General features: G+C 32.6%; 3 protein-coding genes, 2 long non-coding RNA genes and 1 pseudogene across 5 annotated transcripts; 2 read left to right on the top strand and 4 right to left on the bottom strand.

Moving 5' to 3' along the window:
- Positions 1 to 14,317: 14,317 nt before the first annotated feature.
- Positions 14,318 to 15,637, top strand: LOC148770533 (uncharacterized). Its single transcript, XR_016031243.1, has 2 exons — positions 14,318 to 14,455; positions 15,474 to 15,637. It is a non-coding gene; the product is annotated as an uncharacterized LOC148770533 (long non-coding RNA).
- A 14,050-nt stretch (positions 15,638 to 29,687) lies between these two features.
- On the bottom strand, positions 29,688 to 30,394 carry LOC105970508 (nuclear transcription factor Y subunit B-1 pseudogene; annotated as a pseudogene).
- Positions 30,395 to 49,319: 18,925 nt separating this feature from the next.
- Positions 49,320 to 52,619, bottom strand: LOC105968201 (aspartate--tRNA ligase 1, cytoplasmic). Its single transcript, XM_088818246.1, has 10 exons — positions 52,007 to 52,619; positions 51,567 to 51,677; positions 51,336 to 51,449; positions 50,828 to 51,118; positions 50,626 to 50,736; positions 50,489 to 50,542; positions 50,329 to 50,408; positions 50,123 to 50,238; positions 49,890 to 50,010; positions 49,320 to 49,682 (listed from the first exon to the last, which is right to left on the bottom strand). Exons 1-10 carry the CDS (start codon positions 52,520 to 52,522, stop codon positions 49,556 to 49,558), a joined length of 1,641 nt encoding a protein of 546 aa, XP_088674372.1. The 5' UTR covers positions 52,523 to 52,619; the 3' UTR covers positions 49,320 to 49,555.
- Positions 52,620 to 53,571: 952 nt separating this feature from the next.
- On the bottom strand, positions 53,572 to 56,481 carry LOC105968199 (uncharacterized). Its single transcript, XM_012992820.2, has 2 exons — positions 55,078 to 56,481; positions 53,572 to 53,844 (listed from the first exon to the last, which is right to left on the bottom strand). Exons 1-2 carry the CDS (start codon positions 56,479 to 56,481, stop codon positions 53,572 to 53,574), a joined length of 1,677 nt encoding a protein of 558 aa, XP_012848274.2.
- A 10,674-nt stretch (positions 56,482 to 67,155) lies between these two features.
- On the top strand, positions 67,156 to 69,063 carry LOC105954282 (flotillin-like protein 4). The gene is made up of 2 exons (XM_012977956.2): positions 67,156 to 68,082; positions 68,456 to 69,063. Exons 1-2 carry the CDS (start codon positions 67,156 to 67,158, stop codon positions 68,966 to 68,968), a joined length of 1,440 nt encoding a protein of 479 aa, XP_012833410.2. The 3' UTR covers positions 68,969 to 69,063.
- Positions 68,297 to 69,555, bottom strand: LOC148770532 (uncharacterized). The gene is made up of 2 exons (XR_016031401.1): positions 69,514 to 69,555; positions 68,297 to 68,951 (listed from the first exon to the last, which is right to left on the bottom strand). It is a non-coding gene; the product is annotated as an uncharacterized LOC148770532 (long non-coding RNA).
- Positions 69,556 to 72,089: the final 2,534 nt, after the last annotated feature.

The following is a 72,089-nucleotide window of genomic DNA, read 5'->3' as shown; positions in this document are numbered from 1 at the left end:
AAGAACTAAGTATATTGGGGTGAATTTATTCCTCTTTGTCCAATAGCTAACAAATTGTGTAAAATGCATGAGAAGTTTACTTTTATTGCACTAAATTCACACTCTTTATACTATGTAACATTTTTTACTCATATGTTTTATGTTGAAGATTATTTAATATGTATATACATATGACGTGTATCGATAAATGATATATGCAACATAATACTTGAATTGAAACAGAGATGCATCCTTAAAAAAAAATTAAGATTATATTGACATAAATTTCCTTTTTTCATCGAAACCAATTTCATCCACATTAAGAACTCATTATAATTTGATCCATATGGTCACATTTTGTTTTGTGATAAAATAAAGACCAATCCTTAACTGTGAATTTTTTTGATTGAATTAAGGAACTAATTACAACGTGTTGGATTCAAATGAAAACATGGAAAATTGGGATCCAATTAGCACATGAACAAAATCAAAATAATTTATATTAATGCGTTTTTTATGTTTGACCATTTTTTTTCTTCTAAAAAGTACCATAGATATTAAAATTAAATAAGACGTTGCTCATCAAACATAAAAGAAATCAGAATAGAATGATATACGAAAGCGGCAAAATTAAAGATCGCTTTTTATCTAATTAACACAAGGATATCCACGAAGCGTCAAAAATATTTGGGAACTTAAATCGCACCAAATTTGCTAATAGAAGATCGACTATTCTAAAACTAAATCTAGCGAATTAACAATTGTTTTTTACTTCTGCAAACGAAAGATGTGAAAATTAAGTTGAAAAAAAAAAACAAAATCTATGCACATTGTTCAAATGGATTTAATCTTAAAAACCGAAATGTAGGAAAAATTGAGTGAAATTGTACCTGATGTGCGTGCTCTTCTCGTATATTTATATTCTATGTTTGAGCTTCCTCCTTTCTCCATCTTCAAGTTTCAATTTTGATTCAAAATCTATATGATTTTCACCTTGTGTTTTTTATTCACACAAACACAATATCGCTTACGCCTCTTACTTGTGTGTGTGATGAGTTCTGATGGGTCACAGTACAATTGCGTTCAATATATAGATAAGATCCGAGACCTTTCAAAATGAGTCAACAAGGGTTGTATTAGGGTGGTGAAAGGTAAGGGCAAAATAGGCAAAAAATATTAATTGTTTATCCCAATATAAAAGTGACCTATTTTACTTTTCTTTGGTGAATAGAAAATTATGTGGAATTGTTTGCTTTAAATAGTAAGTGAATTGTTGTAGAGTATTATAAAATTTACTAGCGAATGTGATTGCGTTTATTTACTTAAGAAGATAACATATTTGATTTTTATCAATATTATATTTTATTTATATAAATTAATATAAAATAAATATAAAAAATGGCAATTTTTTTACAGAAATTTATTGAAATTCTATCAAGTAAATATTCATGTATATGAGTTCTTACACTTCTAATTATTATTTTTACTCATAAAATAGAATTAATCCCGAGTCGGATGCTATCATTTACCCGCTGCTCAAGTGCTAATATATGAGTTATTGAAGAAATTATTACGTGGGGATATACAAGACTTAATTACGACAACTATTTAATTCGTCTTAAAAGCAAATTGTTGAATTGATATATTTGATATGACTTTCAAATCTTATAAATTTGAAATAATTGGATTTATTTACTTGCAAGATTGAAATAATTATTTTTTGTACTTCTTGAATTCTAAAAGCAAGTAAAATAATATAGCATATTGATGTTTTATAATGTAGAACATATTATATGAGATAGAGTTAATAATTAATACTATCCGATTAGTTTTAAAAATAAAAGATATCAAAGCACAAGATTCTTTTTTGTTCTCTATTTTCTGATCATCATTATTATAAATGTGAATTGCTATAAACTTATACCTCTAAGTATTTCTTTTTTGATATACCATATCATATTTTTTTAGAACATACTAATAATTTCTCAAAACATGTCATATGTTCCCACTCACGATCAAAGTTATCCTTTTGTCTCTCTTTACAACTTCCCACAATTCACTATAATATCAATTTGGGTTCAACATTAACTTTTAGCAATTAAATTACAAATGGACTTTTTGAGGAAGTAGCTATTGTAACCACATAAGGCTCAATAGTTAAAACTAAGGGTAAATTATACGTACACCCCTGAGATATGCTAAAATAATTTGAAGGTCCCTGTGGTTTCGGTAATTACAATTATCTCCTGAAACACTGTTAGAATCTCTAACGGGATAATTCATTGGATATGCTATTCCGATAGTTTTCAGTGATGGACAACATAGAGCTAGGGGGTGAGATGGTTCCCCCAATATTTCTTAAATCACCCCTAACTCAATGTTGTCTCCATCACTTGTTGATAATAATAGTTCGTTAAAACTCTATCGGAACAACGTATCCAATCCATTATCCCGTTACAATTTCTAACAATGTTTTAGGAGGTAATTGTGATTACCAATACAACATGGACCTTAAAGTTATTTTAACATACTTCAGAGGCGTGGGTGTAATTTTACCCTCAAATTAAACATAGTAAGTGTAACACATACGGTATTGTGATCAAAGGTCGTGCTACAAGTATTATTAAGAATCAATTTTGTTTCTTGAAAAATGGATCCCATTACTTCAAAATATGGGTGTAATAAAGTTTCATATTTCTATGCTTCCGGAAAGAGATTATTCGAATTGATACAGATAGGTTCATCCGCCATCTATAGTCTTTGAAGCTGAATCTCTCAAAGATTTGCGTGTGAGAAGATTCATTTTGACTATTGATGATCACAAGATACTCTCTAAGCATATAAAATAAATGTATCTCGAAAACTCTACATTGATGAAGAGATGTTTGACAAAATAATCTTATTTTTATCTCTGATTGAAACTATGTGCCTCCAAAAATGTCTAATGTTATAAAGTACTATTTAGGTGAGTAATCCATAATCTCAAGAGATTCACTTTTCAAGAGAATTCTCTAGAGAGACATCATCCTATCATTGAAATTAATCCCTCGTCTCTCGAGACTGTCAGTATTTCATGAGGTGATTTGTTTGGTTTCACAAAGCGGACTTCTCCAAGCTCAAGTTCATTTATGTGCAAAGCAAATCATTTGAACACTTCTCGATTCGTAAATCCGTTTCACAAAGCGGACTTTTGAGAGAAGAATTGTTTTATATATGCCAATTCCTACATATATGATTAAAATGTTTTGATGTGTAGTTTCAAGCATAAAAAAAATTGTTTATAAAAAAGAAGGCCAGAGGTAGAAGTTATGCTCAATTTTCTAGATTCACCCAACTGTGTTCGAGAAAATTGACAGCTATGTGTCTTCTGAAGCCAAAAGAGTCGTAATCATCGACCTAAAGTTTTGCATTTCTAAGTGTTTTTACTTGTTTAACTAGTTTATTTTACAATTTTAATAATTTTGTTAGATTATAGGGTGGGAAAAATAGACTTTTGGTCCCTCAAGTTGATCTCGATTTCATATTTGGTCCCCGTAGCTCAAAAAAAAAAAAAAACATACACTATTAGCAAATCAAAATTTAGCAACGGACAAACTCATTGCAAAATGACACAAATCGTTGCTAATCAAGATTTAGCGAGGAATAATGATCGTAGCTAAGTCCATCAGTAAAACCCATATCGCTATCCATATCTATTGTTTAGCAACAGAACAATCCATGACTACATTCGTCGCTATTTGAGCAACAGAACATTCTCTCGCGCAATCCGCTGCTATTTTAGCAACTGAAAAATTCATTGTTATATATGTCGTTAAATTTGAAATATGTTGCCAAATTCGTCACTATATGTAGAAAGGCAAACATCCGTAACTAAATCGTTGCAAAAATAGTGTTTGATTTCTTTTTAAAATATATATTTCCATAACTTATAGTGATAGGATATATATTAAGATAATTTTAATTGGTTATCGATTATAACGGGCATCTTATCTCTTTATCTTGTTTACATAATGAAATTGATCTCAATGTTCACTGATATATAATTGGCTCAATTTTGTATATATTTCAAATTCATACACACATTTCATATATAATGTTTTAAATAAAATATACACATGCATCCGATGCATGATTCATATATACGTTCAAATTAAAATGCAATAAAGAAAAATCAATATTTAAAAAAAAATGATATATAAGCGGAACGAACTAACAACTTGAACTTACATTATCTTCATCATGTACAAAACGCCAACTATAATATATATATATATATATATATATATATATATATATATATATATATATATATATATATATATATATATATATATACATATATACATGTTTGTCGCCAAATTCTAGTTACTGAAAGTTCATGGCAACGAAAATAAAAACTCTTTGTGCATACATTGTAATAGCAAACGAATCTATCTAGTCACCCCAAAATATATCGTTGCAAATACGTTTATAATCCTGAGCGAATTTATTCCGTTGCCATACATTTATTATAAACAACAAATTTATTTCGTCGCCAATGTATTTAATATACGCAACGAATTTATTTCATTGCAAAAATAAGTATGTACAAAGAATTTATTATGTTGCAAAAGATATGTAAATAGACAACACAATCTACCAATATGGTCCGGTTTTGTATCGAAGGCCGACCCGACCCGACCTTCGGACCGCCGGCCAAGTTCGGAATCAGAACTACAGGGTTGAACTCAGAGCTGGCACAATGGGCCATGCTCGATAAATGTCAAATATATCGAGACATGACAATAGAAGAAGTTGAACTCTAGTTCAAGGTAGAGACCGTTCGGGCAACAATACATTTATGTAAATAGACTTAAAATAAATTTATAAAGACTAAGGCCTCGTTTGGTTGTCAAAATAAAATTAGCCAAGATAAGATTAAATAATCTAATGAAACCCAACTATATTATTGGAGCTTCCTTGATCCTATAAAAAACATGCCTAAAAGATAAGATAAAACCGTGGTAAATAAATATTTGCGGGTCGACCCGACAAGTTATGGGGAATACCAAACATCAAACAATGTCCTATTATTTAGTTAATCATAACTAATCTCCCCAACCAAACGAGGCCTAAACATACAAGCTAAAATGATTAAAAAAATTATATGAATACTGTAAAATGAATTATATAAATAAATAATATAGTGTCATAACGAAAACTGTATTTATTTTATGTTCAAAAAAATAAAATTTACGATAAAATTGAATTCTAAATATAACATTTATCATTAATTCGTTCTTATTAATAAATGTATATATAGTAAATTTTAAACCATATAAGCAATTGACTTAATTAAATAGAAATGAAATTAAATATAAATAGAACACGCATAGATATTAATTGTTTAATTTTTTCATGTACTGATTAGATTTTAATTTTCCTTATATCCTAGTCACAAAAAAATTCTCATTCTAACATTGTTTTTTTAGAAAACGCCGTAAGATCGAAATGATTAATATTAACGTGTATTCTATGCTCGAACATTTTTTTAAATACCATTAACAGTTAAATATATTTCAGTCGTTGAGCTCCTGAAATATAAGAAAACAAATCAGAATAAAATGACATACGAAAGCTACAAAAAAATGTATTTTCATCCAATGAACACAATGAGTTCCGGGGACCATCAAAAAGATTTGTGAATTATGCAAATAGAAGATTAATTATGCAAAAAACAAATACAACGTGTTAGAACGCGTTTTTTTTTTACTTCAAAAAGTACTTTGAAAATGAAATTAAAAAAAAATCAATGCACATTGTTCACGTAGATTTAGTCGTAAAGAACGAATGCTAGGACAATTTGAGTACAATTTTACCAGATGTGCGTTCTCTTCTTGTGTATTTATGTTCTAAGTTTGAGCTTCTCCATCGTTAAGTTTTACATTGATTCAAACTTTATGTTATTGTCACCTTCTCTCTTTTGTCACACAATTGTAACAACTGAATTCAGAATTTTTTATGTCTCTTACTCTTGTGTGTGTGGTGAGTTGTTAAGTGTGAAGCCACAACTTCATTTAATAAGTGACCTGAGACATTTGAAAAGAGTCAATAAGGGCAGTATTAGGGTGGTGAAAGATAAGGGCAGAATAAGCAAAAAAAAATATTAATTTTTGTTCCAAAGTGGAAAAATAACTTAGGCTATGTTTGGACGCCTTCTCAGATTCTTTTCACAATTTCGGGAAATGAGAAGTATGTTTGGTTGGCTTTTGAAATTGAATTTTGATATTCTTTCGGGAAAATTAATTCCAATTTTCTCTCGATATGTGCACTCGGTTCTCAGACTTTGTCCCCCAACTTTTTCTTTGTAATTGAATTTTCTCACTATCTCTCCTCTCCCCAACTCACTCACTCTCTACATTTATTTTCTTAGTTAGGGTTCTTCATCTCCTTTCTCTCTCTGTCGGCAACCATATTCGTCTCTACCCACATCCCGATTCTCTGATCAAATCAATTATCATATTGAATAAGGAATCCGATTCTTCAATTAACTTACTATTCTCGGTTGTGGTCTTTTTGAATGTCTACTGGGTCGTCACTGTTCCTTTCTGAAAAGGCTAGATATGGTGTAAGGGATTGAAGATTGTATTTTATTATATATGTGTTTATTCTCATTTACTTGCTTATAAATTGCATTTGATGTGGATTATATGTCTTCATCTCCATGTAAAACACCTTTGCTCGTTCATTCCGACTCCAAATCAGCGTCCGACGACCATTTTTCTTATGTTGATAGTAGTTTACCACCGTTTCAGTTTTCAAAGAAAAGGAAGCTACATGTATTGTTCTTCAGTTGGTTACGCAAATTGAGGTTTTTTATGATTTTATGAACAAATCGATATTGGGTTCTTTGTTAAAACTTTATATAGAAGCATGAATTAATTTTTACAGGTTTTCTTCTTCGATCCAGTATGAACTGTCCGAAACTTATTTGTTTTAGATCTAGTATATTACACATTAATTCTTCCAGATCTGCATGAATTTTTTTTAAGATGCCTTTGATTTTGAGGAAAGAAATATTTTTTAAATATGATTTTATATTATGCTCTGTTTATGTTTATATTCTCTGTTAATGTGTTGTTTTTTGCCTCTTATGTGAAGTTCCTGAAATTTCAGGAAACATATTCCATTATTTTGCTGTATATTTTATGATGATATCCATGAGAGGATGATTATGACCTACCCCGTATTTCATACATTATTTGCAAATTTTGTTCCTTCAAAACTGCCTTGGAGGTACATAATAGTGACAACCCATAACATCAATTGGAAAATAATGTGGTACTTCATATTTGACTAATTAATAGTCAATTATTTCACCATTATCCAAGTATCACCTATTTTATTTGACTGTTATATATTCTTACAATTCTGTATAACTGACTTTTATCTGATTCTCTAATTTAGATGCGTAGAGGTGTAAGTAGTCAGAAACAAACTCGGTCTGAAAATGCTCAATGGACATTTGCTAATGAGGAATTTTTAATTCAACATAGCTATGACTATTACTTGCAAGGGCATTTACAGAACTCAACTGTATCTATAGTGACTATTCTTTTAACAACCAAAACGATATGGTCATTGTATGTATATTTATAGCGACGATGTTAACACTACAACGACACTAAATCTTCATATTAGCGAGTGAAAATGTGTCGCTGATGATTACATCTTTAGCGACCACAAAATATTTGGTCGATGTATGCGTATCTATAGCGACACTATTAATACTACAACAACCATAAATCTTCATATTAGCGAGTAGAAATTTGTCGGTGATGATCATATATTCAGTGACTATTATTAAATGGTCACAAAATATATGCTTTTAGTAACCAACTAAATAAGTCGTCACTTGGTACTTTTAGTAGCTAACCTGTCGTGGCCATTTTTATTTGGTCACTATATATTTTAACGACCATTTTTTAACTTTCAGCGACCATACCTTAGGGTCGCTAGAACCAAATTTTCTTGTAGTGTTTTTTATTATGTAAAATAAAATATATCCAATTACAAGATTCTTTTTTTGTTCTGTATTTTCTGATCATCTTTTATTATTGATTAGTCTACTTGTTAATTGCTATAAACTTATACCTCTTAATATTTCTTTTTTGATAATCTCATCAAAATTTACTAGAACACTCTAATTATGAGAGAAAATGGAAACCAAAATTTGGATGTAAGTATTGAAAGTTTTGATGAGTGTATACAACACAATGGTTGCCTTTGTTAGAATGTATCTTGTGTGTCGACAGTATCCGCTTTCGACTGAAATGGCGTGATGATTGTGAATCGAGTTCTCAACTTTAAAAAATAGAATTGTAGACAAATCATTCTTATAATATATGATGTATTTTTCATTTCTTAATTTTTTGATTATTTATACTGATACGCGTAAAACCTACGTATAAATAATCGTAAATGCACATACTGTAGATACATTTTACAGAATAGTGAATTGCGAATATCGATCCACAGGGATCTATAGATTCAGTTAATGAGTAATGTAATTATATTGTCCTAATTTATCTAACTGTTCCTAATATTATTGTTTCGAAATTAAAAAAATAAGAAATTATATCAATAGATTTTGTGGTATGCGAGAATTTCTTTCGCATTTTCTACTGGTCAAAAGTGAAAATATTTTTTTCATTCTAAAAATAATATTTTCTTTTTAGAGCACACGTTTATTAAACAAAAAAAATATATAATATTTAACGACTTGTACCGGACATTATTTGAAGTAATTTAGTAAAATTGACTTTCAAATTATTCCAATATACTTGGTTTCCCAATTTCTAGCTTGGTTACTCATTCACCGACTATATATGCCGTTTTTTTGTTTGTCATGCTTTCTTTTTGCTAGTAAGCTAAATGCACGTGCTGGCTCGAATACATTTATCGTGGAAGGATTTCAAAATTGGAAGAAAGTAAATGATGGAAAGAATTGTGCTTTTTAGGCCATATTGGAGGCCATAGTTCCCAACATTGTGCCACTTTACAAGGAAGGTCTAGTGAATCAGTATGTGCATAAAAACAAGGTCAAGAAAAGACAATCAACTGAAGAAATGTTGAATAATCGATTGAAGCTTAAAACCTCAATTGACTGTGTTCATTATGGCTTGCATATCAATCATGTTCTTTTTGTGGTCATGATGCAGAGGAAACGTTAAAAAAAGTTCAGGTAGTTTTCGTCAGATGGTGAGCTATGGGCAAAGTATAATGACAAAGTAGCATGGAACTGTTTTAGATAAATCTCCTCCTACTGCCAAGTACATCTCTTCAACGATTCAAAAAGAGATATTGCATCTTATCTCTATTGCTATCTCTATCTCTATTTCTACGAGCTGTAAAAGCGTTAATGTTTCTAGTTTCTTAACATTTTTGTGCTTTATAATATGCCCCTAAACTAATTTATATACACCACTAATTTTATTGTTGGGTCAATTGAGTAATAACATTGAATACCAAAGTTAATATAGTTAAATAATATTGTTTAAATCTCAAGTGGATTTTCATATGATCAAATATTTACTCAAGGTGATTGCTGATTTTCTTATTATTGTAATTCTTCTACATAATAAATTTATAGATAAAATTCACTTCGTCTTAAATTAGATTTGAAGGTCTTTCTAATGACATATAATAAATATATATGTAGAAATTTGTTTTCTTTTTCATTTTAAGTTGAGCATATACATAAAGTAGATTCAAATTAATTATTATATTATATTTATTACATATGTTCCACAAATATGATATTGTTTTATGTGTCTTACCTTTTCATATATTACATTTATATAATCAATTTTTATTTTTGTAAAATAAAATGGTATTGAAACATGACTACTATTGTTAGAATATACTTGAATTTGACACGATCATATGATAATCATTAATTTAAAGGTTTTATTATATAAAAAAAAAAAAAAAAACTTTGCATCCTCTAAATGTAGCATTTTGGAACTTTGCGCCCAACAAATAAAAAAACAATAATAGCACCTAGCACCCTTAAAAGGTAATAAATCATTCACATTGCATCCCAATTAATATTTTAATAAAATTCTCTCAACAATTTTGTTCTCTTAGGTCTTTGATAAAAAAAAAATTGGATTTTATTTTAATATAATTTTTTTTTATTTTCAAGTAATTTAGTGAGAAAATGATTTAATGGTGGAAGAAAATAACAATTTAACTTGGCACTTTCCAGCGCAAAATTAAGTATTACTGCAAAGAAGAAACATCCTCAATAAATACACACATACGAAAGTATTTCTCATCTTGGTACTTCGTATTACAATTTTTAAATTTCCACCCTACAACTATTTTTTCAAAAAAATTATATATAAAGTAATATATTCATACAAATGATAATAGTTTTTTTTCCAATTCCAATAAAATTAATAACATACCTATCCAATAATTTCATAATTTTATTAATTATGATAATTCTTTTATTAGAATTGTATTTGATCACACCAAAGAAAATATTCATTTCAAAAATTTGTCCTCATTAACCTTAAATAGGGATGCAAAGTGAAGTCAAATATTTAATGTAATTTATGTTATATATTTATTAAATAGTATTAATTTTCTAATATAATTTATCTATCAAAAATATATTACGAAAATTATTGTTTGGTTAAGTAATTAATTTACTTAATTTTAATTTAAAATTATACTTCAAGGGGTGTACCTTTAATATAATATTTTCTTTTAAATGTGAGAGGTACGGTGTATATGCATGTAATTAGGTCCAACTCGGGGCAGGGCACTCTAATTACTCAATATGTGGCCAAGGACGAAAATATAATTTCAAAAACATCAATGGTCACTATAATTACTCATTTACCTTTTCTTTGTAAGAAATCTATTGCTGAAATTGAAGATAGATACATATTATGACTCTAGCCACAAGACATGATCACAACAATAATTTTTGTACGTACTTGATTTTTTTTAATTTTGATTTTTTTTGAAATATCATATCTAATTTTTTTTTTAATTATAAATTCATATAATAAATAAAATCATACATTCCAAGCTTACTGAAGAACTTAAAGTTCAGCTCAACGATACTTTTAAGATCAAAGATTTAGGAATTCTGAAGTACTTTCTAGGTTTTGAAGTAGTTAGGTCACACACATGTTTGGTACTATCACAAAGATAGTAAGTACACTCTCAAATTACTCGAGGAGGCTGGCTATCTTGGATGCAAGCCACTCTTTTTTTCTATGAATTCTGAACACACGACTACAAAAGAAGGAGAGCTCTTCTCTGATCCTACTATGTATCGAAGAATCATTGGTGAACTCTTATATCTTACAATAACACGTCAAGAGTACATCACCTATGTTGTCCATTGTCTTAGTCAATTTGTGCCCCAATCCAAGGACATGTCACATGCAAGCTCCCCATCACATTATTCGTCATTTAAAAATTGTCTTAGACTATTCTACTCCTTCAGTTCAAAGATTATATTTTTCTTAAAGTCTTTCAAATTCAGATTCCGGGTTGGTCAACAACCGGGTTTTGTATTTTAGGCATATCAAAAGGGATAATTACAGTTTTAGTCCCCCAAGTTTGCACGTTTTTTAGTTTTGGTCCCCCATTTACCGCCGTCAACAAAATACACACTAATGTTGTCAAATTTTAACACATTTAGTCCCTCCGTCTGTTTGACCGTTAAGTAGTAATGGTCAACTGTTGAATTATGGCTGAATTTGGGATTTTTCATAGATAAAAATTGCACTCAGACCCCTGCATTCTTTTAAAATATTCTAAAACCCCCTAAAAATTTAGCCAACCATAATTTAACCCCAATTTCACCATTTAATCAATTTTGACAAACAACCCCAATTTTTACCACCATTACTGTTGACCTTTGACCGCCGTTGATTTTTTTTTTTTTTTTTGTTGTAATTTTTTTTTTCGGCATTGAGTTTTTTATTTAAAATTGATTTTGACGCAGTTCACCGACATTGTATTCTCGGTTAACAATGTTGATTTTTTTTTATTTTTCTTGATTTTTTACTAACTTTTGCCTTTGACTTTTTTTTCCGATCAACACAATTACTGTATAACACAATAATAATACTATATTAATATCTAGTATCATAATATTAAAATTACAACCTTCCAAGAAAGTTTTTATCTAAAATTTTAGGGCCTAAATACAATTTTAAAAAAATTCTAAAATCCATAATTTCTTCCACTCAAAATTTTCTTCGTGGAACCGCCAGTGCATCTCAAATTTCTTCCCAAGAAAATATGAAGAAGATGAATTAGGCATGTGCGGAGTAATTTGTAATGAGACAACCACTCTATTACAACGGTTTTTGGGGCTAATTAACACCGGCCGTTAATTTTTATCTCTTTTTTTTTTGTCTTGAAATTTTTCCGTCATTGAGATGCGTTGACTTTTTCATTTTTATGATATTATTTTCTCGCCGATTATCAGTTTTTTAATTATATTTTTCCATTACTGAATAATTGAAATAAAAATCAAGAAAAAAAATGTCAACGCTGTTGAGCCGACATTCAACATCGGTCAACAACGGGAAAAAATATCAATCGACAAAAGAGTCTACCGAGTTAAAAAGAAAGTCAACGTCAGATTACCCAATTTTGAGAAATCGGGGTCATTGGTTAAAATTGGTTAATTGATGAAATAGGGGTTAAATTATGGTTGAATAAAATTTTAGAGGTTTTTATAATATTTTGAAAGAATACAGGGGTCTTATTGCAATTTTATCTAAGAAAAACCCCAAATTCAACCGTTGACCGTTACTACTTAACGGTCAAACAGACGGAGGGACTAAATGTGTTCAAATGTGACAACATTAGTGTGTATTTTGTTGACGGCGGTAAATGGGGGACCAAAAATGAAAAACGTGCAAACTTGGGGGACCAAAACTGTAATTATCCCCATATCAAAATCTAGGGATGAATTAATTTGGTTGACATATCAATGTTTGCGACCACTTTCAATATAGCATTATTTTATCGAGAAATTTTATACATTGTTGTTTTTTGTACATGGGTACTCTACCCTTGTTTATATTGACTTTGTCAAGTTTTTCTTATCGTTTTCTTTAGGGGTGTGTGCGGGCCATAAACCCGCGGGTTCTATCAAAACCCGCCCTCGTCCCGTCAAACAACGGTTCTTGATTTTGAAGAACCGAACTTGTGGGTTTTTAACGGGTTTATGATAGGCGGGTCCATGGCGGGTTTGTAGTAGGACCCAACCTTTACGGGTCGAAACCCGTTATCGTCTAAACTATTTTTTATATATATAATTTATAAGTTTTACGGGAGAATAATTAGAAACTAAAATGAATAACCAAAAATTTTAAATTGAAACCAAACATAAATAATGTAAATGTCAAGAGTAAATAAAAATTAATATAAAACTAAAAATAAATAATTCATAACTTAAAAGACAAAATTTAAATAAAATAAATATAGTTTTTTCAAGCATAACCAACGCTATTCAGCTCCATTCAACACCATTTTCTTCCTTTTTTTTCTGCCGTGTGTTGACCGTTGTATATATGCTTTTTTTCCTACATTTTCTTAGAGATTTTCATAATCTTTATAGCTATTACTTCCACAATTATAGTTTAGTTGATTTATGTATTTGATACACTAGAGATACTTTATTTATTCATTAATATTATTAATTTATTATACTATATAATGTAAACAAAACGACGTCGTTTTGTATGGCGGGGCGGGACGGGTTTCACGGGTATTAAAAAAAATTGAACCCGTCTAAGACCCAAACCCACGGTTCTTCACCATTTTAGGACCCAATCCTATGGATGGATCTATCCGTCCGGTCCCAACGGGGCGGTTTTTCACGGGTTTGACGGGTGTAACGGGTTGATGGGTCCGACTTGCTCACCCCTAGTTTTCTTGCATATGACTTCGTAAATCGTACAACTAAATTTTAAGATCCACTCAGCTCTTATTTAATTATTTTTTAGTTATAATTAACATCAAAATACATACAATAAATCATTAAAAAGATAAAAATTAGGGGCTTTAAGATATGCATCCCTAGTGGGAAAACTTATTAGATGATACACCCAAGCCTATAAAAACATTAGTCATACATCCTTTTGTGAAATAATGACTATAGTACCCTTACGGTCACATTAACGCCGTCTATTTTTAATTTTGGAAAAAAAAACTAAATCCCACCAATTCCGCTATTAGTAATCTGTGAGATTATATTTTCCAAAATCCAAATTAACCGTATCAAAACCAACCCACTATCCCCCCCCCCCCCCCCCCCCACTTCGCCCCATCTTCTACAGATTAGGGTTTTTTTCCTTCCGCTCTGGTCTGCAAATCGTCGCCGAGCAACATCAGAGATTCCAAAATTGTAAGCGCAATTAGGATCTACCGATGTCTACGTCAAGAAATAGATCAAGTAAGTTTTAATTTTTGTTGATTTTGTTTTAATTTTGTTATTTTTGGGTTTTTACAATATTGAATGAACATGGGAGATGCGTATGAAGCGGCAGCAAGACATAACTGCCCTAGACCCTGGTACGATTCAAAGCATGTATATTCTGTTTGTGTGATGTTTAATAATTATGTGGGTGTCTATGAATTCCACCGAAAAAACCATGGAGTCAACTGATTCAAATTATGCTGGGAAATATTTTTTTGGACAAAAGGTTCCAATCCGTTATTGGGTAATCGCAATATGTATTCTAATATGTTTTGTGACTCCTGGGTGTCGTCATATAGTACGTGTAGGTTTAGATTTGTGTGATTGCAGATAGTTGGTGTACAAAAGTCTGCATATGTCAATGATTATCTGCAAAATTACAATTTCATTACTATACTATTCTATGAAAAGATGTGTCTTTCTGCAGTATTCTATAATAATAAAAGTTGTAGAACTGCCATTGAAGTTATGAGAAATAGTGATTCCCTTCCGTTATACTCCCTTTTGATGTAACAATAACATTATTCGTAATTTTGTTGCTAATAAATCGTATTTTGACTTCTATTTGTATTCGAAGATGTGTTTCTATGGCTTTCGACGAGTGGGTACTGTGTATTGTCTCATAGTTTCTATGGCATTCTGTCAGTTGAATATGTAGTATAATAGTCTATGGCATGATTTCAATGAATATGTTGGTACAACTATTTTGTTTGTGAATTTTTTTTGTTTTTTTTTTTTTTTTGCAGAACTATGTTATAGACATATCAAACAGTTGCAACTAATGATTATGTATTTTTGACTCATTGCATAGTATATGTAGTTTTGTGGTATACTATGGGAATCTATGATATTCTATGGTTTTCTGACAATTGCAAAATTTCCAATACCTTAATACACAGATATTGCCACTACAATTACAAGGCATATGTATTTTTTTCTTCTCCAATTCTTGTATACTTGATCACAATTAAAGCGTGGCTTGTTATATTCGCAGGAGAAGCCTGGTTCCAACGATTGTGGTGTCATAGTGCTATACATAATTAGAGAATATTTTCTTCAAATGCCATTGGAGATCAAAGAAGCAGAGGAGGGTGTTGCAGAAATGAGAAAGGACATTGTAGAACATCTTCTGAGTTACAAAATCAATTAGCCATAAAATAGTCTCGTTTTATTTGTCTACTGTACGAAAACGAAAACTTATGTAGTATTTATGTTTTTCCGCTCTAGTTTTAACTGTGTTGAAATATTCAAAACTATCTGCTGTTCATTGACACAGTATCTTATCTATATATGCCTTTTGGAAACTAGCTTTGTTGATATTGTATAGTACTGTATATTTGTGTATAGGAATACCGTAACAATGTCAAAACAACGTAGTACCAACGATACTACATTCTTCTATGGTAAACTATGAAATACTACAACACATTGGATGATCGCGTTAAATGACAGTCCACCAAAACAAACTGTATTGGTTTGTTCTAATGTGTGGCATTGGTGCAGTGCAGTGATGATTATGATTTTAATAATAACTAAACATTGCAATTAGATTATCTGTAAAAACAATAAACATGTATCATATTTACACAAACAACAAATCATTTACAAACGCATAATGCATACAAAACTTGAGGCAGATTCAATCGTGCAATGTGTTGAAAATTATTATTGAATTTGTTTTTTAATAGAACTAACAAAAAACAAGATAGCACATGAAAGTGAAACATCGCGTAAATCCGTCAAAAAAAAGTTACAATACGAACAATGATACATATCTCACGACCCATAACACCATGAAATTAATTCGGATACATTTTTAGAGTTTTGTTCGTTCAGTGATTCGAAAGTATTTATAAGGTTGACTAACATATTGTGATCCAAAAATTACAATACAGTGCAATCAGATTCTATGTAAAAATCGTAAACCTATATGACATTTCCTGGAAATCATGTTTTATGTGCACAAATGTACTGTACAACAAACTCAAAATATGGAATTGCTCAAACATGAATCCTTATAAGTAACATTAAACATAAAATACTCTAAAAACAAATATATCCCTAAAATAACAAACATTCGTCACAAAAAAAAAAAAAAAACAATACTGCAACAACACAGTACTTCCCCAAGCATAAATCATGAAAGAAACATAAAAAAAAAAAAAAAAAACTAAGTCTTTAGGTCAATGCAAACTTGAAACATCTAGAACAAAACTCAAAATCAAAACTACTGAATAGCCCGTGTGCACGTCTTTTTGTTGTGGGATCCAACCTGGTTGCAGCGACTACACCTCATCCTCCTCGCTACGCTCTCACCCCTAGAAGCAATTCTTTTCGTCTTTGGTCTACCACGTTTCGGCTGGAACTCAGGTGGACCAATGACAGCCAACGGCGGATCCGCAATAGGCCTAGCAAATGGAAAAATATAGCTTTAGCATGACTGTGTCTGTACGACAAAACATGAAAGTAATCGTCCACATAATTGTATCCTTCTGTGTTCGCTTTGTTTAAAACGCAAGCAGCATGAGCACATGGGAAGCCGGAAATTCGCCACATTCGGCATGAGCATGATCTGTTCCATAAGTCAACCACGGCAACATGTTCACTCAATACCTCGTACACCGAATCAGATGTTTTCCTTGGCAACCATGTCCTACCTTCCTACACCAATGCACCATAACGTTCTTCATGCACCAATGCACCAAATAAATAGGTTAATACAATAATTTACTAAATTCTTTTTTGCACTGTATAATTTAATTTTCAAATCTATGAGTGGATGTTGTGAAGACAAAAAAAACGATAAAAAATAAAATTGAACAGACATCCAACCAACAAAAACGCGAAAAACAATGATATCGATGGCGAAGACAATACCTTCTTGATGAAGGAGAACAACGGACACTCAAATGACTACGCTCAAGTTTAGCAGGTTACAACTGTGTATTGATGTGTATGAAATCTTCTTCACATACGTATAATATATATTAATGAGAATACATAAAGATACAGTTACTATCACGATAGAACGTGATTGATACGTAATCCCTATCTTCAAGGGAAGTGATTTATTAAATAGACATAAGTTTTAATAACGCCACATAAACGTCCGGTTAAAATAAAGGGTATTATTGGGATATTTATTTAAAAAAACCCTTATATCTTATATTTTTAGAATCTAGGGATTTAGTTACGAAGAAAATATTGGGCCCGTATCCCACATCTAATGAGGTTTCGTATGAGGGACCTCCAGCATATTAACCCTAAAAATTATAGGAAATAAAAAAGGGCGAATGGCAAAAAAATCCATCACAAGGGACTTAAATTGCAAATTGGTCCACAAAAAAAACAGTCTTTCAAATAAACCCATCGCCGTGTCTTTAGTCAAAAATACCCTCCATAATATAATTTCTATCAATTCCATTCATTATGCTCTAACTTTCTTAATATTACACATTGACCCCGGATTTAAACAAATATATCACATTAACCCCCAAAATAATAATTTTTTGAATTTTTTTTCTGAATTTTTTTTTCCTGCTCAATTACGGCGTTGACTTTTTTTTTATTTTTTTTTTAGATTTTGTTTTTTCTTAGAAAAACATATTTTAATTAATATTGCTGCTAAATTACTATCTCAGAGAGTACTATTGTTTGGGACAGTAATATTATGAATATTATATTTCCGAATAGTAATATTACTAATATTACTGTTCCAAACAGTAATATTACTGTCTGGGACAGTAATTTAGCAGCCAAGACAGTAATATAAATTAAAATATTTTTTTTAAGAAAAAATAAAATTTCAAAAAAAAAGTCAATTAACAGTTAAATTACTGTCTTCGACAGTTAAATAACTGCTAGATACAGTAATTTAGCAACGAAGACAGTAATATTAATTAAAATATTTTTTTTTTACAAAAAAAAAGGTCAATTAACAGTTAAATTACTGTCTCTGACAGTTAAATAACTGCGGGAGATAGTAATTTAGCAGTCAACACAGTAATATTAATTAAAAAAAATTAAGAAAAAAAGAAGTCAATTAACAGTTAAATTACTGTCTCCGACAGTTAATTAACTGCTGGAGATGGTAATTAAGCACCCAAGACAGTAATATTAATTAAAATATTTTTTTAAGAAAAAACAAAATTTAAAAAAAAAAAAAAAGTCAACGCCGGAGACCCGGCGGTCAACGGCGGTTGACCTACCAGAAAAAAACAATTAGTGAAAAAAAAAAAGTTTTCAAAAAAAAAAGTCAGCACCGAAGACCGGTGATCTCCGGGGGCCGACCGACGGTCTCCGGTGGTGGCGTGTCAAAACTGGGGTCCGAATTGAAATTAGGGTTAAGATTAGTTAATTGGTGAAATTTGGCTAAATTGGGATATAAATCATGAAATTGGAGTTGAATTGGGTTTCAATGAATTGAGGGTAATTTTGGTATATATAAAAGAATTTTCTTTATTTACAAATAAGTTTGAATGAACTGGATTTATTTGAAAGACAAAAAAGTGGGATGTCCCTCTTTTAATTAAGTTCCCTTGTCATGGGCTTTTTTGAGATTAACCCATAAAAAAATTTAGGAAAGTGAAAGAAACTTTACATATGTTAAAACAAAGTATTGAACACAAAAAACTTGAATCAAATTATAAATAGTATGCAAAAGAAGGAAAAAGAGTAAACAAATAACACAATTATACTATAGTATAAAATATAGTATTAATCTTATGAAATCGAAAATATATCATGTATAATTTTCCTTATCATATCCCATCGTATCGTAAATGTTTGACTAATTATTAAAAATAGTAAAACTAATATCTCGATATAATAAAGGGCGGATGGCAAATAGACCAATGACAATGGACTTAAATGCACATACAAAAAAAAACAATCTTTCAAATAAACCCATCCCCATGTCTTTAGTCTAAAATACCCTCCATAATATAATTTTTATCAATTCCATCCATTATGCTCTAACTTCCTTAATATTACATTAACCCCTATTGTAATAATTTTTGAATTTTTTTTTCAAAAAAGAATTTTTTTTCTGATTTTTTTTTCCGCCCAGATTCTGGCGTTGATCGCCGGTCTCCGGCGTTGACTTTTTTTTTTTGAATTTTTTTTTTCGAAATTTTTTTTCCGGCCGGTCAACCATTGTTGACCGCCGGTCTCCGGCGTTGACTTTTTTTTTTTTTTGAAATAATATTATTGTCTTGGCTGCTAAATTACTGTCTCTAATAGTAATTTAACTGTCTGAGACAATAATATTGTTGTATTAATTAATTTTATCGTCTTCGCCTGCATTTTTATTGTCTTCGACTGTAATATTACTGTCTCCGACCGTAATATTATTGTCTCCGACCGTAATATTACTGTCTCATGCAATAATATTACTATTTTGGACAGTATATATTAGTAATATTAGTGTCTGACCGACTGTCAACGGCGGCTAACCGACAGTCTCTGGTGGTGGCGGGTCAAAATTGAAATTATGGTTAAAGTTGGTTAATTGGTGAAGTTGGGCTAAATTGGGGTGTAAATCATGAAATTGAAGTTGAATTAGGTTTCAATAAATAAGGGATAATTTTAGTATATATAAAATGATTTTCCTTATTTGCAAATAAGTTTGAATGAGTTGGATTTATTAGAAAGACAAAAAAGTTGGATGTCCCTCTTTTAATTAAGTGCCCTTGTCATGAGTCTATTTGTCATTTGCCCTATAATAAAAATACAATCAACATATAAATTTTATATTTTAAACTCAAACCACTAATTCAAAAAACATTTGAATTAAAGTTTTAATATTAAATAGCCTATAGGACGCAATGCTAGTGTCCATTTTAGGGACTTACTTTTTGGGTTCCTAAAATTGCTATTTTTTGCAACTCATATTTATTTTTGTTTCTCTCTCTAGAAAATATCACTGTCGTCACTAATTTGGCCTAAAATCATCTTTGTTGAAGTGATATAAGAACACAAATGAGCTCACACGATGAAGATCGTGATACTCATCACAACGAGGTAAAATTTTTGTCATTTCGTTCGAAAAATCTGGACAAATAGGGCAAAAGCCCAACCCTGACGTCCGAAGCCATTTTACACGCCCAAGTTGGACGTGTAAACCATCAACACACGTCCAAATCGAGCGTACAAAACTACTTTCCACGCCCGAACCGGGCGTGTGAAACCCCGGTCCACGCCTAAGCCGAGCGTGTGACACTGCTTCGGGCGCCCGGTTTGGGCGTCCGCAACCCCCCCCCCCCCCCCCCCCCCCCCCCCCCCGCACACATTTTTTTTTAATTTTTTATTAATTTTTTTTATGTGTTTTTAGGGAAACAACCACAATACGACTGAAGTTGAAGTCGATCATAATGATTATTTCACAACAAATCAATTGTTTGACTTCAAGGAGGAGCTGGTAGATTGGGCAAAGTCCGTTGGTAGAAATATTAGTGTAAAGTTGATTACAAAAAGTGGCCCTAAACCTAATAAAATGTACCTGACTTGTGACCTATTTGGGGCGAAACGAGATACGCCATCAACTAACCCAACTGCGCGCCCGAGAAGATGGAATGGTAGTAAAAAATTCATTGTAGTTTTCAGGTTGCGGGAGTGAATCGGTTCGATGGTAGATGGGAGCTCTGAATATTATATGGGAAGTATGATCATTATCCGGTATATATGTCTGGGCATGGGCTGAGTCCATTGTCTAAAAAGGAGTTGGAGATTATTAAAGATTTGTCAAAAATTCATGTGCCGCCAAAGAAGATTATGGCTCACTTGAAACAAATGGGCTTGGGTCTCAATGCGTATATGAAACCAATATACAATGCAAAGGATCATTTCAAAAAAGAAGCTAGGGGTGACCATACAGTGATGCAACATTTGATTGGGTTGCTTGAGGAGCACAAATATTACAAGTGGATTCGTACTGATGAAACAACATATGAAGTTATTGATTTGATGTGGGCTCACCCTCAGTCTGTCGAATTGCGAAGTAAGTTTCCGTATGTTATACTACTTGACAGTACTTACAAAACCAATCAATAGAAAATACCTTTGTTGGAGATTGTTGGTGTTACTTCTGTGGGTCGTAATTTTACTGTTGGAGTGATATTTAGGCGCCATGAAAATGAAGACAATTATACCTGAGTATTCCAGAGACTGAAAAGACTTTACGCCCCAGACACTCTTCCTAGTGTAATTGTGACTGATCGAGAGTTAGGACTCTTGAAGGCGTTAGAGAATGTATTTCCGACCGTTGATCATCTTTTATGTCTTTGGCACATTAACATGAATGTGGGTCGTCGTGCTGCATGATGTTTGGGCAATAGTAAGTCGCGAGGGATTGCATTCGTACGTGGCCTGTGGCAAAATATTGTAACATCCCCATGTGAGGAAGATTTCAACAGGAATTACATGGCTTTGATGGACGAGTACGCAATTATCCACAGTTGATCGAGTACCTCCAAGACACTTGGATCATATACAAAGAGAAATTTGTTCGTGCATGGACGGATTATATTTTTCATTTGGGCAATACATCGACTAGCAGGTATTTATTTGTTAAATACAACTAAGTAACTTAATGCTATTTTGTATACTGAAACATAACATATTTAATCATATTAGCATGGAAAGTAACCATAGAGCATTGAAGAGATGGTTGGATGCGTCCACAGGCGGATTTGACACATTTTGGGCACAATATCATTCACAAATAACAGATCATCTTAATGCGATCCTCAATGACTTTGCGAAGTCAAAGAGGATTCGGGCTAAGACGATTAATGTGCATGTGTTTAAAATTTTGTCCGGTGGAATTGTAACTCATGCCGCTCTTAAGTTTTTGGACGCTCAAATGGAGACATATTTAGACAGCTGCATTCATTTTCCGAGGACAACTCATGGCCTCCCATGCAAACATGAAATGATATTAAGGTGAATTCGCGAGCTGATTTGTTTTATGCAGAGGATGTTCACTTGTTTTGGAGGAAAACAGTTTTGGTGGATGGTAGCCAAGAATAAAGTGTTGGTTCCGTTTCCGATCACAGGACACAAACAATTTTTCGGCTCGACGGATTAATTGATGAGCTACATGAACGGTCTGAAATTGAGATTATTGATGTGACAAATGTAGTTTTCCAACGAATGTATCCTGGGGAGACGAAATTAAATGAACCACCAGTAATAGACCGCCCGAGAGGCAGACCGCGGAATGACTCCACACGTAGGGATAATTCAGCACATGAGTATCCAATATACCCCACACCGGACGAAGATAACGTAACTGGACGAGGATGGGGACGAGGACGAGGCAACAAAGGTCATGGTGCATCTTCTGAAAGATCTAGTAGAAACTGTAGCCGTTCATCGACTGTGAGTGGACCCGAAACGGTACCAATGCCCCGACCTGATTTTTTTCGACATCTTCATTTATGCCTTGTTCCTAAGGTTGTGACATGGACGAACGTTCGAGGGGATGGTAATTGTGGTTATAGAAGCGTTACGTGTGCAATGAAAGATCACGAGGATGATTGGATAGAGGTTAGATTGGATATTTATAACTGTATCAGAAGAAACAATGAGTTGTTCAAGGATTATTTCGGTGGTGGTAATTATGTATATCGGGTGTCGGCGAAAGTTGCCCATTGAGACAACGCTCAAGCACCAATTGAAAAGTGGATGACCATCACGGACGTGGGCGTGGTCGTAGCAACATGTCACAATGCTTTGGTGTTGTCGGCTAGCAGTTCGGGAAATCAGAATTATTTGCCACTTTGGGGTCCCGAAGGTGCTACACATCTATCTTATTAGATGACTATATTGCATCTTGAGGCAGGAAGTCACTTTGTGTATGTGAAGATGACTGACAACTGTCCACTTCCTCTATTTAACTTGCAGTGGCGGAGGTACAACAATGATAGTGTTGCATATTTGACAGAGGCGCTGCGAGGTAGACGTCAAGCGTCGGATTTTCTAAATAATGTTTGATTTATTTTAGTTTTATCGGATTTAATGTGATGTATTATTTTGTTATGTCGAACTTAGTACTTTATTATGTGTTAAGTGTATATTTTTACACTTAATCGTACCTTTTAATTGGAGTTTTTGGTATATTTTATTGATAATTGGTGCTTAAAATATTGATTTATTGTGTTTTAGGTACAAATAGATGAGTGGGATGAATACAGGGTCAAAACTGCAATTTTGGAGAAAATTGGTTTATTGTGTTTTAGGTACAAATAGATGAATTGGATAAATACATGGGTCAAAACTGCAATTTTGGAGAAAATTGATTTATTGTGTTTTAGGTACAAATTGATGAATTGAATAAATACAGGGTCAAAACTGCGTTTTGGAGAAAAAATGTTTATTGTGTTTTAGGTACAAATTGATGAATTGGATAAATACTGGGTTAAAACTACAATTTTGGAGACAATATGGGCGAAAAGTGAAGAAGTCAAAAATCTGAAGAAGTATAGCAAAGACGGCCGTCTGATAAATACAATTAAATCTCGGACTGCCGTCCCAGAAACAGAGGCAGTCTCTGTTTCTGGGACGGCCGTCCGAGATTTTGTAGAACCGCAGTAACTGAGTTATAATTGCACACAATTGGGCATCAACCTTGTACAACATCATCAAATACGAAAACAAAACAACATTATCAAATCCGAATAGAAAACAACAATCCAACATCATCATCCAATCCGAAAAGAAAACAACAATCCGACATCATCAAATCCGAATACAAAACAACACTTCAACATCATCAAATACGAAAAGAAAACAACAATCCAACATCATCATCATCAAATCCGAAAAGAAAACAACAGTCCAACATCACCAGAATCTAATAGAAAAAAAAACCAACTAACTATACCTCGTCCGACGTCTGCCCTGAGAATGTCGCATCTGTGAGTCTCCTGCATCTTGCTCGTCATCAACATCTATATCAGGACGCTGCAACTATAAATACTCAGCGAATGAGGTGCACATTTCCTGAATGGTCCTGAATAAATCATCGGGTATGGCGCGATATCCTGGAATAGTCGGCGGAGGCAAGTGGTCGTAAACATATGGATGCAACACTCGGGTGATGTCGTATACAAACGGAAATGCAGATGGCCCCGCTCTCTCAACTGGCTCGAAACTAGGATCTATACGAGGGTGGGTACGGTCGAGATACCATGGCAAATAATGCTCGTCTGACTCCCAAGCCGGAGACGCCAAACGACCATAATAATCTCGATCAAGCATGTGCACGAGGGGATACTCCAAAGCTGATCGCCAGGTTCGTAGTCAAATTTGTAAGATGCTAATTTTCTCTCCCTCTTAACAAAACTGAACTGACGTAAAGCTCTATCGGGCATGTAAGGCTCGACCGTATCCATCCAACGAATAGTCCCGTCGTGGACGGTCTTGTCAACATCACGTGCCACATTCAACCCAAATGGCGTCCAATTCACCTATTGTATGTATCAATAGGCATGCATTAATAAAAAGAGTAAATACATAAATATTAAATTATTTAAACTTGTTACTTACATCAGACGCTCACATGGAATCAAGACGTCGACGGTACTCGACAACTATATCCTCGTCCTTCGGGATATGATGTGTCACCTGCCACCTCTTACACCACGGCTCCCCGGGTACATGTGCATTAACCATCGGAGGCCGGAAGCACGGAAAATACTCATGTATCCAACACTACATGAATAATAATACGGAATGTTAAACATAACATCACATTGAAACTTATTAATAAAAAAGTTTGTTGATTTATAAAAATTAAAAAGTACCTCTAACAGTGTCAGACAACCACAAATTTGCGCAGCCCCAGCTCGCGATGCCATACCCAACTGTCGGTACAAAAATGCCAATGTAGCAGAACCCCAAGAATACTCGTGAATCTGATCGATGTACTCTAAAAGTGGGAAAAATTCTGGTTCACCTTCGATCCACTTTTGTCGACGAACAAAAGTTTTCAAAGCAAGTAAGAGATATATGCTCGTACGCGAAACTCGGGTGGAAACGTAGGATTGTTACAGTACATCACATCCAACTGATCTAACCGGGGGCCACCACCGTACCACCACTCCTCCATAAGTGCATCGCCAATACCAAACACCATCACACCTTCCTCAATCGCCTGTGCCTTATCCATGTTAGTGTTAGGACGATGTCCACTAACTGGAAAATGCATTATGTAATGCATATCGTGGAGAGTAATTGTCATCTCTCCGAACGGCATATGGAAAGTGTTGGTGTCTGGCTGCCACCTCCCAATAAAAGCCTCGATCAACGGATTATTGTGCTGAGGGAGAGAACAATCACGCAGGTGATACAACCCCGTACTCTCTAGTAGTGAAATAGAACGAGCATCGATGGGGCCCGTGTTGGGTTTCGGGCACGCGTACGCAGCGGAAAACAAAAATTTAATGCGATTTAAACGACTTTAAAGCACACAAGCACATGCCCGACAAATTAAAAGCAATTAATTGCGTACCTTTGCGCTTCCAGCGAAATTAAAACAACATACATTGCGTACCTTTGCGCTTCCAGCGAAATTAAAACAACAACATGCTTAATTACTTAATCGAAATTAAATCAATTAGCATGCTCGCGTTTAAATCAAATAATCATGCTCGCAATAATAAAACCAATTTCATGTAGTCACATAAAATCATACAAGTTTCTTATTAAAACGAACATGCATATATTAATTTAAACGTAACCGAATCGAATGACAATAGCTTCGAAACATTACCTCTTGAAGCGTGAGGTAGGCGCAATAAGCAAAGCTAGATTGCCACGGAAACCAATCCGTGCAATCCGGGGCAGCAACGGCAATGATTCGAGCTACGGCGGCGCATGTGATTCACGCGCAGAGAAGATGGCTAGCTGCTCTTCCCACTCCTATTGATCCAACCTGTTTGCTGATCTGAAATTACAGCCTTGCTCCGACTTCAGTATCTCCATGCGTATTTACTGGATGAACAATTCCTTCTGGGCGATGGTAGATTTATGAGTCGTGAAGCTGCTGTCAAAATTTCACGTCCATCGGATGACCGGTTGATTTATGGCGAATTTTCTCGGTGGGCAGCGCAGAAAATCCGAGAGCAGTTTTTCGGAATTGCCTTCTCGCATCTTCGATTCTTCGATCTTCCTCCTCTTGGATTTCACCTCGTATACTTCGATCTACTAAACACGTGGCACTAGACACGTAATAGTCAGAATAACGGAAGAAAAGAAAGAAGGAAAGGAATATCGAAAGAGATCGGCCAACGGGTGGCCGATTCCGGCGACGGCGCGGTGGTGGTGGCCGTGGGAGAGGGTGGCTGATCGAGAGAGGCAGCGGCTAGGGTTATGAACGTGTGTTCTCTTAGTTGTATGTGTGTAAGACCTATAAATCAAGTATTTATATGTCTTGCATAAAACCCTAACGGGCTTAAGTTGGACAGGGCCCAACAGCTTAAGTTCGTTAGTTCATTTACTTGCTCGTCTCTCTCAATTCAATGATCGGAAAATTGTAACGATTACATTTTCGGAATCATTATAATGTCCTCGTCATTACGAGTGCCAACTCTCGATTTCCAACTTTCCAAAAGTGGAAACCCTAATTCAGTGCACTTTCTAAATTTGGAAACTTCCCGATTTAGAAAGTCCACTAATACATTTGCCTATTCTTTTCCTTTTCTTATTCTCATTCATAATTCCAAATTACGAATGTTGGACCCAATCATATTAACTTCCAATCATGCAAAGATAAACCATTTTATCTCTGACCGTTTATTCAAAGATCTCATGTGCACGAGCAGTGTGACCCTCGATGGTTCAGGTGTAAGCTAGCCGTGGGCCCACAACCCTTTGTGGTCAAAACTCGTCCCCTTAGAGTTACGATTAAGATGAAACTCGTTTCACCTTAATCACCCAACGAATCAAGATTGGCGTCTAGCAACTACGCGTCATGATTCCCTAGATACAAATGAAGTGCCTGCAAGAACCTTCAGATATAGTTAACGTACAGTACGGTCCCTTCGATACATATGTCCCGATCGAACTAGAGGCATTGGTTCATCGAGACCTCTTTATATGTTCGATGACGGTGCGATCGTTCCAAGTGTTGTAATCGTCACGTGCATGACTTAGAGAATCGAATTCTCTAATCATCACTCAGTCAGCTCTGGCCAGAGACTTAGAATGATTACAAACTTTCAGAACACACAGGACATCCAAGACTATTCTAGCGATCGAATCCCCGACTACAATGCACAGACCTCCCACTAGATTTCGGACTGCACGAACACTGGCCCTTGGGATGGTCCTCGGTGGAACTCAGGGACAGGTCACGATACAGCTGGTCCTCTAGTGAAGTCACGGTGATGTCTAGGTCATAAGGACTAATGGTGTACAACTATACCATAGATATCTCTACTCGATTATTGGGAACCACTTAGAGATTTCTAGGGTGAGGGAGTTCAGTGAACTCGTCAACTTACGAGCACCCACTTATGCATGCCGATATCACAATACCGTTTACTGATGAGATGCAGTACACATACACTAAGTGCTAGTCTTCTAATGGGAAAGGCCGATATCCTCATTGGTGGCGTAACCCTTCGACTATGAACACGTTTAACAGTTATAATACTTAAGTAAATATCTCACGATCCTAACGATCAATTACTAGTACTTGTAATAACTGTAAGGACTATATCTATGCTTGTGACAAAGGGACAAAGATATAGAATGCCAAGGTGTTTTATCATTAATACGAATAAAGGTTCGTTTATTACCATAATAAATACGAAAGACCACAGCCACATGTTGGCTTGTTGGTCACCTACTCTAACAGCCCGACCAAGTCGACTTGCCGTGCGACCGCAACTTAACCATATGTCGTGCCTGTTCAATATATATTCATATTTAAGTATTACACAATCAAGTATAAACACTTTAAATAAAATTAATAAGTATTACCTTTCCCTCTCAGATGTCGTACGCAACGTGTGCTCCGAAACTCGGAATCAACTTAGGCAGCTCAGGTCCACCGGGTGCCCGGCCAGTCAACCGCCAAGGTCTAGAAGGAACCTTAGGTTTCCGAGAGGGGCGGGATTTAGGATTTTGGACAGGAGTAGAACCACTAGAAGTAGTAGCAGCTCTAGTCAAAGTAGGAGGTGGAGTCGGATCGCCCTTGTCATCGTCATCTAATGGAAAATCAGGAATCGGAAAATGATACTGCCCCTGAAATAAATTCAAATAAAAGTTTGTTCCAAACACAAGTGTTATAAAACAATCATATTGAAAATTGCATTAATCACCCAAAATGTACTAAAAATAGCATAAATCATAATACATTTTGCTGAAAATCAACAAAATCTCCCCACAACGTTGTAAAAATCGCACAAAGTTACCCCAAAATGTGTTGAAAAGCGCACAAATCATCCTCAAAATAAAATATCTTAGATATTCTATCGTATCGTGATAATTGTATCGTATCACGATATCGTGCGATATTTACCAATATTTGAGGAAGATCGACAAATATGCCGAGTAATCGTTTCTATAGAAATCGTAGCGTATCGTGATATTGAATACACCGTATAATACGATACTTTGTTCATATAGTATAGAGAATGTCATACCATTACCTTAACCACTATTTAAGATATTGTACCAATGCCGTTTAAAGTAGTATTATTTTGATAATTTTTGTTTGTTATACCAAAATCTAGTTGATCTTTTTTTATAGAGAGACCAAGTATATGTTACTATAAAAAATCAAAAAAATATCAGTTTCAACCAATCTATAAAAGTGAATATATGCATGTATCAAAAAATCTTTAACAACCCTTGAAAATGATAATAAAATAAAAATATTTAACAACAATAGAAAAAAGCTTTTAGGGTCCATTTGGATGGAGGGATTTGGGGAGGGATTTGATTTGGGGAATGGATTTGAAATGACTCCAATTTTGGAGTCATTTGAAATCCATCACTATTGCTCCAAAATCAACTAAAAATGAGGGGTGGAGATTTGAAATCCATCTCCAAATCCCTCAATCCAAACAAGTCGGAGGGATTTGTTATTATGGATTTGAAATCCCTTCCCCAAATCCCTCCATCCAAATGCACCCTTAATTGTTTGTGGGTTTTCAGTGCATTTTATCATAAATCATAGTACTCTACTACTTCAATTAAACTATTGAAACGGGTCAAACTCTTCTCCACCACCAAATTCATTTGTTACCTTCGATAGCCCACCAAATTCTTCCTCATCTTCCATCGTAGCAGCAACAGGTGGCGGTAAGGGGACATAATACCCCATTGTTGGTGCCGCCAGTGGTGGTGGTGGCGGCGGACGCACCGTGGGAGCACCTTGCGGTTGCTGGTGGTGAAGGAAGCCAACTCCGACGCCGCCATCTCGCCTAACAATCTGCGATATTTGATTCCTAGAGCCACGCTCGGGGTCCTGCTGCGTGCGGTGGTTGTTGAGGAAAACTGTGAGCGACTCCAAATAGTCTTCGAAACCTAGAGAGGCCATTGCTGCCAGCACGTCCTCCGGTGTGACTGTTCTCCTGTAGTCACGGCGGCACCGCCGGTTTGCCTCGGCGGTGATAAAGCTGATGAACTCTGAGACGCATTCCTGGATAGCTTCCTTGGCATCGTCGGCGATTTCGGCATGGGTGGGGAGGACGCACCGCAAGATTCGGGTGATATTGGCTATCGGCATGTACTCGTCTGCGTCTCTTTTGAAGCCCTGTTGCTGTTGGTTCACTTCTTCAGCAATGACATTCAGTGGGGGGCCCGCGATGTTGGCGGCATTGGTGGCGGTAGCAGCTGCACGGGCGGCACCCCCTTCCCGGATGACTATACCTGAAATGATATATATAAAGAGAATATTAATTGGTTATTAGCATATATTAATGGAAAATGATAGTAATCTCAATACTCACGAATATATAATTGGCTAAACGCTGTACAGCAGAACCTCGATAAATTAATTATCGATAAATTAATAACCTCGATTAAAGAATAGTTTCTCTCGGTCCAGACTCAATGAAAACGTGTTAAATTATTAACTCAATAATTTAATAATTCATTAGATTAATAGAATTTCCCTAGTCCCGACTGTATTAATTTATAAAGGTTTAACTGTATATAGTTCAAATGCATATACATAGTTCATATGTAATTTTTTAAAAAAAATATAAACATGCATGCGATGTAGGATTCATATATGCAATGCAATAAAGAAAAATCAATATTTTTCAAAAATGTATAAGTAGAGCAAACTAAAAACTCAAACTTGTTCAAGAACATGTACAAATTAACTTGACTAGCCAGATTTCTGCTACTTGTTGATTTTGTTTTATGACCAATTTCTATTATCTTCATCACGTACAAGGAACCAAGTACATTGGTGTGAATTTCTTTCATTTTTGTCCAATAGCTAACAAATTGTGTAAAAAGCACGAGAAGTTCACTTTTAGTGCACTAATTTCACACTCTTGATATTATGTAATATTTTTTACTCCTTTGTTTTATGTTGAAGTTTATTTAATATGTATACACATATGATGTGTAACGATAAATGATATATGCAACATAATACATGAATTGAAATAGAGATATTGAAATAGAGATGCACTCTTAAAAAGATTAAGATTATATTGACTTAAATTTCCCCTTTTCATCGAAATAAATTTCATCCACATTAAGAACCCTTTATAATTTGATCCATATGGTCACATTTTGTTTTGTCATAAAATAAAGACCAATCCTTAACTGCGAATTTTTTTGATACAATTAAGGAACTAATTACAACGTGTTGGATTCAAATGAAAACATGGAAAATTGGGATCCAATTAGCACATGAACAAAATCAAAATAATTTATATATATTAATGCATTTTCTATGTTTGACCATTTTTTTTCTTCTAAAAAGTACCATAGATATTAAAATTAAATAAGACGTTGCTCATCAAACATAAAAGAAATCAGAATAGAATGATATACGAAAGCGGCAAAAGATCGCTTTTTATCTAATTAACACAAGGATATCCACGAAGCGTCAAAAATATTTGGGAACTTAAATCGCACCAAATTTGCTAATAGAAGATCGACTATCCTAAAACTAAATCTAGCGAATTAAAATTGTTTTTTACTTCTGCAAACGAGAGATTTGAAAATTAAATTGAAAAAAAAAACAAATCTATGCACATTGTTCAAATGGATTTAATCTTAAAAACCGAATTACAGGAAAAATTCAGTGCAATTATACCTGATGTGCGTGCTCTTCTCGTATATTTATATCCTATGTTTGAGCTTCCTCCTTTCTCCATCTTCAAGTATTAATTTTGATTCAAAATCTATATGATTTTCACCTTGTGTTTTTTATTCACACAAACACAATATCTCTTACGCCTCTTACTCGTGTGTGTGATGAGTTCTGATGTGTCATAGTACAATTGCGTTCAATATATAGACAAGATCCGAGACCTTTCAAAATGAGTCAACAAGGGTAGTATTAGGGTGGTGAAAAGTAAGGGCAAAATAGGCAAAAAATATTAATTGTTTTTCCCAATAGAAAAGTGACCTATTTTACTTTTCTTTGGTGAATAGAAAATTATGTGGAATTGTTTGCTTTAGATAGTAAGTGAATTGTTGTAGAGTACCATAAAATTTACTAGCGAATGTGATTGCGTTTATTTACTTATGAAGATAACATATTTGATTTTTATGAATATTATATTTTATTTATATAAATTAATATAAAATAAATATAAAAAATGGTAATTTTTTTACAGAAATTTATTGAAATTCTATCAAGTAAATATTCATGTATACGAGTTCTTACACTTCTAATTATTATTTTTACTCATAAAATAGAATTAATCTCTATTCGGATGCTATCATTTACTCGCTGCTCAAGTGCTAATATAGGAGTTATTGAAGAAATTATTACGTGGGGATATACAAGACTTAATTACGACAACTATTTAATCCGTCTTAAAAGCGAATTGTTGAATTGATATATTTGATATGATTTTCAAATCTTATAAATTTGAAATAATTGCATTTATTTACTTGCAAGGTTGAAATAATTATTTTTTGTTCTTCTTGAATTCTTAAAGCAAGTAAAATAATATAGCATATTGATGTTTTATAATGTATAACATATTATACGAGATAGAGTTAATAATTAATACTATGCGATTAGTTTTAAAAATAAAAGATATCAAAGTACAAGATTCTTTTTTTGTTCTCTATTTCTGATCATCATTATTATACATGTGAATTGTTATAAACTTATACCTCTAAGTATTTCTTTTTTACATACCATATCATATTTTTTGAGAACATACTAATAATTTCTCAAAACATGTCATATGTTCCCAGTCACGATCAAAGTTATCTTTTTCTCTAAGTTTACAACTTCCCACAATTCACTATAATATCAATTTGGGTTCAACATTAACTTTTAGCAATAAAATTACAAATGGACCTTTGAGGAAGTGGCTATTGTAACCACATACGGCTCAATAGTTAAAATTAAGGGTAAATTACACGTACACCCCTGAGATATGCTAAAATAATTTGAATGTCTTTGTGGTTTCGGTAATTACAATTACCTCTTGAAAGACTGTTAGAAACACTAACGGGATAATTCATTGGATATGCTATTCCGATAGAGTTCTAACAAACTATTTGTTTGACTAACTGATGGACACCATAGAGCTAGGGGGTGAGATGGTTCCCCCAATATTTCTTAAATCACCCCTAACTATATGTTGTCTCCATCACTTGCTGATAATAATAGTTCGTTAAAACTCTATTAGAACAACGTATCCAATGCATTATCCCGTTAGGATTTCTAACAATGTTTAAGGGGGTAATTGTGATTACCAATACAACAGGGACCTTAAAGTTATTTTAACATACCTCAGAGGTGTGGGTGTAATTTTACCCTAAAATTAAACATAGTAAGTGTAACACATACGGTATTGTGATCAAAGGTCGTGCTACAAGTATTATTAAGAATCGGTTTTGTTTCTTGAAAAATGGATCCCATTACTTCAAAATATGGGTGTAATAAAGTTTCATCTTTCTATGCTTCCGGAAAGAGATTATTCGAACTGATATGTTCATCCGCTATCTATAGTCTTTGAAGCTGAATCTCTCAAAGATTTGCGTGTGAGAAGATTCATTTTGACTATTGATGATCACAAGATACTCTCTAAGAATATAAACGAAATGTATCTCGAAAACTCTACATTGATGAAGAGATGTTTGAAAAAATAATCTTTATTTTATCTCTGATTGAAACTATGTGCCTCGAAAGATGTCTAATGTTATCAAGTACTATTTAGGTGAGTCATCCATAATCTCAAGAAATTGAATTTTCAAGAGAACTAGTACTTCACCCGTGCGTTGCACGGATGTCAGTTTTAAAATGAGAATAATAATAATAATATGTAAATGACTATCTCTTTATAACAACACCAATTCAAATAAAACAAAATAGAAGGACATAAAAAAAACATAAACTTTATCTCTTCAGTCAGAGTTTTAACGTATGAAATTAAATTAAATATTACAAAGGAGAAAATGCGAAGCGCGCAAACACGATATGAAGATTAAGTGAAATCATTTAAAACATACGGTATAACTCTATTTCGAGGAATGCAACCTACTACACCATGTCAATCTTTTTCAAAATAACTAACTTAACAACAAACACGGTACCAGAGAAGTAACACAATAGATATTTAAATAAACTGTAAGTTTATCAATAACGACGTTCAATTAGTGATGCACATTACTCAAACAACAATACAACTTATAAATATTGCAAAAGAGATAACATATATACGCCAATACCCATACCAATATGGATATCAATACTGATACCAATATTGATATTAATATCGATACTAATACTGATACTAATTAATATCGATACTAATAATGATACCAATACCAATACTAATACCAATACTAATACTAATACAAATACTAATACTAATACTAATGCTAATACCAATACTAATACTAATACTAATATACTAATATACTAATACTAATACTAATACTAATACTAATACTAATACTAATACCAATACTAATACTAATACTAATACTAATACTAATACTATTACATTTACTATCACTATTACTATTACTATTACTATTACTAATATTAATACTAATACTAATACTAATACTAATACTAATACTAATACTAATACTAATACTAATACTAATACTAATACTAATACTAATACTAATACTACTAATAATAATAATATTGATAGTGAGAGTGATCATACTGATATTGATACTGAAACTGATATTGATATTGATATTGATATTGATATTGATACTGATACCGATACTGATACTCATACTCATACTCATACCGAAAGTCATACTAATACTGATACTAATACTGATATTAATAAGGGTTAAATACAAAAACACCCCTATACTATGGACTTTGAACCATATACCCCCCTGTACTACACATAAATACAAAAACCCCCCTATTGTTATATATTTTCCAAAATATGACGAAAATACCCCTATTAAGCCTATAAATATAAGGGTTTATTTGAGCCATTTTCACTATATTTTTTTAACATTTTCGGGTAATTTTACTTGGGAAATTTTAATATTTTAATATTTTTATTTTTTTCTCCAAAACATTTAAATACTTAGATTTTTTTTAATTTTCCGAATTTTTTTAATTTATTTTTGTTATTTTGAATTTCTTCATTTTTTTTTTCTTAAATGTCTTCCGGTAGTTCAAATTCTCAACGATCATAGCATTGTAAAGATGTTTGTAATCTTAGGATGTTTGAACTATCGGAAGATATTTAAGAAAAAAAAATGAAGAAACTCAAAACGACAAAAATAAAAGATTTATTCAGAAAATTAAAAAAATCTAAGCAATTAGATGTTTTAGAGAAAAAAAATATAATTATCAAAATTTCCCACGTAAAATTGACTGAAGATGGTAAAATATATAGTAGAAAATGAATATATGCTTGAGTAGGGGTAGTTTTGTCATACTTTGGAAAAAATGGAATGTGAGGGGGGTTTTTGTATTTATGTGTAGTACAGGGGGGTGTATGATACAAAGTTGATAGTATAGGGGTGTTTTTGTATTTAACCCTATTAATAATAATACTAATAAAAATACAAATACTGATACTGATAGTGCAATGATACTGATACTGATATTGATATTGATACTTATAGTGATATTGATATTGATACTGATACTGATAGTGATATTGAACTGGTGCTCATACTAATACTGATATTGATACTAATACTGATACGGATACTTATATTGATAATGATACTGATATTAAAACAAATACCGATACTGGAGAGATATTGATATTGATATTGATACTAATACTAATATTAGTATTAATACTAATACTAATACTATAATATTAATACTATTAATAATACTAATAATAATACTAATACTAATACTAATACTAGTACTAATACTAATACTAATACTAGTACTAATACTAATACTAGTACTAATACTAATACTAATACTAATACTAATACTAATACCAATACTAATACTAATACTAATACCAATACTAATACTAATACTAATACTAATACTAATACTAATACTAATAGTAATACTAATACTAATACTAATACTAATACTAATACTAATATTAATACTAATACTAGTACTAATACTAATCATAATACTAACACCAATACTATTACTAACACTAATACTAATACTAATACTAATACTAATACTAATACTGATACTAATACTAATACTAATACAAATATTAATTCTAATACTAATAGTAATATGTTAATATTGTTAGTGTTAATGCTAATTACATGTACTAATGCTAATACTAATTTTTATGTTAATACTAATCTCGATGTACTAATGCTAATTATAATTGTAATTGTAATCATATCCAAATCCTTGTCCTGTTCCTAATCCTATTCATAACACTAATTATGATTCTAATCCTAATCATAATCCTAATCCTATTCATATTCCTAACACTAATCATAATTCTAATCCTAACACTAATAATTTTAATACTAATAATGCTAATGCTAATGCCAATGCTATTGTCAATTCTAATTATAATTCTAATCTTAATTCTAATCATAATCATAATTCTAATACTAATCATAATCCTAATACTAATACATGTCACTAATTGTAGTACTAATCATAATCATAATCTTAATTGTAATTCTAATATTAATATTAATCATAGTCATAATCCTAATCCTATTATTAATTCTAATACTATATTAATCTGAATCCTAATCCTAGTTTTAATACTACTACTAATTCAAAGAATATAAATTATAATCATAATTCTAATGCTAATGCTAATACTAATCATAATCCTAATTCTGATTTTGTATCAATGTTTTTTTTTGCAATGGTCTATTATTTTGTATCAAAAAAAGTTATATTCAATCTCGCAACCTTTATATCAACATACTTATTTGTGGTAGCTGAAGCATCCAAAAGCACATATTAACTATATTAGAAATTAATATTTAATTATATTATCAAACTGATATTAAAATTATTTAAAATATTATAAGTGTATAAGCATACGCTAAGATGTAAAAAGAACAATAATCGTTGTTAATAGGATAAATTATGAAAATCCTCCTGAACTTTGGCTAACTTACGGAAAACACCCCCATTTATCGGTAATTACCGAAATTCCCGTGATGTTTGTTTCTATCTTACACGACCTCCTCAAGGTGTGCTTTTTTACGGAATCTTTTTTATTCCATGTAATATCCCAAAAAAAATGTGGTTCTATCCTTGTAAACGTGACATTTCTTTTATCCTACTTTTTAATTACACATATTATCCTTTGGGGAGGTAAAGGTAATTAAAAAAGTTGGGAAGGTGTTATTTAAGAAGAATAAATTAAGATTCCGTGTAAAGTCCCCCTCAGAGTATTTTTTGTCTTTAAAAAGTACCATAAATAAATGTTTCGTATGCAGGGTAGAATCATCAATTTTCGGGGAATATTCCAAGTAATAAAAAAAACTCAGTGAAAATTCATACTGTAAGGGGGTCGATGTAAGCCGGAAACAAACATTAGGATAATTTTGGTAATTACGAATACGTGGGGGTATTTTTCTTAAATTAGCCTGGGGTTTTCGTAATCTATCCATGTTAATATACAACTTAAATTGATTTACACGTATGACCATATGTTAGAAACTAACATAAAGGCTGATGCTAATGAAAATTGATCAACTTTGAAGTAAACAAAAGTCACTATAAAATGCTTATATAAATAATAAATGGAAAAATAAAGATTAATTGATTTTTTGTGTAAATCAGTAGAATATATTTATTTCAAAAAAAAATAGATATATAGAATCGATATTAGATTCATTAAACATTATAAAATAAAAAAATTTATTTTACAAATATTTTAAAATTTTAAATTAATAAAATAAATATAGTTGTTTATATATGATGGGGAAATAGAAAACTTGAGAATATTTCACTAATTTAGATACAAAATTTGTAAGTTAGACAAATAAGTCATGTATTCCAATATCAAAATATAGTGAGATATATACGGTATATTAGATATATAAATTATGTTAATTATTTTTAACCAACAACCATTTAATACCTATGGTTAGAGCAAATAAATTTAGATAAATATCAAAATAAAATATTAAATATCACATAAATATTTGCAAACTCCTTTTGACACTTTTGGGTTGGAGTTGCTATAGATATGTATTTAATTATATGTATCAGAGTTAAGAGAAATACTTATTAGTGGAATACAATATATATAGTATATATGATCACTATACATTTTAAACAAAACAATTGATATTCTTAATATTTGATATTAAATAAAACGAATAAACGAATTTAGTCCCAAAGATTTAGAATAGCATTGTTATGTTTTGAAATATATATAAAATCAATTTTTTTTTTTTTATCAATTGATTAAACTTAACTTATGTTATTCAATTTATTAGTATCATCATGAGAAATTTTGTATTTTTATTAGTATGTAATTAAAAAAGTTAAATCAATCATAAAATTTATTGTCACTGGATTCAGTGAAGAAAAAAAAACTTAAAATAATAACATAACATAAAATTCATGCAGTTAAATTTTCAATTTGGTAAATAATTTAGAGTATATTACTGTACCCATTGCAAAAAAAAAATAGTCTTTGTTTTCGAAATATGGTAAATTAGAACATGTATCTTTCTTTTATACTGATATTATTAATATATAATATTAAAATAGTAAAAACAAAAAACATATTCACTGGTCACGTTCATGTAAAATGTATAATATCAAATGATTTATTCTGCAATATTTTTTATATATTAAACCAAGTTTATGAATTAAAATACAAAATTTCCGTAACGCCACCAATCATGCAATTATAATAAGGCAGATTTTAAATTGAATTTACTAAATTCAAATTAAATAAATACTATTAAAAGTAAATTAAAAAAATAAATCTATTTAGAATTTCCAATAAATTTGTATATTTAGAGCATTTTATAAATGGTATGATATAAATATATAATAAAATAATTAAATATCTTTTTGATTTAGGAAAATGGTGACATGTTTTTTGATGATTTATTTTCACCAATCAATTTGCCACATGGGATGAAATTGAATACATGTCACCAATTGAAATTGACAAATGTCAATCAATTAGGTGTGGAATTCAACTTTTATATATTATATAGATTCTCTAGAGAGACATCATCCTATCATTGAAATTAATCCCTCATCTCTCGAGACTGCCAGTATTTCATGAGGTGATTTGTTTGGTTTCACAAAGCAGACTCCTCTAAGCTCAAGTTTGTTTATGTGCAAAGCAAATCATTTGAACACTTCTCGATTCGTGAATCCGTTTCACACGGACTTTTGAGAGAAGAATTGTTTTAAATATTGCCCATTCCTACATACATGATTAAAAAGTTTTTGAAGTGTAGTTTCAAACATAAAAAAATTGTTTATAAAAAAGAAGGCCAGAGGTAGAAGTTATGCTCAAATTTCTAGGTTCACCCAACTGTGTTCGAGAAAATTGACAGCTATGTGTCTTCTGAAGCCAAAAGAGTCGTAATCACCGACCTAAAGTTTTGCATTTCTAAGTGTTTTTACTTGTTTAATTAGTTTATTTTACAATTTTAATCTTTTTGTTAGATTATAAGGTGGGAAAAATAGACTTTTGGTCCCTCAAGTTTATCTCGATTTCACATTTGGCCCCCCTAGTTCAAAAAAAAAACATACACTATTAGTAAATCAAAATTTAGCAACGGACAAACTCATCGCAAAATGACACAAATCGTTGCTAATCAAGATTTAGCGAGGAATAATGATCATAGCTAAGTCCATCAATAAAATCCATATCGCTATCCATATCTATTGTTTAGCAACAGAACAATCCATGACTACATTGGTCGCTATTTGAGCAACAGAACATTCCCTCCTGCAATCCGCTGCTATTTTAGCAACTGAAAAATTCATGGCTATATATGTCGCTAAATTTGAAATATGTTGCCAAATTCGTCACTATACGTAGAAAGGCAAACATCCATAACTAAATCCGTTGCAAAAATAGTGTTTGATTTTTTTTAAATATATATTTACATCACATATATTGATAGGATATATATTAAGATAATTTTAATTGGTTATCGATTATAATGGGCATCTTATCTCTTTATCTCGTTTACAGAATGAAATTGATCTCAATGTTCACTGATATACAATTGGCTCAACTTTGTATATAGTTCAAATGCATACACACATTTCATATATAATATTTTAAATAAAATATACACATGCATCCGATGCATGATTGATATGTGCAAATTAATTGCAATAAAAAAAATCAATATTTAAGAAAATGATATATAAGTGGAACGAACTAAAAACTTGAACTTCAATTATCTTCATCATGTACAAAAAGCCAACTATATTGGTGTTTAGTTTTTGGTTTTTTGTTCCTAACAAATTATAATATTTATGAAAAAAGAATATATATATATATATATATATATATATATATATATATATATATATATATATATATATATATATTTCTTGCCATGTTTTTCGTCAAATTCTCGTTACTGAAAGTTTATGGCAACGAAAATAAAAAATCTTTGTGCATACACTGTAATAGCCAACGAATCTATCTCGTCACCCAAAATATATCGTTGCAAATACGTTTATAATCGTGAACGAATTTGTTCTGTTGCCAATACATTTATTATAGACAACAAATTTATTTCGTCGCCAATGTATTTAGTATACGCAACGAATTTATTTCATTGCAAAAGATATGTATGCACAAAGAATTTATTTCGTTGCAAAAGATATGTAAATAGACAACAAAATCTACCAATATGGTCCGGTTTTGTATCGAAGGCCGACCCGACCCGCATCCGTCGACCCGACCTTCAGACCGCCGGCCAAGTTCGGAATCGGAACTACAGGGTTGAACTCAGAGCTGGCCCAATGGGCCCTGCTTGATAAATGTCAATTATATCGAGACATGACAATAGAAGAAGTTGAACTCTAATTAAGTTCAAGATAGAGACCGTTCGGGCAACAATACATTTGTGTAAATAGATTTAAAATAAATTTATAAAAACTAAGGCCTCGTTTGGTTGTCAAAATAAGATTAGCCAAGATAAGATTAAATAATCTAATGGAACCCAACTATATTATTAGAGCTTCGCTGATCCAATAAAAAAACATGCCTAAAAGATAAGATAAGCTGTGATAAAATAATATTTGCGGGTCGACCCGACAAGTTATGGGGAATACCAAACATCAAACAAAGTCCTATTATTTAGTTAATCATAACTAATCTCCCCAACCAAACGAGGCCTAAACAGACAAGCTAAATGATTAAAACAGTTATACGAATAGTATCAAATGAATTATACAAATAAATAATATGGTGTCATAACGAAAACTATATTTATCTTATGAATAGTGTCAAATGAATTATATAAATAAATAATATAGTGTCATAACGAAAACTATATTCATTTTATGTTCAAAAAATAAAATTTACAATAAAATTGAATTCTAAATATAACATTTATCATTAATTCTTTCTTATTAATAAATGTATATATAGTAAATATTAAAACATATAAGTAATTGACTTAATTAAATAGAAATAGAATTATATATAAATAGAACACGCATAGATATTAATTTTTTTTATTTTTTCATGTACTGATTGAATATTAATTTTCCTTATATCCTAGTCACAAAAAAAATTCTCATTCTAACATTTTTTTTAGAAAACTCCGTGAGATCAAAATAATTAATATTAACTTGTATTCTATGCTCGAATATTTTTTTAAGTACCATTAATAGTTAAATATATTTCAGTCGTTGAGTTCCTGAAATATTAAAAATAAATCAGAATAAAATGACATAAGAAAGCTATAAAAAATCTATTTTCATCCAATGAACACAATGAGTTCCGGGGATCATCAAAAAGATTTGTGAATTATGCAAATAGAAGATTGATTATGCAAAAAACAAATACAACGAGTTTGCACGCGTTTTTTTTTTACTTCAAAAAGTAACTTGAAAATGAAATTTTAAAAAAATTATATGCACATTGTTCACGTAGATTTAGTCGTAAAGAACGAATGCTAGGACAGTTAGAGTACAATTTTACCAGATGTGCATTCTCTTCTTATGTATTTATGTTCCAAGTTTAAGCTTCTCCATCGTTAAGTTTTACTGTGCCTCAAACTTTATGTTATTGTCACTATATGTTTGTAATCTTAGGATGCTTCAATTACCGGAAGACATTTAAGAAAAAAAATAAAGAAATTCAAAATGACAAAAATAAAAGGTTTTATTCAGAAAAAAAAAATCTAAGTAATTATATGTTTTGGAGAAAAAAATCAAAAAAATCAAAATTTCCCAAGTAAAGTTGACCGAAAATGTTAAAAAATATAGTGGAAAATGGCTCAAACAAACCCTTATATTTATAGGCTTAATACGGGTATTTTCGTCAGATTTTGAAAACAATATAACAGTAGGGGGTTTTGTATTTATGTGTAGTACAGGGGGTATATGATACAAAGTCCATAGTAGAGGGGTGTTTTTGTATTTAGCCCTATTTTTTATGTATGATTTTATTGTTGTTTTTGTATTTTTGTGATATGTATTACTTTTTTGTTTTGTATTTATTGTTATTATTTGCATTTAGATACTGCATATCATATTTTCATTTTGTTGTTTGTAGTTAGATGATGCTATTTTTTTTTGTTTTTCAAATTGTTGTTTGCATTTGGCGAATTCATAGGTAATTTGTTCTTTGTTATTCAATAATGTTAGTTTGCTATTTCTATTTCACGGAGTCATATGCGGCGGCTGCGGCGGTGGTGTTTTTTCACGGTCTGAGTTTTTACAATAAATATATATTTTTTCTTTTACAAATTAATTTTGTTTTAGTTAAATTTTGGAAGAGATAAATTTGGGAAATTTAATTTACTAGAGAAAATTTAAGAGATTTGATCTGATTTGATTAAAGGTATTTCCGCCACAAATTATATAATTAATTTATTAAAATTAGAAGATTTTGACTTAGATCTATTCGCATAAAATTATAATATAGAGGAACCTATAGCAAATTACCCCTATAAATTATCCAAATATAATTTATTCGAATTTTATTCGAATATTAAAAAATGTTCATAAGAAAAATAAATTTGATTGTATTTTTTGAAATTATTCAAATACACTAAAAATTTCTAGATTATTCAAATTCACTCAAAATTTCATAAACTATTCGAATACACTAAACACTTCATGAATTATTCAAATGTACGTAAATTAATAAATTTATTGACATAACTCTTTAAATCACAAATTTAAATAAAAAATACAAAATAGAAAAAAAAAAAAAAAAAAAAAAAAAAAAAAAAAAAAGACAATCAAAATATTACATTTTCCAAGAAAAAGAATTTAGTAAAGGGTAAATGGTAAATATGCACATGACAAGGGCACTTAATTATAAGAGGGACATCCAACTTTGTCTTCCAAATAAATGCACATCATTCAAACTTATTTGTAAATAAGGAAAACCCTTTTATATATATACCAAAATTACCCCAAATTTCTTGAAACATAATTCAGCTCCAATTTCATGTTTCACACTCCAATTTAACTCAATTTTACCAATTAACCAATTTTGACATTTATTCTAATGTTGAACCCAATTTCGACCCGCCACCGTCGAAGACCGCCGATCAGCCGCCATTGACCGCCGGTCTCCGGCGTTGACCTTTTTATTTTATTTTTATTTTTTGATTTTTTTTTCGGAAATTATTTTTCCGGCAGGTCAACCGTCTGTCTCCGGAGTTGATTTTTTTTTTCGAAAATTTGTTTTTTCTTTAAAACATATTTTTATTAATATTACTGTATTGGCTGCTAAATTATTGTCTCCAACAGTAATTTAACTGTCGGGGACAAAAATTGAACTGTTTGCTGTTTGAGATAGTAATATTACTGTTTGAGACAGTAATTTACTGTATTAATTAATTTTATCGTCTTGGGATGCAATTTTGCTGTCTTCGACCGTAATATTATTGTCTCCGACCATTATATTATTGTCTCATGCAATAATATTATTGTTTGGGACATTAATATTAGTAATATTACTATTCGGTAAACTAGTATTAGTAATATTACTATTCGGGAAAGTAATATTAGTAATATTACTTTTCGGGACAGTAATATTACTGTTTTGGCATTCAATATTATTATCTTGGGCAATAATTTTGTTGTTAACACACTAATTTAGACAGAAAAAGTCAACGCCGGAGACTGACGGTTGACTGGCCAGAAAAAAAATTCAGAAAAAAAAATGTTTAAAAAAAAAAAGGTCAACGCCGGAGTATGGCTGGAAAAAAAATCATAAAAAAATTATTTTCTGAAAAATTATAAAAATAGTGGTTAATATGGTATATTTGTTCAAATACGGGGTTTAGTGTAATTTTGAGAAAGTTAGAGTATAATGGATGAAATTGATAAAAATTGTATTAGAGAGGGTATTTTAGATAGACGACATGGGGTGAGTTTATTTACGAGAATGTTTTTGTCTGGACCTATGTGCATGCATTTAAATCCCTTGTCATGGGCCTATTTGCGATTCGCCCAAGTAAAATAGTATTTTTCTAGTTTTTAAAGGTAAAAGTAATGAAAGAATATATATATATATATATATATATATATATATATATATATATATATATATATGTGTGTGTGTGTGTGTGTGTGTGTGCGCGCGCGCGCATGTGTGTTTAAATGAGTGAGCACATGTTAAATAGGAAACAACCGAAACACATCTTATGTATAAAAGAAAGAAACGCTGGGGCAACCCTAAGAAACCATAATGTCATATTTGTAAATTTTTTTCAATTTTTATCAAATTTTTATCTCCTTAATATTATTTTAATTAAGAAACCCTAATGTCATATTTGTAATTTGTTTTCAATTTTTATCAAATTTTTATCTCCTTAATATTTTTTAAATATTATTTTTGAATTTTATCATATTTGTATCCCCTAAATATTATTTTAAATATTATTTTTTATTTTTGTCAGATTTTTGTCTCCTAAATATTATTTTTTATTTTTATCAAATTTTTATCTCTTAAATATTATTATAAATAATATTTTTTTAATTTTATCAAATTTAAAGAAAGAAACGCTTGGGCAACCAAACCCTAATGTCATATTTGTAATTTTTTTTCAATTTTTATCAAATTTTTATCTCCTTAATATTATTTTAAATATTATTTTTGAATTTTATCATATTTGTATCCCCTAAATATTATTTTAAATATTATTTTTTATTTTTATCAGATTTTTGTCTCCTAAATATTATTTTTTATTTTTATCAAATTTTTATCTCCTAAATATTATTATAAATAATATTTTTTAAATTTTATCAAATTTATATCTCCTAAGTCCTAACTATAATTTTAAATATAATTTTCAACTTTTAGCAGATTTTTATCTCCTAAATATTATTTTCGAATTTTATCAAATTTATATCTCCTAAATAATATTTTAAATATTTTTTTTTCGAGTTTTATCATGTTTTTATTAGTTTTTTATCTCCTAAATATTATTTTCGTTTTTTATCAGATTATTGTCACCTAAATATTATTTTCGATTTTTATCAAATTTTTATCTCCTAAATATTTTTTTAAATAATAATTTTGATTTTAATCATATTTTATCTCCTAAATATTATTCTAATTATTATTTTCATATTTTATCAATTTTTATCTCATTAACATTATTTGAAATATTATTTTCGATTTTTTATCAAATTTTTATCTCCTAACTATTATTTTAAATTTTATTTTTGATTTTTATCTCCTAAATATTATTTTTTGATTTTTTATCAAATTTTTATCTCCGAAATATTATTTTAAATATTATTATCGATTTTCATCAAATTCTCCTAGATATTATTTCTAATAATCTGATTTTCAATTTTTACACAAAAGGGTAAATAAATCTGATTTTCATCCCTAGCGGATTTTGTGACATCGTTTTACAGAATGTCTGCAACATTTGAATTTTATTTCTTCCCTACCTAAGGCTTCTTCTTTTGGTAACCCGACTTTAGATTTTGTTTCTTATCTTCTTCTTCATCCTATTGCATGTGTGGCAATTAGTTTACATCTTTTTCCATCATGGCTTATAGGTAATTTCATTTTGTTAAATTATGTGTTTCATTAATTTATACCAAAGTTTTCAAATTTTATGTATAACAATTATTTCATTTTATATGTTATTGGACATGTTATTGAAAGGGATGATTTGAGAAAATTAACCAAAAATGGGCGGAGCCACAAGCTATTGGAAGTCGACCTTCAAGACTTATTGTTTGTATGCGATATTTAATTTATTGTTTATATTTATTTTTGTTTCTTAATTTTCCAATTGTTAATTCCAGTGGCAAAACAACCTTAAAATGAGGCAGTGGAGAAGGGCTTAGTTCCGATGCAAGATGTATAGATGGCCTTTTACGATGGTATGTTGTCGATAGTTTAGTTTTGATTATGTTAACTTAGTTATTAAATCTAATTACTTTTAAGCTCAACATGGAAGACATAATTGATAATTTTTTTCCTGGTTCAAATTTTCAATCTACTGGTATTAGCTGATTCAATTCATTTGGAAAATTATTCAACAGTAAAGTTATGTCCTTTTTTTTTGTGTGTAGTATACTTAATAATGTTCCAGTATAATAGAATTTTGATCATACGATATATCAAACGTTTGTTTATATTCTTACAACATCAAAATAATGCAATTTGTTGTCCCGTGCATCGCACGGGTACAATTACTAGTATCAAAAATACAAATATCATTGAGACTATAGATCCTTTTTTTTATTAATATATAGATCAAAAACTAATTTAATTGCTTATTATTTATTTATAAAAAATAAATAAATATCAAATCTTGATATTTATATCAATGATTCAACATTTGTATTTTCTTTCCAACGCAGAAAATTATATATATATATATATATATATATATATATATATATATATATATATATATATATATATATATATATATACACGAATACTAATGTTGATATAAAATTTCAATTAACTCTATATTAAAATAAAAATAAGTAGAAACCAGCAAAATAAAAAAAATCCTACAGTTATTATATATAATCAGATGTAAATTATATATTATTAAAACATAGAAATTCAAATTATCATAACTATAAGTCTATTATTATTCCAAAAAAGGAATTCCCATGTTTATAGAATTTAGGTAAAATAATTATAAATCCATAAAATTAAGACAAAAAACAAGTAAAAATAAATTATTAAAAGCATACCAAAAGAGAAAAATGGAAAAGGAAAAAGAAAAATGAAAAATAAAAAAATGATGTGGCGTCTTTGGGTGGGGGAGAACAAATAAAGAAAGAATAAATAAGAAAATAAATATGGGAGGGGACTGGGGAGTGTAGGGGTGGCTGCATTGGATGTTGCAGGAGAAGTAGGTGGTAGGTAGGGCTGGCAATTGGGCCATGTGAGTCGATCTTGGGTCGGCTCAAGCTCACATACCATCGGGCCTCATTACTATAGACTCAAGCTCACATGTTATCGGACCTCATTAGAATAGGCTCAAGCTCGGCTCATGTATTTTTTTGGGTTTCGGGTTTATATCGGGCCCCATTACTATATAATTGTAATGAGTAAATTTTTTTTTATAAAAATAAGTGATGAACAAGATTTACCTCCATTGAAGCTAATAAAAAAAAAAACCTAAACGATCATTGAAAATTATTGGAAAAACTTGAAAATAAAACCGAAAGAAGTAAAAAAAGATTAGTAACTCTTATTATTGGAAACATTTTATATTCTCAAATCTCGGTGATATGTTGCATTTGATTCATATTTAACTTATTGCCATCGTCACTACTTAATTCCTTTTATTTTGATTTTTTTCTTCGCAAAATTAAATAATCTTATACGGTCATAACTTGTATGTTGAGTCATAGTATTAAAATAATAAATATATTATATATTTTATTATTAACCTAATCGGTCGGGTCTTATTCGGGTTGAGCCATAGTAGGCTCAAACTCGGCTCATAAATAAATCGGGTTTAGTAAAATGGCTCAAACTCGGCCCGACTCACTAAAAAGTAGGCTCGGCTCAAATATAATCGGGCCGAGCCATCGGGCTTCGGTTAGGCCCGGCTCAATTGCCGGTGCTAGTGGTAGGAGACAAAAAAGGAAATTCTGGGCCCACATATTACTACAGAGAATGAGAGAAATAAAAGGAAAAGCAGGGACCACGCGGCAAGAGAAAAAGAAAAAAGAGAGGGCCCACATATTACTACATAGAAGGAGAGAAATAAAAGGAAAAGCTGGGCCCACGTGGCAAGAGAAAAAAAAAGAGAGCAAAATAAGTTCAGAATTGTACGCGGGGTGAATAAAAAATAAAAGTAAAAAGAAACATCTGGCCCACGAAAATGGCCGAATGCAATCAAACACCTTAAAATTAAGGGTAAATTACAAACACCCCCCTGAGGTATGGTCAAATTACAAAAATCCCCCTCTTGTTTGGATAATTACATCTACCCCCCTCAACTATGATTTTTTCTTAGACCTCCACCTCTATGGTGCCAAATTCAACATAGTCATCTAGATTCCGTGAAATGTGATCTAGTTTGTACTTTTTTTGTGTAAAAAATACAGCTTCCGATGCACCACAAACTGATATATACAAGCTAAAAATCACATATTAATCATCTTGCTTCATAATGTAGAAGAATGGGATAAAACGGGTACAAAAGTGATAATATTCCATATAATCTCAAAGATTCCACTAAATTTGATGAGTTGAGGGGGTGGTTGTAATTATTCAAACAAGAGGGGTGTTTTTGTAATTTAACCATACCTCAGGGGGGTGTTTGTAATTTACCCTAAAATTAAATGAAAAAGAAATTAATGGCTGCATCTAATTGGTAGAAAAAAACGAAACGACGCCAGTTTACATGGAAAATGACAGAAAAAAAAAGGAAAAAGAAATTCTGGGAGAGTAAATTCAAGATCATCGACGCTTATATTTATGTAATATATATATATATATAATAATAATAATACTAATAATAATAATAACTATATTTACCCGGTAGCAGTTGAAATTTCAAGAATGTTTTGAGATCCTACACCTAGTAAAATACATTATGTGGTTTTAAACCGTAGATTTATATAAATAACTACTTACTAATCAAACACATACATAGTTTAAAAGCACATGTTTTATTTCACTGGGTGTAGGCTAGAGAGAGAGAGTGAGTGTAATAAGCATAAGTGCATAACTGTGGTTGTGGTTTCTAGGTTAGTGAGAAGCATAACAATGAAGTAAGTAGAGTATGATATAAACATAAACAAGAAAGCATATGGAAAATAAAAGCAGAAACAAACAAGAATCACGGAACAATTCTCTGTGGATCGCGAGGGAAAAGAGATGTTTTGCGGATATTGTTTAGCGCACAGAAGAGCATCACCACCCTCTCCAATCCCACTCCGAATCCGCCGTGTGGCGCAGTCCCGTACCTTCAAATACAAACCAGATACGCGCCCATCAGACACACAAATCTACTATGATTGCATTATACAAATCTAGACACTTGTGATTAATTACGGACACAGCCCGACACGGGTGTCGGAGGCATGTCCGTGACGAGTGTTCGAGAATGTTAAGAAATCTCAAGTCTTGAGAATAACAGTAGTTGTATAAAGAAAGGGCAAAAGAAAGTGCACCTGAAAGAATCAATATATGTAGAGATTGTCTTGCTCGTGACATCGATTCCACATGCTTGTGCTCGCTCCCTCAATAAATCGGCCACGTGCACACGCTGACCGCCCGATATAATTTCCTCCCCTAATAAACAAACAAAACAAAAATGTTTCATTATTATTTAAAATAATATTTCATATATACTGATGTGAAAATAATCAATGCACGGCGATAAGTTGTATAGTTAGTTAGTTACCTCGGATAAAAACATCAAATGAATTGCTGTACTCCGTACCATCATGACTAGGCATCGTATAGAATGGTCGAACAGACAGAGGGTAGCGGTAAAGGATATAGAACTCCGTGTCGTACCTACGAATTTGGAAGTATCTCGATACGATCAGTTTACATCCGACATATCTACTTAATCGGAGCAAATAAAATTAAACTCAGCATACATACTTTTCAAGTACAAGTTGGCCAAGCTTTCTCTCTGTTTCCGTGCTGAGATCTCCAAGGGGATCAACTTCGACGCCGGCTTCCTGCAAAACATACGAGCCTTTCAAGAAATATTTCCTTAACAAAAAGAACATATGAATGCTCGTTTTTTTCCCTTTTTTACCTTCAGTATTTGAATCCCCTCTTCAAAGGAAAGACGCAAGGTCTTACGCAAGTACTGCATAATCAAAGACGACAACGATGAGTAATCGACCAAAAGAATCGTTATTACAACATATAACAATTATCGAGTCAACAAACCTTAAGAGGCTTAAAGGGGTATTGCCTATTGATGACTTCAAGCAACTCCGAACATTCCTCATTCAAAAAGTCGAACATCGTCACAAATAAGCGGTCAACAATGTCCATCACCTGCATCACGAATAAGCCGAGATAAATATGACTTACGAAACAAAAATTCGAGACTAGTCAATAATTTCTAATAAACAAATAATAAAAATACCTCAGAGTAATGCTCGTCAATCTCCATTTCGACATCGAGACCAGTAAATTCGCACAAGTGTCGATGCGTGAAAGAGTCTTCGGCTCTAAACACGGGACCAATCTCAAAGACACGGTCAAAATCGCCGCAGATGGATAGTTGCTTATGAAGTTGAGGTGATTGTGCCAGGCATGCAGGCGTCCCTTTATAATCTAATCTAAATACGGCCGAACCGCCTTCACTAGAACCTGCTAATGTTTTCGGGGTGTGGATCCCGAAAAAATCTTCCGACTCCAAAAATTGGCAAAAGATCTGCACAAACATATACAGTTAAACCTCTATAAATTAATACAGTCGGCACTAGGAAAATTCTATTACTTTAGCGAATTATTAAATTATCCAATTAATAATTTAACACGTTTTCATCAGAGAAACTATTATTCAATCGAGGTTCTACTGTATAAGGATTTTTTTAAAAAACTTAAACTAATAAAAAATGACGGCGAGCTCGAAAATGAACTCGACTTACTTTCTGAATTTGATACTGAAGGCGGAAAATTCCGAGATTAGTGGGAGTGCGGATGTCAAGAAATCTGTAGTTCAAACGAGTATCCTGATTCACACGAACGAGCTGCTCACCTGCCTGTATTCATCATTAATTAAGGACTCGATCGTCAGTACAAACTACAAAGTTTTCTATTAAAATATAGAAAAAAAAAGACTTTATTTCGTCGGTAGATCGATAAAACGAAGAATAAACCTGTAAAGCTTTTTCTATGTCGACATCGCTTCTAGCTGCATCGTCGAAGTTAAACGGCAGTGTGGGAGCAGCCCTGTCCACACAATAAAGTTTCCTCACTTGAATTTCCACCTATATATAAGAATTAACATATTATATTATACGGCCGAAATTAACCATTCATATTATGAATGATATACAGTTAAACCTCTATAAATTAATAGAGGCAGGACCAACAAAATTCTATTAATTTAGCGAAATATTAATTTATCGAACTAATAACTTAATATGTTTTTACCAAGTCGGGACCAGAAGAAAGTATTATTTACGCGAAGTTATTAATTTATCGAGATTCTACTGTAACTCAAAATCGTTGAAGAATTATATAATGAGATAGTAAAATTGTTACTCAAAGAAAACATTAGAAAATAATGTTATGAAGCATAGAGACACAAACAAACCTGCTGAGTGGCACCGGTAATTGGTTGAGCCGGCAGGGAGACGAGCCCTTCGATCTCGATAATACTCTCTCTGGTCAAGCTAGTGGCGAACTTCACCATCTGCGAGCTGACCAAATCTTGGGACACTGTCAAGATGCATTGAACCGTGCAGCCTCGTCTCCTAACAACGAGGAACGCCATCTTCTTCCCCACGGCCCTGATCGCCTGCGCGCGGCCACGTACTACCACCATGTTGCCCTTCAACCCGTCATTCAAATCTTGTACAAGCGTCCTCTTCTTCTTCCCGGAGATTGGTTTTGATGATGCCAACTCTTTCAACGTGATATCGCCGTAATTCGTCCTCAAGGGGTCCTCGTCGCCTTCGAGGGCAACGGCCGAAACGGCGGCTGCAGCAGATGCTGCGGCGGCTTTTTGACGTTCGAGGAGGCGCGCATGCTTCGCGGTCTCTTTCTTGGATAGCTTCTTCTCGGAGCTCTCATCGACGGTGGGATTCTGGGATGGTTCCTCCGACGACATATTTTGAGGGTTGTGTGATATGGTAATTTGGCGAACAGTTTCTAAGTTACGTAAGGAATCTTATTAACAAAATTTTATTACTAACAGAGCAAGAAACCCAAAAACCCTTGAGAAACACTAAGACCATCTTTGATCTTACGAAGACATATTTTTTGGACTGGGCCAAGGCTGTGGGCCTGGGGCGAGGGATTTCCCATCAATAAAGATTTTTTGGAAATCTGCCAAATCTGCGGGGAATACAGATTTTGAAATCTGCTAACTTTTTGTTCAAGGCAATATGTATCTTTTTGTTCAATATGTCGATTAGTGTATTTGAAATTCATAATCTATCTATATATATTATATAAAAAGAGGATCTATGCCCTCAATGATTGACATGTGGCAAATGATGATGTCATTTATCAAAATTGCTTCGTTGGTGTTCAATTGATGAGGTGGATTCTTCAATTGGTTAGTTGTCAATTTTATTTTGGTATGTATTTAAGTTATTTCATATTTAACATTTATATACTCATTTAAACAATTACTACATGTATATATATTATTTCCAAACTTAATATTTTATAAATTCGAAATAAAAAAATCTTATTTATATTTTCAGTATTTCAAAATACATTTATTGAAAAAATTCATGATACTCAATTTTTTTATGAATATTCAAATAATTTTCAGAAAAAAATATTTTTTTAATATTAAAATAAAGCAATAAAAAAAAGTCAACGGCGGTTGACCGGCGGTCAACGGCGGCGACGGACGAAATTGTCCATAAAATTGTGTTTTGGGTTAAAATTGAATAATTTGTGACATTTGGGGTCAAATTGAGGTTATATTATATTAAATGATGAAATTGAAGCATATTAAAATGTGAGGAGCTATTTTAGTTTTTTACAAGGGATTATTAGCAAGACCGCCCTCATCTAGGAAATGTAGTTAAGGAAACCCCCCCTCCCAAAAATAATTAGAGAAAACCCCCTTAGTTAGTATTCCACCAAATGTTATTTTTATAATTCCAAATCTACCCTTAATTGTCAATGTATTATTTTAAAACCCTAATTCCACGACGAGCAAATCCTCTCCCAATTCCACGACGAGCAAATCCTCTCCCTATTCCACGACGAGCAACAACAGAAGCAGCGGCGGCGGAACAACCGCGCCGGCGAGGCGGATTTGGTTTGCGACGCCGCGGAGTCGTGCTGCGGCAGCAACTTCGACGAAATCGACCGGCGGGGGCTAGCATTGGCGGAGAGCGCTGCATCGGACGGGGCAAACATCGCCGGAGACGGATGCATTGCGGCGGCGGCGAGCAGCAGGATGTGCTGGAGCTGCGGGAAAAAGAAATCATGCGTGTTGCTTTTGGGATTAAATTAAATTAAATTAAATTAGTTTTCTTAATTGGTGGAGCTGAACATGCTCAAAATCTGACGGCTTCGGCCATGGCAGGAGCTCTGGGTGGTGTGGGGATGATGGGGAGGCTGATTTTGAGTTTTTTTGTGGATCGGACGGAGGATGCGTGTAGAGAATTTCGCACAGGCTGGAAACTTAATCGACTATGTACATGTTCATAGTCGATTAAGCTAATCGACTATGTTCTGGTTGTCGATTAAGGTTGATCGACTCCAGTTTTTTTTTATTTTTTTTGGATTTCTTGTTTATTGATTTCAATTGTATAAATCATTTATAACGTTTGTATATTTTTCGTTTTTTGTAAAATATAGTTGATTTTGCATTTTTTCGCAGTTGTAATTTGTTATGTTTAGTAGCAGATTCTTAATCGACTATGATTCATCATAGTCGATTAATATACCTGATATAGAAAAAAAATTAAAAAAACAAAAAAAAATTAAAAAATTAAAGAATTTCCTTAATCGACTATGAATTCATAGTCGATTAAGGAAACTGATACAGAAAAGACGGAAAAAAAAAAACGGAAAAAAAAATGCTGAGCGCGTGACCCAGTGATGACGTGGCGGGCGAGGGCAAAGCTGGAAAACATAATGGCTGAAAATGGGTATGGGCTTTTCTCAAATGGTCAAAAATATTTTGGGTCTATCCCTATTAAAAAAAGTAATGGGGGGTTATGTCAAAGAGCCCCTTTTTACAAACCGTTGGATCATGTGGTCACTTTTTTATAAAAAAGTTTTTTGTCTAGACCATTTTATGAACAAGTACCCGTTTTTTGGGCTTATTCAGTTATTTGTAAAGTGCCCAAATCTTAATGTATAAAATTTTAATTATTTCAAGAGACGGTACATTGATTTCGATTCCACAGCATTTCCCCTTCCCCTTCAATGTACAGTCTTATAATATTCATCAAACAATAATTCCTTTAGAAAAAAAACATAGGTTTAAATAACCCAAAGTTAATGTACAAAGTCTTAAAATTAAAACTAAAAAAAAAAAAAAAAAAAAAAAATACTAGGATCAAAGATTCACAAAGATTGTCTCCATTTCAATACGATACGAGTAATAATGTCTTCCCCTTGTCGTCGTCGATAGTGTGGCCATTGTGACAGAGTTATCGGACGCCATTCGTTTTTATTCTTGTCATGAATCACCAATCTCAATTCCTCCAAATCTCGAAACCACAACTGTGATAACTGATTTTTCCTTCTAAATTCTCTCCGCATTAAAAGAATATTCCACAGACACTTGATGTGATCCATCTTCCATCCGCTTCCACAGAAGAAAGAGTCATCGATAAATCTCGGACGACAAACACAAAACAAAGCATTCATAAGAGATGAAATCGAAGATAAATCAAAACGCAAACCCAAACTATCCACCACAACTGGTTTAATATTCTTGTCTTGTACCATAATGTTTTCTCGAATGGGAGAACACTGATCAATGTTGAGAGAAATTATGGATTGGCTTAACGACTTGAGCAGTTCGTTTAGATTGACGAACCACAAAGAAGAAAAAACATCGATAGAATGCAGGTGTATAGTTGAATGCCACTCACTGGAAGAAGAAGTTGTTGCAAAAGAGATGGACGGTATAAAGTCTCCAAAATAGTCAAAACTGTTTATCTTCGGGGCATCAATAAATAGCTTGATTTCTTCGAATCCACAGCAATCAAAAATAATTAAGATCTCGAGGATTGGGAACTTACACGTCGACAAGTGGTCCAACGGCGAAACGACATCCGTCAGAGATAAACGGGTGAGATTACGAAAGTCCGCCCCCATGAGGAACGGAATATATCGGCCACGAAAATCAATTACTTGAAGAGAAGGGGTATGGATTTTGATTCTACAATAATCCACAAAGGGGACATTATCATTCACAAAAGTGAACTTCTTTAGGTTTTGTAGACTCATCGCATCAATTGTTGTTAGCGTTCGACAGTTTCTGACAGCTAAAGTTTCAATCATAGGAGAAGACAATATTATCTTCTCGAAAATATCATCCTTAATCGAGACTCGTTGAAGATCAAGTGATTTTAGATTCTTCAAGAGAAGTATCCTTCGAATAGTGGTTTGGTCCACTATGAATCTATCCAAGTCCAAATATTTGAGTGATTCGGCTTCAAAGACTACAGACGGCAGATGATTATTTTTATAGTCTTCCGTACTATTCCGAAGACGAAGCTCTTTCAAACCCATACTTGTTACTAATGTGATCCATTGCTCAAGAGCGGGCATCGATTCTTCGTCGTCGTCACCGCCTATAGATACACGAAGGCTGAATTCCTCTATGCACAGCCTTTGATCCAAGTATCGCTGTAAAGTGTTGTCCACGGTGGTTATAAAGTCTTGTTTGTTTCCTTCGAAGGCCTGGATCGAAAAATCGAGATTAGGGCGAGTGCACCAAATACTGCGCCATGATTTCGAAAGTACGGAGGTTCGAACAGCTTCTTTTTGGGAGAGGAAATAAAGTATCTTCTGCAGGATGTGTTCTGGCAATATGGATATCCTGCACGTGGAATTGAAACCGTCTTTTCCTTTTGGCCTTTTCATGTTATAAGCTGCTCCACGTATTTTTCAGCCTCCGGTTAATTAATTTGTCACAGAGAACCCTAGGGTTTATATGAATATAAGACGAAGACTCTAATTATATGAAGTGGAATATAGGAATTACAATATGGGTACAACTCTAATTACGTACCTATTGCATTCTTTCTTTGCGTGCAGACCTCTCATTGAAATATAATTGAAATATATATACATATATATATATATATATATATATATATATATATATATATATATATATATATATATATATATATATATATATATATATATATATATATATATATATATATATATATATGCAAATAGGCCCATGACAAGGGCACTTAATTCAAAAAGGGACATCTAACTTTTTTGTCTTGCAAATATTTCCACTCATTCAAACTTATTTGCAAATAAGGAAAATCCTTTTATATATACCAAAATTATCCCCAATTCATTGAAACCATATTTAACTCCAATTTCATGATTTACATCCCAATTTAGCTCAATTTCATCAATTAACCAATTTTTACATTAATTTTAATTTAACCCCAATTTTGACCCGCCACCACTGGGGACCGCCGGTCAGCCGCCGTTGACCGCCGGAGACCGATAAGACCACCGGTCTCCGGCGTTGAATTTAACTGTTAATTGACTTTTTTTTTCTTAAATTTTTTTTTAATTAATATTATTGTCTTGGCTGCTAAATTACTGTCTCCAGCAGTTATTTAACTGTCGCAGACAATAATTTATCTGTTAAGTGGTTTTTTTTTTCCTTAAAAAAATATTTTAATTAATATTCCTGTCTTGGCTGCTAAATTACCGTCTCCAACAATTAGGGTTGTGCATGCGTCGGTTTTAACCACCAACCAACCCATTTTTGACCCATAATTTATGATGGATAATCAACTAGGGGTGTAAACGAGCCGAGCTCGAGCCGAGCTCGCCTATTTTGGCTGGCTCGAGCTCGAGCTCGAGTTTATTTTGTTGAGCTCGAGCTCGAGCTCGAGCTCGCGAGCTCCTCTTTTTTTGGCTCGAGCTCGAGCTCGTGTCAGTTGTGTCGAGCTCGAGCTCGAGCTCGAGCCCATTGTCTTTTTTTTTTTTTTTTTTTTTAAATATTTATTTAATTATTATTTTATTATTAAAAATTATTTAAAAAAATAAAAAATAAAAACTAAATTGTAATTATATATATTTTTAATATTTGTATTTATTTCTATAATATTTTACATTATTATACATTATTTAAATAAAAATAACATATAAAAAATAAAAAAAATAATAATAAATCCGGCTCGCGAGCCGGCTCGCGAGCTCATGAACAACTGAAAACCGGCTCGAGCTCGGCTCATCAGAAAGCTCGAGCTCGCGAGCTCGAGCTCGAGCTCGAAAATCTCGAGTTCGAGTTCGAGCTTTTTACGAGCCGGCTCTTCGAGCTCACGAGTCGGCTCGGCTCGTTTACACCCCTATAATCAACCATCAACCGACCCATTTAAGTTGGGTCGATAATGTCAACCAACCCATGTATAGTTAGGTCGATAATGGTTTCTAATATGCTAAAATGTTGGTTAGTCGGGTAATATCGGCCAACCAACTTTCTTTATTAATTTACTATTTATTAATTTTAATTAAATTATTTAATAGTTTTAATTTCAAATTTCTATTTTATATCACGTTTATTAAATTGTCTATATTGACAAAATCCTAAAAACAATAAATCTAACCTAATTATCTAATTTGAACTATTTTAATTTTAGGAGAAAATGCACTTCGGCCCCTAGAAATTTTTAGTTTTTGCACTTCCCCCCCTACAAATTCAAGAAAGAGACTTTGCCCCTTCCAAATTTTGTTATAGTTGCACTTTGCCCCAAATGGGACTTTCCGGCATATTTTTCACCGATTTTTTCGTATCTCCTTCAACTTGAAAAGATTTTTTGTCCTTTCACCAACCCCACCCAAATATTATAGCCGCCACTGGTACCGACACAATTACGGCCAATTTCTCATACCTGAATATCTCTCTCAGAAGCAACGACTCAACTCTGTCGGCCCCGCTGTCAATATGATGCCGCCCACCGCCATGTGGATTATGACGCCAGCGACGCCAACCACTGTCTTTTTCGGCAGCACATTCCAAATGATCCTTATGACCACAGCCGATGACGACGACAACACCCCCTCATCCTCCGGCCCATCTGAGGCAGCCCAAATGTTCCCATTCGCCAAGCCCCACGATGGCGATGGCAGAGGAAACACGGTGCAGGCGCCGCTGCATTTTATGCCGAGGCTCAATTACTCCGGCAACCTTGATTTCCAAGGCGAAAGATCCAGCCCATTGCAGCTTTGATCGATATTGATGCAGCAGCAAACGAAGAACCCATTTGATCAGCATCTGGGTTTTCAAAGACATTAATATTTGGGTGAGATTGGTGAAAGGCCGAAAATGCCCTTAAAGTTGATAGAGATATGAAAAAACCGGTGAAAAATACGCTGGAAAGTCACACTTGGGGCAAAGTGCAACTATAATAAAATTTGGAAGGGGGAGAGTCTCACTTTTTAATTTGTAGGGGGGAAAATGCGAAAACTAAAACTTTATAGGGGACGAAGTGCATTTTGTCTTTAATTTTAAGACAAATAGCCTAAATATTTGGACGATGATTATTTGTTGAACTATTTATGTTTAATTGCAATATATATGCTCGTAATGTTTTGAATCTTTTATTTGAATATTGTTGAACTAGTCATATTTAATTTATAAAATATATGGCGCTGTAACAACTAATACAATATTAAAAAAAATTAAAAAAATATTTAGATGGATGACCCGTCAACCAAACCATCAACCGACCCACTAAATTGGTTTTCAACCATCACCCAACCATGTAAATTGGGTCGATAACGGTTTCTAATATTTACCAAAGTTGGTTTGATGGGTTGGGTTGGTTTTTAACCAAACCAACCAACGCACAGCCCTACCAGCAGTTATTTAACTGTCGGATTCAGTAATTTAACTGTTAATTGACTATTTTTTTTTTCAATTTTTTTTTTCTTAAAAAAAATTATTTTAATTAATATTACTGTCTTGGCTGCTAAATTACTGTCTCCAACAGTAATTTAACCGTCTGAGTCAGTAATATTACTCTATTAATTAATTTTATCGTCTTGGTCTGCATTTTTGCTGTCTTCGACTGTAATATTACTTTCTCCGACCGTAATATTCCTGTCTCGTGCAATAATATTACTGTTTGGGATAGTAATATTAATAATATTACTTTTCGGGAAAGTAATATCCATAATATTACTGTCTGAGACAGTAATATTAATTAAAATAATTTTTTTTAAGAAAAAAATAAAATTTCAAAAAAAAAAGTCAACGCCGGAGACCGGCCGGAAAAAAATTTCAGAAAATAAAAGTTTTCAAAAAAAAAAAGAAAGAAAGTCATCGCCGGAGACCGCCGGCCTCCGGCGGTCAATGCCGAAATGTGGCCGGAAAAACAAATTCTGAAAAAAAAATTCCGAAAAAAAAAAAATTCAAAAAATTATTAAAATGGGGGTTGATGTGATATATTTGTTTAAATCTGTGGTCAATGTGTAATATTAAGGAAGTTAGAGCATAATGGATGGAATTGATAAGAATTATATTTTTGAGGGTATTTTAGACTAAAGACATTGGGATGGGTTTATTTGAAAGACTGTTTTTTTTTTTGTGGACCAATGTGCATTTAAGTCCATTGTCATGTCCCTTTTTGCCGTTTGCCATATATATATATATATATATATATATATATATATATATATATATATATATATATATATATTTATATATATGAAAATTAGCAAGACCCTCTTGAAAATTTATTTGAGGTAGAACCAATGTTGTCAGAACCGAACTGGCTATGGAACCGGACAACCATTTGGGTCATGTTTTATAGGGTTGAACCGATTCAATCGGGTTTTTGATTTTTTTTAATATGTCATTATTTTATTTATTTTAATGTTTTAAAAATACTATTTTCTTTATATTTTTAATATTTCACCTATTATTTTCACTTTTACCTATTTCACCCCACCTTTTACTATATTTCTTTTGCTTATACTCTATATTTTCCGATTATTTATTCTTCAAAACCGGCAATGGGCTACCCCTATGCGATCACCCACGACCATATTTGACAATCCTTCGACCACTCATGGCTAAATCCAGCCACCCACCACTAAGTCCGTGAATGTTCACTCAATTCTGGCAACAAATAACCACATGTGCAACTCCGGAAATATGTTTTGCCAAAAATGGACTTTAAAGTCACCGATGCAATAAATTAGTAAGTCCGTGTATGATCAAAATCTCAACCCTAATCTCCAAATCATATGCATTTCTTATTCAACACAATTCTTCGAGAAAATTACTGGTGGCGGAGAGGCAACCCAAATTGGATTCGCAAGCCCTCGCAATCTTTTTGGATGGTGAAGAGAACCAAGAATTTTGGAATTGCTGGGAAATATTGTAAGTGTTCCTCGTCTTGCCCAGACTCTCAATCTTCTCCGATGGCCAAGAGACTGGTTCGGATTGGTGGAGGATAGATGGCCAACAATTGACCGTTATTTCTTGACGGTCAAACATACGGAGGGACTCAATGAGTCAATGTGTTCAAAATGTGACAACATTAGTGTGTATTTTGTTGACGACGGTAAATGGGGGACCAAGTTAAAGTGAAAACGTGCAAATTTGGGGACCAAAAACTGTAATTATATCAATCTTATATATAAAAGAAAGATATTTTAAACTAAAATCTAAACCTAAACCTAAACCTAGGGGTAATTTTGTCAATTAATAAATATCTAATTTAAAACTATAATAATTGTCCGGTTCATATTTAAAATATTTGTATGAATATTTTCCTATTCTCTTGGGCAGTGGTATAATTTCACTCTAACTAATTCCCACTTTTATAACCCTATGACCCCATGACCATAGAGTGATAATATCCCACCTTTATAACTATATGCCATGACACGTATTGAAGATTATAGAATGAGAATCTCCCACCATTATAACCCTACGATCCCAAGACCATAGAGTGAGATTTTCCCATCTATATCTTCAACACGATAAAGAGACATATGCATGATATGAAAAATCGTCGGGAATCCCTTTGGAAGAATCAATCTAAGTTCCCGATAAATAACCTCATACTTTACGAATCCGTCTATCTACGTGGAATCAAACCACCCCTAGGCCTTACGGCACCTACTCGTCGTACATCGGTTATTTACCGTAAGCTCGAAAGACTTTCCAACATATTTTTACCTTTTTAAAAATCATGACACTAATGCACCCACACATGCACCCATCTACTTACCCTTTTCTCATCCTCACACCCAATGATCAACACATAAACAAGCAAGATCACATAGCAAAAACACAAATAAAGTTCCACATAGTCATTTAGGCATAAAAATATAATCCATAATCAAATACAAGCAATAACCGAAATCTTAACATGCAAAGACAATCTATAATCAAAAGTTCATTAAATCTAACATTTTACAAGAATAAAGTTCAAGACTTTCATCTTTACATTTTATTCAAGTAATTTCACTAGATCTACACATGCAAGAGTATTTTAAATCAAGTTAGCACAAATTCTTAGTTCTTTCATCATTTTCATAGAAAACACTAGATCTTAACATGCAAGACTTTAGATCAACCATCAATCACTAGATCTTAACATGCAAGACCTTAGATCAACAATGAATCACTAGATCTTAACATGCAATACCTTAAACCAACAATCAACACAAGGTCAACACATGCAAGATACCAAGTAAACCAAATAAGCAATTTTAAGCAACTTTACCTCAAAAATTCGAAAGTTCCATAGTTAAGCCAAAAAATTCAATATCTTTTCACAAATCAACAATCAAACACTAGATTAACACATGCAACCTACTAATTAAGCCAAATAAGCAACTTATGCAATTTTTCCCCAAATTTCGAAAAACTCATAGTTAAGCCAAAAATTCAATTTCTTTTCACAAATCAACAATCAAACACTAGATTAACACATGCAACCTACTAATTAAGCCAAATAAGTAACTTAAGCAATTTTTCCCCAAATTTTTGAAAGAACATAAAAATTCAAGAACAAAATTATCTTTTCAAAATACTAACATGCAATCATCATCTGAGCCATATAATCACATAATATGCAAGAATAAACAAATAAATCAATGAAAACCGAAAATACTAGTGGTGTTGCATGTTTGAGCATGAATTCAAGAATTCCCACCTCTATTCTTTAGGGGAAGGATTTGTTAGCTCTTTTCTCTCTAATACAAGAAGAGATCAAGAGTTAGATTATATATTAAGAAAAGAAGAAGAAGAGCAAGAAGGACTTTGATGAAGAAGAGCTTAGCTCTTTTCGAAAAAAAAAAGAAAGAACAAAGAAGAGGAAGAAGGGCATAATATTTCAAAATATTTCCTAAGCACATAATTCACGTAATCACATAATTCACATAATCACATAACTCACATAATCATATATTTCACATAATCACATATTTTACATAATTACTAATCATGCAAGAATTATTCTAAACCCTAATTTCATAAATTTACACATAGAGGTCGTAAAATAAAATAATAATATTTTACCGAAAATGCAGGGTGTTACAGGGAGGGGAGCGCATAGAGACTTTTAGCAAAATTGCAAATTGCGCGCATCCAGCTGTAAAGAATATTTCTGAGGGACCTCCAACTAATTTTCCCTTTGTTTTATGATAATTACATAAAATTTGACTAGATGTTCTAATTTACTCATTATTCCAATGAACAGATAAGAACACGCTAATAATTTCTCAATATTAACAATATATGAATTAACTATGACAACTCATGCAATCCAAATTTATAAGCGCGAATGACAAAAAGGTCCATCACATGGGACTTAAATGTATTTTGGTCCACAAAAAAAACAGTCTTTTAATTAAACCCATCCCCATGTCTTTAGTCTAAAATACCCTCCATAATATAATTCTTATCAAATACATCCATTATGCTCTAACTTCCTTAAAATTACACATTGACCCCGGATTTAAACAAATATATCACATTAACCCCCAAAATATTTTTTTTTTCAGAAATTATTTTTTTTCTGAATTTTTTTTCCGGCCAGATTCCGGCGTTGACTTTTTTTTTTTTTTTTGATGAAATTTTTTTTCCTGAATTTTTTTTCCAGCCGGTCTCCAGCGTTGACTTTTTTTTTTTTTTTAATTTTCTTTTTCTCAGAAAAATATATTTTAATTAATATTACTGTCTTGGCTTCTAAATTACTGTCTCAGACAGTATATTACTGTTTGGGACAGTAATATTATGAATATTATTTTCCCGAACAGTAATATTATTAATATTATTGTCTAAGACAGTTAAATTACTGTTGGAGACAGTAATTTAGCAGCCAAGGCAGTAACATTAATTAAAATAATTATTTTTAAGAAAAAAAATTTCAAGAAAAAAAAGTCAATTAACAGTTAAATAACTGCTGGAGACAGTAATTTAGCAACGAATACAGTAATATTAATTAAAAATATCTTTTTTAAGAATAAAAAGGTCAATTAACAGTTAAATTACTGTCTCCGACAGTTAAATAACTGCTGGAGACAGTAATTTAGCAACGAATACAGTAATATTAATTAAAATATTTAAAAAAAAAAGTCAATTAACAGTTAAATTACTCTCTCCGACAGTTAAATAACTGCTGGAGACAGTAATTTAGTAGCAAATACAGTAATATTAATTACAATATTTTTGAAGAAAAAAAAAAGTCAGTTTATTGTTAAATTACTGTCTCCGACAGTTAAATAACTGCCGGAGACAGTAATTTAGCAGCCAAGACAGTAATATTAATTAAAAAAATATTTTTAAGAAAAAACAAAAAAAAAAAAAAAAAAAATAGTCAATGCCGGAGACCCGGCGGTCAACGGTTGTTGACCGGCTGGAAAAAAATTTCAGGGAAAAAAAAGTTTTTGAAAAAAAAAAAAAAAAAGTCAACGCCGGTCAACGGTGGCGACCGGCGGTCTCCGGTGGTGGCGGGTCAAAATTGGGGTCAAAATTGAAATTATGGTTAAAATTGGTTAATTGATAAAATTAGGCTAAATTGGGGTGTAAATCATGAAATTGGAATTGAAATGGGTTTCAATGAATTGGGGGTAATTTTGGTATATATAAAGAGATTTTCCTTATTTGCAAATAAGTTTGAATGGGCTGGATTTATTTGAAAGACAAAAAAGTTGGATGTCCCTCTTTTAATTAAGTGCTCTTGTCATGGGCCTATTCGTCATTTGACCTTTTTTCTACAATATCGTCGTAATTCAAAAAAATTATATCAATTTTCTTTTGTTAATTATCAATTTATAACTCATATATATTTATTTTGACTCAAGTAGTTTCCCAATGAAACTAGGATCAATGGTGGAAAAAGGTTGAACGATATAAACGATAATACATTTTAAAGAAGGGCATATTACAAATAAGCCCATCAGTGGGAACTTATTCATAAAGAGATCCAGACAATATTCTCCTTTACCAATAAGTCCACACATGGTCCAGATTTATGTAAAGGACTAAAATAACCCCTCTTACTTTTATATGCTCCAATTTCATCCTTAACTTAATTTAACTTCAATTTGACCTCAAATTTCACAAATTATTCAATTTTGACCCAAAACTTTTTTTTTTTCACAAATTTTTTTTTTCAAAAACTTTTTTTTTCCGCCGGATTCCGGCGTTGACTTTTTTTTTTTTTTTTTTTTTTTTTTTTTTTTTTCTTTCCGGATTCCGGCGTTGACTTTTAATTTTTTTTTTTTTTTTTTTTTTTTTTTTTCTTCCGGATTTTTTTTCCGGATTCCGGCGTTGACCGGCGGTAAACACCGGTCTCCGGCGTTGACTTTTTTTATTTTTTTTTTAATTTTTTTTTCTGTAACTTTTTTTTCCGTTTAAACAACAATATTGCTTTGAATGACAGTAATATTAACTATATTACTGTTAAACACAGTAAAAATAACTAAACTATAGTTTAACACAGTGATATTGCTATATTAATCTCTAGCACATTAATATTAACACAACAAAATTCATTATTATTGTATAATAAAGTAATATTACTATGTTGTCCGTTCAACAAATGTAAACAAAATAAAAAAAACCAAAAGAATTAATATTACTGTGAGTGACAGTAATATTACTATAGCAACAGTAATATTACTATAGCAACAGTAATATTACAATAGTAGACAGTAATATTATTACGTTACTCCGTGAATAACTCAAACAAACAAAATATCCAAACAAAAGAATAATATTGATGTGGTTGACATGAATATTACTATAACAAACAGTAATATTACCGTCAACCACAGTAATATTATTGTGTTTACAGTAATATTACAATAATAGACAGTAATATTAATACAAACACCACAAAAAAATAATAATATTGATGTTGTTGACAGTAATATTATTGTGTTTACAGTTATTTTACTGTCAACGACAGTAATATAATTACGTTGACTTGTCAACAAATCAAAAAAAAATAAAAAAAAATAATAATAAATAAAAAAATATAATATTGCATTAATTTACTGTCAACGGCAACACAATTACATAAATGTAATGTCAACGGCAGTACAATTACGTTAATTAACTATCATTGACAGTATAATTACGTTAATTTACTGTCAGTGACAGCACAATTACGGTCAACGTTTAGCGGCGGACGTGGAAAAACAAAACAAACCAAACAAAACAAAACAAAAAACTTAAAAAAACACTAAAAAAAGAGATCGCCGGAAACCGGCGAAAAAATCCGGAAGAAAAGAAAAGAAAAAAAAAAAGAAAAAAGCAAAAAAAAAAAAAAAAAAAAAAAGTCAACGCCGGAGACCGGCGTTGACCGCCGGTCAACGCTGGAAACCGGCGAAAAAATCCGGAAGAAAGAAAAAAAAAAAAAAAAAAAAAATTTAAAAAGTCAACGCCGGAGACCGGCGTTGACCGCCGGTCAACGCCGGAATCCGGCGGCAAAAAAAAAGTTTTTGAAAAAAAAAATATTTTTTGAAAAAAAAAAATTTTTGGGTCAAAATTTAATAATTTGTGAAATTTGGGGTCAAATTGAGATTAAATTAAGTTAAGGATGAAATTGGAGCATATTAAATTATACTCCAAAAAAAAGTCAAAATGGTTGAGGGTAATATTGGGATATACATGAATGTTTCCTTTAGTTATAATAAATATTAAAGGGATGGGCTTATTGGTAAAAGAGATATGTCCCCTAAACCTAGAATAATAAACATGCTTGGTTGGGGACTTTTGCATAAAAATCCCTTTAAAGAAAATAATTAATAGAGAAATCTCATAGTCAATTTAGAAAATAAAATATTGTATATATATTAATCCTTTTATCGTTCAATTCAAAGAAATAAAGTTAAAGTGCAGCATGGAGTGTATTACTATGAAATTAGAATTCTATTAGACAAAGGAGTCTAAAATACTCTATTATAAATAACGAGTTAACCTCGTTGAAGCTTTTCATCATTCACGCAAAATACAATTCTCCAAACGATTATTAACGATTATTAGTGCTGCAAATTTTCTGTGTAGATCGAGTAGCTAGTCATCAATTAGCCATGTATCAAGTCGCGAGTGCATCGGAGTACCTGGTGGTGACCGGCGCCGGAATATCCGACATAAAAATCTCAAAGAAAGCATGGATATTCCCCGGCCAAACGTACACAAAATTCGACGTATCTCCGGTGAACTACACGTTCGAAGTACAAGCCATGAGCGCTGAGAAACTCCCATTCATCCTCCCGGCCGTTTTCACGATCGGCCCACGCATAGACGACGAGAGCAGCCTCCTCAAGTACGCCAAGTTAATCTCCCCGCACGACAAGCTCTCCCACCATGTCAAGGAACTCGTGCAGGGCATTATCGAAGGGGAGACTCGAGTCCTCGCTGCTTCGATGACCATGGAGGAGATTTTCAAAGGGACCAAAGAGTTCAAACAGGAAGTCTTTGGGAAGGTTCAATTGGAGCTCGACCAATTCGGGTTGTTGATTTACAACGCTAACGTGAAGCAGCTTGTTGATGTACCTGGTCATGAGTATTTTTCCTACTTGGGGCAGAAAACTCAGATGGAGGCCGCGAATCAGGCGAAGGTTGACGTGGCGGAGGCGAAGATGAAGGGGGATTTGGGGTCGAAACTGAGGGAGGGGGAGACACTTAGGAATGCGGCGGCGATTGATGCAGAGACGAAGATTGCGTCTACGCAAAGGCAGGGAGAAGGGAAGAAGGAGGAGATAAAGGTGAGGACTGAGGTCAAGGTATTTGAGAATCAGAGGGAGGCTGAGGTGGCGGAGGCGAATGCTGAGCTGGCGAAGAAGAAGGCCGGTTGGGCGAAGGAGGCGCAGGTGGCGGAGGTTGAGGCAAACAAGGCTGTTGCTTTGAGGGATGCTGAGTTGCAGAGGGAGGTCGAGAAGATGAACGCCATGACTCAGACGGAGAAGCTCAAGGCTCAGTTTTTGAGCAAAGCTGGCGTCGAATACGAAACAAAGGTATACATATTTTTCTTTTTATTAGTATTGCTGAATTAACCTCTCATCTCTACAATTTAATTTGCTAGTAGTGATGATAATTAGAACATAATTCAATTTCAAAAATAATTACGAAAATTCGTACTTATATTATCAATATATTAGTATGTATTTTATATTTTAGGTGATTAAGAAAATTTAGAATTTTTCAAAACCCACCGGTCTGAAAATTCCCGATTTTGGAACAAAAAGTTTCAATTTAATTTCCAATTTTTTTAACATAATTATTTATTTTTTCGATAACGAATAATTCAAATTCGAACCTATCTAATCTTGTATATATTTTTTGTTGTCCTGATTAATTGATTATCTTGTTTATTGTAACAAATAAAAGGTCCAAGAGGCGAATTGGGAGCTTTACAAGAAACAAAAAGCGGCAGAAGCGTACCTGTACGAGAAGGAGAAGGAGGCACAGGCACAGAAAGCAGTAGCGGATGCTTCTTTTTACCAGCGGAAACAAGTGGTGGACGGTGATTTGTACGCAAAGATGAAGGAAGCTGAAGGGCTGAAAGCACTTGCCGAAGCTCAGGGCACTTACGTACGTACACTTCTCGATGCAATGGGCGGAAACTACGCGGCGTTGAGGGATTACTTGATGATCTCCGGCGGTATGTACCAGGATATAGCCAAGATTAACTCCGAGGCTGTGCGTGGGCTCCAGCCCAAGATCAGCATTTGGACTAACGGAAGTGGAAGCGGTGATGGTGGTGGCAATAGTGCGATGCAGGAAGTTGCCGGCGTTTACAAGATGCTGCCGCCGCTATTCAAGACTGTTAATGAGCAGACTGGCATGCTACCGCCTTCATGGATGGGCACTTTGACCGACGACTCTACGTCAAACAATTGATATCATCATATCAACAGTTCAGTATCGACATAGTTATATATTAATTAGGTATAATTTAGGTGCTTTTTTTTTCATGTTTAATTAAAAATTGCTTTCTGTCATTTTTTTTTTTTTCTTATTTCCTACAAATATTTATTAGCAATCAAATTAAATAGCTTTATATTTCTTCATGATTAATCTCTATTCTCTATTTGTTCGTTAATATTCATCGATAACAAACAAACTTTCGGGTGTGTGTGATTGTATGTAGATCTACGGTTCTTATCCACTCAATTTAAATAATTGGGTGTAACATTTAATTTCCGGCAATCTAGATATTATGTGTTTGATACACAACTAAAATGAATGTTTTGACTCTGTTACAGATCATATACGAAATAAAAGGTGGAAAAATTCTTATCAAAATAGTAAACACCACCAACAAACTCAAATCTAACAGAACCTTGTTTGTTCGTTCACTCAGACAATTCATCAAACAGTTGGGCTGCTAATTTTGTCACACCAAATCAATCAGTATGCAGAGAGTTGCTAAAGCATCGGAGTACCTGGTGGTGACCGGCGTGGGAATCATCGACATCAAACTCGCGCCCCCGTGTTCACCTCGAGTTCTGGCCGCTTCGATGACAATGGAGGATATTTTCAGAGGGACCAAAAATTGGAATTGAACCAATTCGGGCTACTGATCTACAACGCAAACGTGAAGCAGCTGGTGGATGTACCTGGTCATGAGTACTTTTCCTATCTAGATGGAGGCGGCGAATCAGGCGAAGGTTGACGTGGCGGAGGCGAAGAAGAAGGGGGATCTGGGGAGACGAAGATTGAGGAGATAAAGGTGGCGGGGGCGAATGCTGACCTGGCAAAGAAGAAGGCAGGTTGGTCGAGGGAAGCGCAGGTGGCGGAGATTGAGGCTAACAAGGCGGTGGCTTTGAGGGATGCTGAGTTGCACAAGGAGGTCGAGTAAATGAACGCCTTGAGCAAACCCGGCGTTGAGTACGAAACCAAGGTATTTATATACTTTCCACTTTGCACCAATTTAATATATTTAGTTTTTTTCGTCAATTTACAGTTAGCATTCCATTAGTTTTAACGAAAAAATAACGGAACAGACTAAAAGTGTTGTATTTAAGAAAAATGACGGATCAAATGTGTTTTTTGTTAACACGAGCGACTAAATATGAGATCGATGGGAAACGTGAGGGATGGAACTCTACTTTTTCCGTTAAAACGTATTAGCTAAGATGTTTTGATGTGTTAATTGATTGTCTCGTGTTTCTTTTCACCACAACACGACAAAAAAATTTCAAAAAAAAAAAAAAGAAGTCAATTAACTGTTAAATTACTGTCTCCGATAGTTAAATAACTGCTGGAGACAGTACTTTTGCAACGAATACAGTAATATTAATTAAAAATATTTTTTTTAAGAATAAAAAAGTCAATTAACAGTTAAATTACTGTCTCCGACAGTTAAATAACTGCCGGAGACAGTAATTTAGCAACGAGTACAGTAATATTAATTAAAATATTTTTTAAAAAAGTCAATTAACAGTTAAATTACTCTCTCCGACAGTTAAATAACTGCTGGAGACAGTAATTTAGTAGCAAATACAGTAATATTAATTAAAACATTTTTGAAGAAAAAAAAAGTCAATTAATTGTTAAATTATTGTCTCCGACAGTTAAATAACTGCCGGAGACAGTAATTTAGCAGCCAAGACAGTAATATAATATTAATTAAAAAAATTATTTTTAAGAAAAAACAAAATTATAAAAAAAAAGAAAAGAAAAATAGTCAATGCCGGAGACCCGGAGTTGACCGGCCGAAAAAAAATTCACGGAAAAAAAAGTTTTTCAAAAAAAAAAAAAAAAAAAAAAGTCAACGCCGGTCAACGGTGGCGACCGGCGGTCTCCGGTGGTGGCGGGTCAAAATTGGGGTTAAAATTGAAATTATGGTTAAAATTGGTTAATTGATGAAATTGGGCTAAATTGGGATGTAAATCATGAAATTGGAATTGAAATGGGTTTCAATGAATTGGGGGTAATTTTGGTATATATAAAGGGATTTTCATTATTTGCAAATAAGTTTAAATGGGCTGAATTTATTGAAGGACAAAAAAATTGGATGTCCCTCTTTTAATTAAGTGCCCTTGTCATGGGCCTATTTGCCATTTGTCAATTTATAATATGTCAATAAAACTCATTTGTGAAATAAGTAGGCTATAAACGAATCAATAATATTATTCTAGGATTTGAAGATTTAAATGTTTTTAAAATTATAATTTTTTGCATGAATGCTTGGTATTATTAGGGATGGTAATTTATACCCGACCCGCGGGTACCCGCCCCGAAATTTCCGGGTAATACTCGCCCCGCAAATAAATGGGGCGGGTGCGGGTTTGTATATACCCGCCTCGCAGACCCGCCCAGTCCCCGCCTTGTATGTATATATATATATATATATATATATATATATATATATATATATATATATATATATATATATATATATATATATATATATATATATATATATATATATGATGATGCTAAAATGTAGATCACCTGGGGTAGTGTAGAAAATGAACTGGGAGAGCAAAGCAGATCAGTAGCTTGACAACTTGATGATCCTGAGGTACCTGCGATCATAGAACACGTGAACTAGGCCGGGGGTTGATCCGGCGGAAACCCCTCCGACGCTCAAGTCAGACGTGCTGATGGTGGAAATAGTCCAGAGAATACAGTTAATAGTCTTGCTCAGTTAATAGGACGTACCTTAAGGAATGAATTCAAACATTTATTTATAGCTTAGTTGAGATTGTCGGGCCCAAACCTTACTTGAAGGTGATTGGGCCTCGGTGATAGTGGTCTTCGATATTGGGCTCGTGGCCTAGTAGGTAAGTAATTTGTAGGCCCATTGGGTTGGCCCAATTATGCATATCATTAAGCCCCTCACTCTCGATTCGATGTGGGGGCCATGTTGAAATGGGTGTCAGATCGTGTCGAGAGTAAAATTTGTAGAAGTCGATCGTTGGCGTATGGCCTAATGGTGTGCGAAAACGCATCGGAGCGTGTGTCGGAGGGGCGTGAAGGCACGTTGGCGCGTAGCGCAACCAAGTTGTCGCGA

This window comes from Erythranthe guttata, chromosome 5 (genome assembly GCF_056151865.1).
Source record: "Erythranthe guttata isolate IM_541 chromosome 5, IM_541, whole genome shotgun sequence".
NCBI lineage: Eukaryota > Viridiplantae > Streptophyta > Magnoliopsida > Lamiales > Phrymaceae > Erythranthe > Erythranthe guttata.
This window is presented reverse-complemented; position numbering and strand designations above follow the sequence as displayed.

Excerpts from the sequence above, each read along its gene's own strand:
- LOC105968199 (XM_012992820.2), bottom strand. The coding sequence starts at position 56,481 with ATGAAAAGGCCAAAAGGAAAAGACGGTTTCAATTCCACGTGCAGGATA. Across the intron at positions 53,845-55,077 it reads ATTTGGAGGAATTGAGATTG|CTCCAGCACATCCTGCTGCT; the intron begins GTGATTCATGAC and ends TTTTTCCCGCAG.
- LOC105968201 (XM_088818246.1), bottom strand. The coding sequence starts at position 52,522 with ATGTCGTCGGAGGAACCATCCCAGAATCCCACCGTCGATGAGAGCTCC. Across the intron at positions 50,543-50,625 it reads ACCCCTTTAAGCCTCTTAAG|TACTTGCGTAAGACCTTGCG; the intron begins GTTTGTTGACTC and ends TTGATTATGCAG. Across the intron at positions 50,239-50,328 it reads GGCCAACTTGTACTTGAAAA|GTACGACACGGAGTTCTATA; the intron begins GTATGTATGCTG and ends CCAAATTCGTAG.
- LOC105954282 (XM_012977956.2), top strand. The coding sequence starts at position 67,156 with ATGTATCAAGTCGCGAGTGCATCGGAGTACCTGGTGGTGACCGGCGCC. Across the intron at positions 68,083-68,455 it reads GCGTCGAATACGAAACAAAG|GTCCAAGAGGCGAATTGGGA; the intron begins GTATACATATTT and ends AACAAATAAAAG.